Raw genomic sequence first — 72089 nt, forward strand, 5'->3', positions numbered from 1 at the left:
TCTGCCCTAGCTTCTTTTTTTTTCTTTTTTTTTGTGCGCCCAAGTTCGTTTACAGTCTGGGGAGACGCACGCTGTAAGTTTGAAAAAAAAAACTTGTCAAACATGTCTGAGGGACAGGTCAGCCGCGTCACTACAGTCACGTGACTTCACGCGATTCACAACAGAACCGAAAGAGAAGACTAAATAAAGTTGTAATTCTTGCTATTTTTGCACCACAATGTATTTTCGATGCTTCAACACATTCTTACTGACCCACTGATGTCACATGGACTACTTTGATGATATTTTTATTAACTTTCTGGACATGGAAACCGTACTTAGATTTTCAGTGGTTGGGACAAAAGCTCTCTGACTAAATTTAACGTTTAGAATGACATATGGGTAAGTCATTAATGACATTAGGTTCATTTTTGGGTGAACTATCCTTATTTAGTAGTCACGCTGTTCCCTTTGGGGGCGGGTGCGAAAACACAAGCCGCTTATCCAGTATGTAAATTTACACGGACAATGACTACCCCCACTGCACACTAGAATCTCTGGAAAAACAAGCCGGTTTCAACCGCAAAATGTACGCTTTAAATATACAAAAACTGCTATCTCAAAAATGGAGAGGCTTCTTCGTGATCTCAACTAACAGATTCTGCAAAAAAACAAAAATCACAAATTTTGAAAAAAAAAAAAAACTTTCTCATTTTCTCGAAAGTTGTGCAGCCGACTTGTATCACTGGTTTCCGTGTCACAAATGCATAAGAGTTTGCAAAGTTATAGAAATTATATTAGTTATAGAAAATTATAAAAGTTATAGAAAGTCTTTTATTTTGTAATCTGGTCATGTCACGCTTCACGTTCCACTTCCTGTTTATTTGTATAAAGCCACTTCCTACTCATGTCGGGGCGAAGTATTGTATGTATGTATGTATGTATGTTCACAGCTGCATTACCAAGCGTTCTCTGTCTTGTATCCTGATTCTGTTTACCTGTTCCTGATTCTGTCTACCTGTTCCTGTTTTTTGACCCGTTGTCTGTTACATTGGATTCTGATTGTTTGCTGCCTGCCTTGACCTTTTGCCTGTATTTTGGATTACCTTTTTGGATTGCCCTTTATTGGATTTGTTTGCTTGCCTAAGTGGAATTTATTTAATAAAACTTCCTACACATGGATTCGTCTTACTCTCGCGTTGTGTAAAGCAGCCCACGTTACACACACTAAATACTGCATAATTATACCATTGCAAACAAGAAATTAGATCAAATCTGTTTGCTATTACATTATTATTTGCTCATGATTATGGTTTTTGTCTTTTGATGTAAAGTTTAACTACTGTGGAGTATTTCAGTTGTTTTGAAGAGAACCTCAGTCATGAATGCTGCTCAGTTCCCTACTTCTGCTGTCTGGATGCTAAAGAGGATGTGAAGAAACTTCCTTAAATTGCTGACACCACAAATATGCAAATGAAAACGTTAACTTAAGGTTTAGGAATGCACAGTGTGAAACATTAGATTATGAATACCCAGGGTTATTTCTTTACCTCCTGGTTAAGTATGAACAGTGTGAAACGTGAAACAGATAACCCAGGATTCTGTAAACCTGGGGTTTAGAATAACCTGAGGTTAACTATTTCAATTGTCAAAGCCCTTTTAGTTATTTTAGATGTATTGTTGTTTTGTTTTATATTGTATTTAATTTGATAATTAATTTTTTGACTCAACAATGCACACAGTTTGCTTTATAAATGCTTTTATTGATTGGAGAAGTTTTCAGGAAGCTTCAGTAAGTTACTGAGTTTTAAGAATAAGTTCAGAAAAAAATGTATAGGCTTGTAGTACAATCATAGTACTTTGAAACAGATTGATTTTTCATGATCTCATAGGTTGGGCACAAATGTAGTTCATTATGTATGAACAGAGCTGATCATTCCAGCAACGGTTATCTGTGATAAAGGATAAGATGAAAATAAAATCAGTACTGAAGTATCTGAGCAAAATTTCAAGTGTTGTTGCAAAGGGTCTAAATCAGGGGTGCCCAAAGTCATTCCTAGAGGCCCGGTGTCCTGCAGAGTTTAGCTTCAACTTCTTTCAGCACACCTGTCTAGAAGTTTCTAGTATGCTTAGTGAGACTTTAATTACCTGCTTTAGGTTTGTTTGATTAGTGTTGGAGCTAAACTCTGCAGGACACCGGCCCTCCAAGACCGAGTTTGGCACCCTTGGTTTAAATACAGTAAATGTGAAATTTTTTTCTTGTTTTTAAATTTACAGACATTTCTAAAATTCTGTTTTCACTTTTTCACTATGGGGTACTGAGTATGAATTCAAACAATTGTACCATCAGGCTGCAAAATAACAACACTGAAAAGTAAAAGGGATCTGAATGTAGTGAATGCACTGTATATAGCATTTTCTGACAACTAAACAAGTCAATTTAATACAAAATGCTATAAAATGTTAAGATTGTAAATAAACAGAATAATGATATGAGACTTTCTTACTGGTAAAGTTTATCTCCAAGCAGTGCTCTTTATCACCAATGATAGGTTCTCCAGGGCACCAGCTGGTAAAGTCAAATTGAGATCCATCAGACCACAGCCAATGTCCATCCTAATGAGTTAGGAGAGTCAAAGAGTTTACTAATAATCTATTCACCCTGCTGAAAAAACAGCATACCAGCAAAACCAGCATATGTTGTGTTTTGGTGCTGGTTTGCTAGTAAGCACCTGCTGTACCAGCACCAAACCAACATCAGCACCAGCTAAACCAGCACCAAACTAGCATTAGCACCAGCATTCCATGCTGGTCATACCAGCAAGACACAGCATATGTTGTGTTTTGGTGCTGGTATGCTAGTTCCCATGCTGGTTTAATGCTGGATTTTTCTGCAGGACACACTCATTAATGATTTAATTCAGTCATTTATATTGTAACAAAAAGCATGAGATATTGTATCTATAGAAAAATCAGTTCCCTTTCAGTCGGTCATTACGACATCACGTCGTGACCGACGAATTGGGAACTCGCTTAGAGAGACCAATCTGCGTTACTACTAAAACGCCAATGAACTTGGCATTGAGATATTTGCATAATGCTGGCGCCACCCCGCCAGGTGCGTATATAAGCAGCAGTGCAAATAGGGAAATTATCTTTTTCGCTTCGAAAGCCGGCAGTATCTGCTACTGAGAAGCTACTTTCTGCTCTTTGGGGAAACGATTGCTGAAGTTGGTTGGACTAGCAGTACCACAGCGGACGCAGCGTTTTTCCACTACTCTACAGCTTTTTTGTTTGAGTTTTAGTGAGTGCGTTGCTGTTCCTTGTGTGCATCATCAACTGAGCATCAAAGAGTGATTTCCTAAAAGAGTGATACGAGAGAGCTCTGTGTCTTGTTAAAGACAGCCACTCTCTCTATATCCGGAGATCAGCGTCCTTTTCAGAATGGCTTTTCGTCCGTGCTATCTTGGGTGCGGCAAGTACATGGGTCCGAAGGACGGTCACAAGCGTTGTCTCTCATGCTTGGGCATCGAGCATGCGGAGGCTGCGTTTGCTGGGGGTGCATGTTCTCACTGCGAGGAGATGTCCCTTTTGGATTTGCGCAGACGGCTGTCGTTTCTCCGGGAACGGCGTCCTCGTCCGGTGAGTGCTGAACGCCCCCACGGTATGGCCGTGAAGCTCTCTAAGGACGATCTGCGCTTAACTGTGCTGAGCCGGTCGGGGGATTCATCCTCCGGCTCTCAGCCTTCCCGTCCTCAGCCGGTAGAGGTACCAATGGAGACTGTGTACGGGAGCCACGTTCGACGGGCTTGCAGCCTCAGGGGTGTGGACAGCACCCCAGCTGCACTGGCACATCAACTGCCACGAGTTGTGCGCTGTATATCTGGGACTTGAACCCTTCGCTACGGAGCTACGAGGGAAGGATGTATTGTTCGCACTGACAATACTGCGACTGTTGCGTATATCAACAGTCAAGACGGTTTGCGCTCTTGTCACCTGTCGCATCTCGCCCGTCATCTCCTTCTTTGGAGTCAGAAGCGTCTGAGGTCCCTTGGCGACTCCACCCAGAGTCCACCTAGAGATGGTCCAGCTAATTTGGAAGAAGTTCGGTCGTGCGCAGATAGATCTGTTTGGTCCCCGGACGATACCTATTGTCGCCTGTTTTATTCACTAACCGAGGGCAGCCTCGGTGTGGATGCACTGGCACACAGCTGGCCGCGGGGATACGCAAATACGCATTCCCTCCATTGAGCTTAATCGCACAGACGCTGTGCAAGGTCAGGCAGGACAAGGTCAGGCAGGACAAGGGTAGCCTTCTACTGGTCGCGCCTTAGGTAGAGCTGTAGAGTAGTGGAAAAACGCTGCGTCCGCTGTGGTACTGCTAGTCCAACCAACTTCAGCAATCGTTTCCCCAAAGAGCAGAAAGTAGCTTCTCATTTGATATCTAATTCATGAAGATGGCGGCGGCGGCGGATGGCGTGAGTGGTTTGGTGGGCTCCACTCACGAACACAAATCAGGACATATTGCCGCTCATATAGTCCCTAACCAGTTTAAAATTGGTGCTTTATATGATATCAACAAACATTTTCGCAAACAAAAGAGAAACCGCAAACATGAGTACGACAACCACCATATAGCAGTCTTGGCTACCTGTTGCATTCTGGCGTTTATGTCAGTACTGTTTATATGCGATATACCAACTAAAGCAGGTGAAAATACTAACCGTCCCGCTGCTGTTGATCAAGATCCATTTGGCATTTTGGGTGAGAAAACCAAACTATATTTTTTTGGTGTTGGTTATGTTACCATCTTCTCCCACACCTTTACTGCCAATGAAGCACGGGCTTCCAAAAGACTGAACAAACGCAACTGCACGAGCAAGCAGAAGCACGCTCCTCCAAAAATAATTAAAACTTTAATGTTGTTGCTGCTTCTGTCGGGAGATGTACACTTAAATCCCGGGCCACTACGTAAAGACGATGTATTCCAACCAGGCCCGGAGTGGGTAATCGGGAGAACCGGGAGAATTCCCGGTGGGCCGCTTCACTTTTGGGCCGGTCGAGTTATTTTTTTTTTTTTACATTTGTCACGTTAGTGAGTCTATCTTCTCTTAAAAAACACCTCACACGTTTCGCATTGACACTGCAGCGCGCAGCCTCTGCATGGGTTGTACCATGTGAGGGAGTTTTCCCCTCCCCTCCCATAGAGTTGGTTCGGTCCATAGCACGTCTTCTCCAAAACTTTTCTCCGGTAGGCTGGGCCGCCCCTACCGTAACGTTATGCGTCTGAGAGGAGGAGGGCGTAAAAAACAGGTTGAAGAAAAAAGCCATTGGTGGAGGATGCTGCCAAATGTGCCAACCTTACAGATTTATTTTTAAGAGGATAAACAAAAGTGACAACAGGTAACTTAAAGAGAAATAAGCCTAATAATGATTAGCATTAGCAACGTAATTATTCGGCTAATACCGTTGTCAAACTATTACAAGCTGTTAACGTTTATAATATATGTGCCCTCATAGTGTTCATGTCACGTGTATATAACCTGTCTTCCATATAAGGGAATATGCAAATACATGTGGTTCCGGTTCTGGCAGAGAGCAGAGTGGTACATGCGTATGTTTTCCTCCATATTGTTTAATAAATTACCGGTTATCAATTACGCAAAATGGCTGCATCAACAGGTTATGGGCCCAGGAAAGATGCAGGTAAGATGAAAAGAGCAGCCAGCATTTTTTTAGTTAAAATATTAGCCTTTTGTGTATACATGGCGATTCATAGACTTTGCAAATATTATGCAAACATCTTCTGAGCAGCAGATAAGCCAGTTCCCCGGTGAAAATGAGGAGGCCATGAGTAAACAATATGAATTAAAGTTATTTAACCCTCAGTGTTCAGAACCCTATAATACCTTTTGTGTTCCCAGTCAAAAATGACCAGCCTAAAAAAAGCTTATAAATCACTTGTTATGCTATATGTTTACCCAATATTGGATTCAATATTTTTGTCAAATTGTTTTCTTTCTAAATTAGGACTGTGTTTTATATTTCTATTTGCATCTGATTAATCATATATGCCTCATAGCATTAGCAATGCTAATAATTTATCAACCTTTTCTTGTGGAATAGACTCTAAAAAGGGCTGGGTTATTTTTGACCCATAATGGGTAAATATTGGACAGAACACGCTGCTTGGTTAAAATTGACCCAATGCTGGGTTGTTTTAACCCAAATGTTGGGTTATTATAATCCATGGTTGCATAACAACAACCCAACATTGGGTTATTTTTAACCCAGCATTTGTTCTGTCCAATATTTACCCATTATGAGTAAAAAATAACCCAGCCTTTTTTAGAGTGTAGAGGAATATTTTTGTTAACTTCTCATCTTAAGTGAAATATTATTTAACTTTTACCTTATTTGTTGAACCATGATATTAATAAAAACTATGGTAAGAGCTGAACTGTTGCTTTATTTATCCAATTTGAAAAAAGTGCTAATTTGGAATAACACTATGGAAAAGTGGGCCGGTCTTGGGCCTGAAACTCCCGGGCTGAAAAGTGGCCACACTCCGGCCCTGATTCCAACACACTGAACAGCAGTATCAAGAACATGATTCGTTTCCGGAAGTTGACGTAACAACAGACGTAGTCTTTCTGACTGAAAGTAGTGCATCTGGCGGCGAGAGGGACGGAACAACTGCTGGCGCTGTCGTGTTGGAGCCGCAGCAGATGCGGGGCTTTGATCGCGATGAGGAGTGGAGCGTGGGTGTATGTCATCCAGTACCAGCAACAGAGTCTCAGAGCATCGTTGTCTGTAATTTGGATTCGGACACCGCGGTGAGTCTTGATCTACACGGCCCATGCATTACAACAGATAACGAATGTAAACAACGACGGCAACATACAAGGTCCAAAAATCCAAATCGGGCAGCGCTCAAGCAGAAAGAGCTGAAGATCTTTCAAACTGTAAATCATGCCCAGATTATTTGGAATCCCCAAACAAAACCAAAGGGGATTTTGGGAGGACACATTAATATAAGGAGTATCTTACCAAAAATAGATCAAATTAAAAGATTGTTAACTGATTCCAACCTGGATTACATGTGTGTGACTGAAAGCTGGCTGTATCCATCCGTTCCTACAGACCTAATCAACATACCTGGCTTTAAGTGTTACAGGAGAGATAGGGACAAAGGGAGGGGTGGGGGGGTGCTATTATACATCAAAGATAAATTTAAGTGTGAGATAGTTAACATTGACTCGACATTGGAATGCCTGGGGCTAAATGTAATTCTGTCTGCAACAATGCAATTTAAATTAATCGTTATTTATAATCCACCTTCACATAGAGCAAATTTTGATGAAGATCTTAAGAGTCTCCTGTTGAATATTGATAATTGTACAGAATGTATAATAATGGGCGATTTCAATATAAATTGGCAGGAGAAAAATAACAGCAGAACAAAGCTGAAATCATTGATGGATAAGTTCAAATATAAGCAAATGATAAACAAACCTACAAGAATTACTAAACACAGCGAAACATTGATTGATTTGATTTTTGTAAATAGACCAGGGGCCGTATTCACAAAGCATTTTATCTTATCACTAAGAGTACTCCTAAATCGCACTAAAAGATTTTAGCTAGGAGTTTTCTCTTAAAAGTTATTCACAACGCCTTTCAGACCTACTTTTAGTAAGGAAAAATGATAACTCCTAAACTAAGAGTGAGTCTTCGTTGCTACGGATGACGTCAATTCTCATGCACGAGCTGCCTCGCAATGACCACGGTGATTGGTTGTTAGATGACAGGGCTGTCATGCGTAACATAACACAGACGCACCAAATCATGGAATTACAATATCGAAATATGTCTGTGTCCTATACAAAATAATAATAATAGTAATGCCATCGAAATGCATATATTAAAGAAAAGTTGTGAATTAAATTAAATTAAATCAAGCCTAATACAAATGAAAACCGCCAATTGCCTAATAATAAAAAACGACATTGCATTAACACAATTGCTTAATTAATGTACATCCTATTAGCCTAAATAGACTACTTAAAGCAAGGAAATGTTGCCCATATTAAAGAAGCCTGCCTAATGTAATAAATAAATGATGGTGGAACTCGCCAAAACGAAAAGCCCAAATGGATGCAGGATCAGTTACTGCTGCTGGCCCAGTTGGTGCTGGAAAAAAGAAACGTAGGCTAATAAAAGGGAAATTTGGCACTGAGATATCAAGCAAAACTAAGCGTGAGACATGCGAGAAAGTGATGCGCGGGTCAATGTACAAAACAACTGGCACCCGACCAACGTTTTCAACTAACCCGCCCGCAACTCGGACCGCAAAAAATAAAAAATAAATAGTGTACCCGACCCGCTCCCTGGCCAGCATTTTTTTTAAGTAGTAATTGTTTAATAGTTAATTGCCATCTTTATTTCAAACGACCCGACCGAACGCGACCCGAATATCATTAAAAATATTTTTGGATGACTCGTAACCGCGGGTGACCGCATGCATCCGCTCATTTCGGATCAACCCGCGCATTACTGATGGGAGAGGATTTGTTGCAGATCAATGCAACATTCCCACTTATGTCGCGGACCCCGGACGAATGTGAGAGGCGGTGGTATATGCATTACAATCGCAGTAGAGGGTTGAGATTGCAGCCTTTAAACAGACTAGCATGGCAACAGGTATGCCTATAATATTAAATATTTAATATCATTATTGTTTCATGTAATTCTAAAAAACTTCCTGCTTGTCATGAATGTAATGAATTATGAAACAAATGTCATAAACAATATGCTTACATTAAAGTGTGCTTTTAAGTACTTGCAATGCTTTTGAGTTGGTGAAACTGTCCATGTAAAGGAGGATCAGCACCTAAGGCATTTTAAGATCTTTTGTGAATAGGTCTTAGTGAGTTAGGAGTCCTCTCGACTTCTTTTAAGCTGTCCCAGACTTAGGTGCTACTTTTAGGGCTAAAATGCTTTGTGAATTACTCTTAGTGAAAAAATTTAGGAGTCCTAAATTTAGGAGTGACACGCCCATTATTTTTAGGAGTTGCTCCTAAATTCGCCAGTTAGGAGCTACTTTTAGCCTTAAAATTCTTTGTGAATACGGCCCCAGAAAGAATAACTAAAACTTATAATCTGATCACAGGGCTTAGTGACCATAACATGACATTAGCTGTTAGAAAGTTAACTAAAAAGCGTTTTATTAATCATAATAAAGCAGAGAATAAAATGAAAACAACAAGAATTCCCAAATCAAAAATAAATTCTTTCGAAAATGAGCTAAATCAAATTAATTGGAATAGTATTATCGCTGAGACGGATTTAAATGTGAGTGCATCCAAATTTGTCACTAAACTAAATGATGTAATAAATAAGTACACAAAAACCTGGACAAAAAAAACAAGGAAGTATTCTCTACCATGGTTTAACCACGACATTTGGCTAATGGCTAAAAAACGTGACCTTGCACTTAAAAAGTCCTTAAAATCTAGGAATAATATTGACCATCAAATCTTCACTGGTCTCAGGAACAAAGTCATAAGTGAGCTGCGTAAAGCAAAAACTAAATATTTTATAAAAATGATAGAAGATGCAAATGGAAGCAGCTCTAAACTATGGCAACATATAAATAAGTTGACAAATTCTAATAGGAAAAACCTTCAAATTATAGATTGCCTTAAAATTGATGATAATTATGTTACTGATAACCAGTTAATTGCAAATGAGCTAAACAAATACTTTGTCGAATCAGTTTACGATCTAGCTAAACCTTTCAAGGGCAAATTACCTCATGAGAATAAAGTTCAGCCTAGTAGTACAGATCTCTTACAAATCAGAGAAGTTTCGTGTGACAAAGTAAGGAAAATTATTGTCAAAATGAAAAATTCTACATCAAGAGACATACATAATCTCAATGTTTCTCTAATTAAAAAACATCTAAGCAGTTTGCTCGATCACATTACTTATCTTGTAAACCAGTCAATACAGACAAATACTTTTCCTCAGAGCTGGAAGACTGCTGTTATAACTCCAATTTATAAGTCAGGCGATAAAGATCAAGCCTGTAATTATAGGCCTATTTCCATCCTCCCTGTTGTTTCTAAAGTGCTGGAAAAAATTGTGGCGGAACAATTAATAGAACATCTTGAAAATAACAAATTGTTGCATGCCCAGCAGTTTGGGTTCAGACAAAAACACAGTACAGAAACAGCGAATTGCTTCTTGCTAGAACAGATTAAAGGTTCACTGGATAAAGGGAATGTCGTAGGCGCTGTGTTTTTAGATCTAAAGAAGGCCTTCGACACAGTGGACCACTGTATTTTATTACAGAAATTACAACATTTCCAACTTTCACCTGCAGCTCTCTCATGGTTTAAGTCATACCTGGAGGGTAGAGAACAATGTGTGAAAGTAGGAACCGTTAAATCCAACTTGAGTCTAAATGACTTAGGAGTGCCTCAAGGGTCAGTTTTAGGACCACTGTTGTTTTCAATGTATATAAATGATCTTCCAGATTGCTGTCAGGGTGTAAATTGCCAGCTTTATGCTGACGACACAGTTATCCATGTGTCAGCAAAAACAACTGCACTGGCTGGGCAGCAGTTAACACAGGCACTACATAACATCTCAAGATAGCTTCAGCTGTCTCATTTAACTTTAAACGTACAGAAAACTTTTTCAATGTGTTTTTCGATCAACCGGAGGTCCCCTCACAGCATCTTTGAGGTTCATTTAGACCAAGAACCCATTCAAGAGGTTCATGAAACTAAATATTTGGGAATTATTTTGGACAAACACTTGAAGTTTCAAAGTCAAGTAAACCATGTTTGCAAGAAAGTGAAATCAAACTTGAATTGTTTTCGTTTTATTAGAGGGCATTTGTCACATCACGCGGCTTTATTGTTTATGCATGCTATGGTTTTTTCGCATTTGTCATACTGTATTACGGCATGGTCACAAACATCAGCGTCCACTCTAAAACCAGTCACCTCTCTTTATAAACAGGCAATTAAGATATTTGATAAAAAACCTATGAGATGGCATCAGTGTGATATCATACAAAAACACAAGCTTTTTACTTTTGAAAATTTTATAAATTTTAGTGTTTTGAAATTGACTTTTAAATGTTTGAACAATTGTGTGTCACCACTGTTTTCGGGCCTCATGGAGAGGCGTCAGGGTTCTCTTAGACCCTCCACCAGAGCCTCAGCTAGTGGGGATTGTGTGCTCCCGAAGCTAAGAACATCTTTTGGACAATCTAGCTTCTCCTTTAGAGGGGCTACACTATGGAACTCTCTCCCCACTGGATTGAAACTGCAGACCAATATTAACATCTTTATCAGAGAGCTAAAACAGTGGCTTAAAACGGGCCAAAGTTGTTCTCATGTGTAACTGTGTTTGTTTAGTATACTGTGGTTTTAGTTTGTTTTTTAGTTGTAAAAGCCTCCTATGGACAGGTGTTGAAAATTAGCACACGTGCTATAACACTTAATACAATGCATCTGGTTCGTCCAATGTCTATTGCTATGTCCATATTAAATTAACTAAATAAATAAAAATAAATAAAAATAAAATAAAAATACTGGACGACCAGGAATTGGTTCCCAGAACTGATGCTCCTCACGACAGCCCCTCCCTGGTGAATTCCCCTGAAGAAGGACCTTCTTTCTCAAGGAGGGGGCACATTATGGCACCCGCGCTCCGACCTGTGGGATCTCCAAGTTTTTGTCAATGAAAACTCTGACCCTGCTCGCATTGGCCTCCGTTAAGAGGGTAAGTGACCTCCATGCATTCTCCATCAACGATTCGTGCCTTCAGTTTGGTCCTGCTGTTTTGAGCGTAACTCTCAGACCCAGACCAGGCTATGGGCCCAAAGTTCCCACCACTTCCTTCAGAGATCAGGTGGTGAGCTTGCAAGCGATTCCCCTGGAGGAGGCAGACCCAACCATGGCTTTATTATGTCCCGTACGCGCGCTGCGCCTCTATGTGGATTGCACACAAAGCCTCAGGACCTCAGACCAGCTCTTTGTCTGTTAGGGTGGTCAGCAGAAAGGAAAAGCTGTCACTAAGCAGAGGATGTCTCATTGGTTAGTTGATACTATCGCCCTTGGCTTATAATCTGCAGGGCATTCCATGTCCATTTAATTTGAGAGTGCACTCCACTAGGAGTGTTGCCTCATCTTGGGCTCTCGCTCGTGGTTCCTCGCTAACAGACATCTGCAGAGCTGCTGGTTGGGCAACACCTAATACGTTCATTAGATTTTACAGTGTTCGTATCGAGCCTGTCTCCTCTCGTGTCCTTTCCTCATCAGGGGAAGCACAGAGAACAGACACCCACGTCGGCTTGCAGCCTCCGACTGACGCTACACAATAACTGTCAGTATGGAAGGACATCCAGTCAAAATGCGTAATGGTTTGATTGACTCTCCTCCGCTGCCCTGGCAGCCTGATGTTGCAGAGCATCCGCTGTCAGCCTCTCACTAGCTGCATCCTTGCGAACCTATGTGTTTGGCTCGGGCATCCACATTGCGTCCCACCGGGTTCCTTTGTGAGTATTTTCCGTGGGGTTAATCCTACTAGCCCACGTTTCCCTCAGCAGAGCACTGCTTTGCTTACACAGCCACGGCTGTCTTTATACCTCAACTACGGTTGACTTTCGCCCACCAATAGCCCTTAACGGGGCGGTGGCTTCCGCAGCGTCCCTATACCGCTCAGATAGGGCGCTTCCCAGTCGCTAGCACTACTGTGGGGTTAAAGGAACATCTAGTGCCCGGCCTTCTGCCTTAAAACCTAATTCTCCTTATCCTTAAGTGGAACCGGAGGGCTTTACGCAGACACTGGAAGAGGTCAGCCCTCAGTGGCGTTTTGGTAGGGATTCCCAATTCGTCGGTCACGACGTGACGTCGTAGTGACCGACTGAAAGGGAACGTCTTGGTTACGTATGTAACCCACGTTCCCTGAAGGAAGGGAACGAAGACGTCACGTCACGTCGCCACAGGGCTGCTCCCTGCTGTTTACGGCCGGTCACACTTTCCGGCTTTGTCAGCAAAATGAAGCTAATTTCCCTATTTGCACCTGCTGCTTATAACGCATCTGGCGGGGTGGCACCAGCATTATGCAAATATCTCATTGCCAAGTTCATTGGTGTTTTATTAGTAAACGAAGCAGATTGGTCTCTCTAAGCGAGTTCCCAATTTGTGACGTCTCCGTTCCCTTCCTTCAGGGAACATGGGTTATATACGTAACCGAGACGTTTTATAATTAAAGCATTAATTTCAGACTAGCCATATCAGCATTTCAGAGCAAAATGACTTACAGTTTCAGCATCATGGCCACCAATCCAAGCACGTGTGTCAGCAGACACAAGACTCAGGAGAAAGTTGTGTTCCATTGTACTGCGCACAGATGCAAGATTAGCATCAATGGATTGACAGTTTTTCTAAAGAGAGAGAGAGATTATTTTAGTGCAAATATAAAATCTAATCTGTTTCAGCTTGGATCATGACATTGAGTGAATTCTTATTCAACAATTTGAATAACTGAATAAAAGTACCTCAGCTGTGATCCAGTCAACTGACTGAGGGAAGAATTTGTAGCATTGCACACCAAAAGGTGTCCATCCATGATGGCAGCGATGAACTATACAGTGATTAAAATATTAGTAATATAAAGTCACATTATTAGTTTTATGTTTCTGTCTATAAGTGCTTTAAATGTTGCTTCTGTTGGTATCCTTTTATGATGTTTATGATGTTTAACAAGTTTTATGGAAAACACAATTTTATGGGAATTTAATCTGAAATATTGGTTGTAGGGTTTGGTAAATCTTGTAAATGTCTTTGTTACCTGCTGCACTCTCAACAGAAAAGACCAAGAAAAGAAGCACAAGAGCTCTCATGACTGCCATGATGAATCTGAAAATGAATTAGCAGGAAAAGTAACACATCTGCACTCATATATACATTGCTGATTATTAGTGAATATTATAAACAAATGTTACAAAAACTCACATTCCTTTCAAATCTTCACTTTCAGAACTTCAGTGTAGATTGTGTAGATGGTCGATGGGGAATCCTATCTTTTATACTTTACTTCAGAGGGAGGGATTTAAACCTGTTGTTGGGTACACCTTAACAATACAAGGAAGCTTTCCACTTATGTATGTTTTTAGCGTTGGGGCAATATTTGTCCAAAAATCTGGAATCAGAGGGTCTCTTGTTAAATTTGTTTTCATATGTGCAATTTGTACACTCTCCTTATTTGGAAATGATCATCATTCATCACCATCACTGTCTTGTATTCTTGTTGTTATTAGTAGTATCATGTTAGTTAATGATATTGTGAATTATACAAACAAATATGAATATTTCTCACTTTAAATTTTCATTTGCAATAAAAAAAACAAGAACCTAAAAGCTCACAGTTAAGGGCATTACAAAGAAGCAGGGTTGCACATGGTCAGATTATTTACTGGTGAACTTGGGTCTTAACACATTACAAAGACATATGTAGTGATTTTGACACGGGCACAAATTAATTTAGTGATTTTCACATGGGCAACCATTGGTTAGTATGCCATACACAGGACACTAGGGGTTCACCTCAAGTGTGTGCGTGTGTGTGTCAGATGATCTCTTCTACTTCGGGGCACCAGCTAAAGAATTTCACTTTAACAATAAGAATGATCTAAATAGATCATTCAACAAATAAGAAATTATGTAAATTAGAGGGAGTTTGTCATCTAATTTATCTGAAGGATTTTGTGAGATTCTGACCAGCTTGTAGAACCCTTTAACTGTTTTATCAACACAAGGAAGACACAGCAGTAATAAAATGGAATTTATTAACAAAAGATAAACAAGAATAACTAAAAACACTACTAAATGATACTGGAATACTAAAGAATAGAAAAAGATTGAAACTTAAATGACAAGAAATAGAAAATTGAAGTGACTGAGTTGAATTTATGGCAGAATGTTTCTGGTAAGATGAAAACCTTACTTCTAATAACCCAAATATTCAAAGAAATATCTGATAAACGTTAAAGAAACTCAGTTATGCAATATTGAAAGTCATATATGGTAACACTTAATGATTTGGCTGTGTTATATTTACGTTCTGTGCGGTCGAATGAACTGTCCTTTGGTGGCTCGTCGGCCACGTGTCAGCGTTTTCTTGTGCTGCAAAGAGGAAAGAGTCAAGTTCAGTTCAACAGCTTTGAACACGAAGTGCTGTGAAAATGCTGATCTCTGGGAAGCACCGAGAGGATTCTAGCGGTCCGGAACACGCAGACGCGATCCGGTATTCAGTGCAGAAGGTTCTTAATGAATCTGGAACACGCAGATTAAAGGCCTCTTGAAGTGTAGGTTTGCTCTTCTGAGCTTCACCTTGTTGTAGACGTAGTTTTTTGCATTTCTGGACGTGAGGCTCGAAACTAGGGTTGCCACCTATGTCCGATAAAAAACCTGGACATATTGATGACCCGACCAACTGGTTGGCTCACAAGCCCCCTACATCCACACCAACTGTATGGTTGGTGAAAATACAATGCTGTTTTGTGCATGTTTATTTAGAAAAGAAAACTGTACTTCGAGGCAGACTGTTGACAGATTATTGTAAGATAGTATGGTGAATGTGTGCAAATGGCATCACTAGAGCAGGCCTGATGGTCAATTACTCTTTTAGTCATAATCCTAAAGTGTGAATTTTGTGTATGAATAGAGCAGACATGATGAATATATTGTATACTTGATTGTAAGTATATTTCTAATCCTTTCTTATCCTGAAACTGTGAGTTTCATAATCAGCTTGTCCAGTTGGACCTAAGTATCAACACTGCCTAGCCAAGTCTAACATGTTGTCACAGCACTGCCAATCTATGTGCAATACTTTGTAAATATTTTGCATTTTTGACTCATTTCACGGCACTGCCAAGCAGAGGCGTCATGCCCATTCAAACTGAGGGGGCACGTGCCCCCTCTGTTTTTTTGAGCCAAATGGACTTTGCATGGAAGCCCAAAACCAAAGAAGCGTCCATAATCTGTTACTTGTCTTTTAATCTGTTTAATATGCACAATATTATTAATTCAGTGCTGCCTCCTTGTCATTTTTCAGAGATTTTTGCCGTTTTGATAGTGTTTTGATCATGTTACATTACTTTATTCTGGCGGCGGGCACTGCAGTCAGCGCAGTCGCAGACGTCATCAGCGTCTGAGCGCGCTCACGAGTTTTGTTGTTGCTGCTGCTGCATTTTGCTATCTGAGAAATTAAAACGTGTAAGAAACACTCAAAACATTTCCAAACCCCAGTACGGTAATGTGCAGTTAACCTCCTCTGTGTAGAAAATTAATGGTTTAAAATGTGATCGTCTCGATGTTATATTAGTAGAGATCTCTAGATTCATCTTGGTATAACGCCAAAGTTCACCAGAGTTCACGGGGGCGCGGAATCACACGTTCACATATGAGGTAAATTTTGATGCAATAATGCGTTCTTCTAATAATTTTATAATCACGTGGCTATAGCTTATGTCATTTTCATTGTTTATATACTTTATGGATTTAAAATTACATTAATTTCATAGGATAATGCAGTTATTGTGCAAAATGCATTAATGACACAATTAAATAAGTCATTAAACAAAACGTAAATAAACAAAATTTTCAGATGTAAATATGATGCCAATATGTTATTATTTCGATTTAATATATTTGATATGAGAGTTAGTCAAGTCACTTTTATTTTGGAGAATTTTGCATGAAAGCAGAATTGTTCAGATTGTTAGAAATGTACAGTAAGTGCCATGGAAAAGACTGAAAGCTCTATAATATTTCGTTTGATGTCTGTGTATGTACAAATTTCTATGAGCTGTGCACACTGTGCCCCCTTTAAAAAATTGGTGCATGACGCCCCTGCTGCCAAGCTACGTTCAATACTTTGTAAATAGTTTGTCTTTTTGACTCATGTCACAGCACTGCCAAGCTACGTTCAATACTTTGTAAATAGTTTGTCTTTTTGACTCATGTCACAGCACTGCCAAGCTACGTTCAATACTTTGTAAATAGTTTGTCTTTTTGACTCATTTTACAGCACTGCCAAGCTAAGTGCAATAATTTTTTTATCACAGTTTGTTGATAAAAATACATTGTAATTGTAAATACATAGAAAAACCTATACATACAGTTTAATTTGTTCTATAATGTTGTACATTTTCCTAAACCATGCAAAATGATGTAAGTGAATAAAAACGTTGTTTCATTTTATATAAGTACAGTAAGTAATTGGGTGTCCTTTTGGAAATAGCACAGCAAGAAAAATGCACATAAATGCCTTTTAAAATACATCCAGAAAGTTAGTATTTTCCAGAAAAACAGTGTACATTATTCTGTCACATACTAAATCAGAATAAAATGTGTGGAAATGGTCAGATAAGCATGTTAGACCTCAATGTAGAAGGTGGTAACCAAGTGTCCCTTTGGAGTCTCCAAGTGGCTTTTTTGGAAAGACACCCAGACAGGCACTAACAAAAAAGCTTGTAAAAACCCAATTTTTGCTTGTATCAACTTCAAATTTTAAACATAGACTGTCAAGCCCTGTGGTTTTAGATCAATAGTATTCTCAGGCTCATTTACCACCGGCTTGTTAATTAATTTCCCATAGAAATGTAAGAATGGACATTTTTCAAAAGAGAAAAAATCTTGAATGCTGCCATATCTACAGTCAGGTCCATAAATATTGGGACAGAGACACATTTTGTGTTATTTTAGCTGTTCACCAAAATCTATTCCAGTCACAGTCATATAATGAATATTGGCTTAATGTGCACACGCTTAGCTTTATTTAGAGGGTATTCACATTCAAATTGGCTGAAGGATTTAGGAATTACAGCTGTTTAATATGGAGCTCGCCCTTTTTAAAGGGGCTAAAAGTAATGGGACTGTTGACTTAAAAGCTGTTTTATTGACATTTATTGTCTATTTGTTAAATAATTTCCTCATAAATGAAGCATGTTAAAGGTCTGGGGTTGCTTGAAGTGTGACATTTGCATTTGGAAGCTGTGGCTCTAAACCCACATCATGTGGTTCAGGGAGATCTTCATACAAGTGATACAGACCATATTTAGGTTTCAAAAGCACCTCAAATCATTTAGAGAGATAGCAGGAACATTAAGAGTGGCCAGATCAACAATGAGGTACATTTTGAATAAAGAAAAAAAAAAACACTGGTAAGCTCAGCAACAAACAAATCCTGGATGTCCATACCAAATAACAGTGGTGGATGATCGCATTATCCTAGCGCTGCAAACTAACTAGCATAACGGTTAGCCACCTTGTCATTCTCAATGGCAAATGACTGCTAAAACACACACACAAGTTCACCCCTCGACTTGCATCAATTCATTGGCGGGATGACGTCAGTTTGTTAACGCTGCTAACAATATCTATATAGCCCACTGTTTACAAACATTATTAATATATTAACATTACAATACATCTTTTAAAAAGGTATAACTTACAGGTTTAGCATCAGTGTATGGTCTCTGTTTTGAGATACAGATGCTCTAGCATCATAAATGTAGTATTTTGTGACAGAAGTCCAGATTACAACATGCAGAATATAAACGTGACTTTGAAAACCGTACAAAAAAACATCAAATGACCATTTTTGTCCACAAAAGCGTATAATCCGTGAAATATAGATATATAGTCTGTTGTTTACATCAGATTTCGCATTAAAGTCTTGTAATAGAATATAATATCGCCTACAATCTGAGGACTATTTACATCGTAACACACTGTATGACAGTGGTTCTCAACTCCAGTCCTCGGGACCCACTGCTCTGCACATTTTGGATGTCTCTCATATCTGACACACTCAGTTCAGTTCATGGAATCTATCCTAACGAGCTGATGATCTGAATCAGGTATGTTAAATAAGGGAGACATGCAAAATATGCAGAGCAGTGGGTCCCGAGGACTGGAGTTGAGAACCACTGCTGTATGAGATTACACTTTAGGTTCCGATAAACACACGTTAAAACTTTGTTTTTAAAAGTAGGCAGGAGTATAATCCATAATATCCAAATGCCGCTGTTATTTCCGTGAGACATGATAACAGTATAAAGGATGTCAGCTAAGTGACTGCTCTCTAGCTACCCTTTAAAGGTCCTGTTCTTTCTGTGTTTTTGAAGCTTTGATTGTGTTTGCAGTGCACAATATAACATGTGTTCATGTTTCACGTGTAAAAAAGCGGGATTTTTCACATACACTGAAAAAAATGATTCATTCAATTTTCTCAATTTTTTACTGAGCCCCTAAGGTGACATTGGAGTAAAAAAACACTCAAGTTTAGTTTCATGTGCTCACGTGAAACTTTCATGTGCTCACGTGAAACTTTCATGTGCTCACGCGAAACCTTCATGTGCAGAATTTTTTTTTTTTTTAGTTTTGCGTGCTCACGTGAAACTATCGCGTGCTCGCGTGAAACTATCGCGCGCTCGCGTGAAAGCAAAAGTTTCACGCGAGCACGCGATAGTTTCACGTGAGCACGCAAAACTAAAAAAAAAAAAAAATTCTGCACATGAAGGTTTCGCGTGAGCACATGAAAGTTTCACGTGAGCACATGAAAGTTTCACGTGAGCACATGAAACTAAACTTTATTTAATTTTTGCTCCATGTTCCCTTAGGGGCTCCGTAATTTTTTAAGCTAAGTGGTTGCAATCAATTTATTTAAGCTACATTTAAACAAAAAAAATTACTAAAATAAAATAAAATTAAAAACTTTTGTTTAAATGTAGCTTAAATAAATTGATTTCAACCACTTTGAGTAAATTGAATTCATCATCCGCCTGTGTGTGAGCATGCGTTTAAGTGCCCTCAGTAGTGCATATACAGAAAGAAGTGTTTCAAAAAGTAAGCCAACATAAAATCTTTCTGTTCTTGACAGGGCACATACACGCAAAATGATCTCACAGTATTCTTTTTCTAATAAAAACATTTGTTTATGTCTTAAAAAACCAGTCTGTGCTTATTTGTTCTTAAAGAGACAGTAACCTCAATTAACCTACTTAAATCTGTGTCATTAATGTTAATCAAACAACCCAAGACAAACAGAAAATCACTTCTGTTCAGGGGCGTTTCTAGACTTTAAGGACAACCTGGGCTTAGCCCGGCTAGACCTGATGTAAATTGAAAGATTAGCTGAGGATTTTATATATATATATATATACACACACACACACACACACACACACACACACACACATAAAAGGTGGTATTATAGTAGACAACAGACTACAATCATGCCAAATCTCTAAGCTCTACCTCAGTTTCATATTTCAGGCCCATTCCATTAATCTATAGCCCTTTTCACACAGACATTCCGGAAAATACATGGAAAAGGCATCCTGGATTTTTCCAGGATCGTTTGATTCTTTGTTAATTCACACTGCCATGATTAGCCGGCATCTGCAAGGTCCCGGAAAGACACGTGACCTGTTGAAAGTCCCGCCCTCTCTTCTACGCAGCGTCTGAAATTTGCATATTATTTATTATTTCTCTCTCCAGAAACCACTCGTGTGCATTTTTGTTTATGATAAGACTATAAAGGAGTGCGTGACGCGCCGTTCTATGCTGGTGAATGATCTCAGCTTCTGAGTGGATATTTGACGAGCTCCCTGATCTCTACTTTCATCCAGTTTTCAGACATTTCTCATCATGATTATTTATATGCATTCAAAACCCGCATTTTCAGGAGCTGAACGATATATCTTGTTGGGATGACACGCGGGTATTTTCGTTTATTATAGCTCAAATGAGCACGTGATGCGATATTCTTTTATGCTGCTGAATTATTTCATTTTTTATGCTGCTGAATCATTTCTCGTCGTGAATATTGTAAATCCCTCATTTTAAAGAGTTGAACCAACTTCATGTTGCCATGACACGCACGTCCTCACTATGGAACGTGGTCATTGTTTATGCGTCTCATTTATCATTTCCTGATAACTGCTTCAATGTAGTTTGCAACATTTCTCGTGGTGATATGCATGTTTTCTATTGTTTTAAGGATCTGAACCATAACTTTTGTTACGGCACGCCCATTACGCCATTGTTTCAGCTTCTTGTTCACACAAAGGGTTTTCCATGCATCTGACTAGGTCCTCTTTCCGGCAACGATCCCAGAAGATATACGGGACGTGTTTGTGTTCACACAGACGCTTGTCTGGCAATTTAACAGGTATTTTCTGGGACCAAAAGTCTGTGTGAATGGGGTTTATGTTGTTCATCAAACCAGATAGAAGTCATCTAGAAAACATATCTAAGCATGGTATAAATTACAGCCTTACATACCGAAATTCCTTTCATTGGTGAGGCTTAATATAGAGAAGCCTTTATAGGTATATTTCATAATTTTATGAATAAAAAACAGGGGTACAACTCTGACATTCGACAGAACAGATCACAGACAGGTGTATGGACATGATTTTTTTTTTTAAATCCATGACATCAACTCGGAAACTTTCTGAAAAACTGAGTGAGTTGGCATGGAATGACCTTATAAATATTGTAAATAAATTACACCAAAATAAATATCCTAATGCTCCTAATCCTAATATTCCTGATGCATTTAAATATGAAAGTGCTTCATTGATTAACTTTCTCAAGCACAAATTAAAGTTGGCTCTGAATAACCAATGTCCATGCCTGATCCTGACATAGGCCTATCTGCTCCTGCTGCTGGCTTCTCCTCCTCTGTTTGCTCGCACCCTCTACAAAATCATGAAATCAGATCAGTGTGTGGCAAACCAACACAAATATACTACATTGCAGGATACAAAAAACTTTTAAGATTACAATTTTTAGCTGTAATTACAAATGCTTTGCTTATGCATAGGGCATTTGCATACATTTCAGTGAACATTTTTAAACACATTCCCATGAAACATGTTCATTCATGTTCATTTCCAAGAAGCTTGGGTTTTTAATGCTGTTTTATGTTTGTCACCAGCTTTGTAATCACTTTGATGGTTAAATGGCTCATTACAGGCTGAATGAAAGCTGTCTCAGCCCCCTCTAGATATTTAATGGTTTATAGTTTGTATTTTTTTTGGCCACCCGGGCTGAGCTCAATTTACCCCGGGCTGAAGCCCCGATAAAATGGGATGGCGACGCCACTGATCCTGAAGTGACGTTGTTGAAAACCCTAGTGAAAGCACGACAGCAAGCAAGTTTAAACAGACTAACAAGTATGATACATAGTCCAGACGTGAAATTGTTTTAATGTAAAACATTGAAACAGATAGATTTTTCACGATCTCAGAGGTTTGGCACAAATGTAGCTGAATGCGGATGAACACTGCGCATCATTCCAGCACTTGTTATCTGTGGGATAAGATGAAAATAAAATCAGTACAGTTACAGCTGTAGTTTGATATTAGACTAATAAAAGTGCATTCAGGAAGTATTCAGACCCCTGATACTGTATGCATTATCAGCTGTAAGGACTTTAAACAGGTGTGTGCATGTTCCCACATAATGTCCCATCAATTTAAAATTAGCACAGGTGGATACGAGGTGTAGAAACATTTCAGCAACTATCAAGAGAAACGGGAGGCAGAGCTAAAGTTTCAACTGTTGTTGCAAAAGGTTTAAATTAGAGACAGGTGCCCTCCAGGAACAATGTTGGAGACTCACTGTCTAAATTTATTAAGAAAAACTGACAAATGTTAAAGACATTTTAAATTTCCATTTATGATTCTTCGTTTTGGGGTAGATTAATGATATAATGAAGTCCAATGAAAATTTACAATTAAAAGGGATCTGACCATAGCACGTAACATTGACAACTACACTAGCCCATTTAATACTGAATGCTATAAAATATTAAGACTGTAAATAAAGATAGGATTTATTCTTACTGGTCCAGTTTATCATTAGGCAGCTCTCAGGGTTACCCTGATAGTTGTTGGGTTCGCCAGAGCACCAGTCGGTAAAATCTAATTGAGATCCATCAGACCACAGCCATTGTCCTTCCTAATGAGTGAGGAGAGTCAGTAGAAGTTTTATAATAATGTATTCACACTCCATTAATGATATAATTTAGTAATTTATATTGAAAAAATAAAACAGTATTGTATCTATAGAAACAAAAATCAGTTTTATATTACAACCATTAATTTCAGACTAGCAAGTATGCATTTCAAAGCAAAATGATTTACAATTTCACCATCATGGCCACCAATCCAAACAAGTGTGTCAGCAGGCACAATCAGACTCAGGAGAAAGTTGTATTCCACTTTATTGCGCACAGATGCAAGATTTGCATCAATAGATTGACAGTTTTTCTAAAGAGAGAGAGATTATTTTAGTGCAAATATAAAATATAATCTGTTCAAGACAGGGCAACAAATATCCTTGAACAATGTCTGAATAACTAAATAACAGTACCTCAGCTGTGGCCCAGTTAACTGACTCGGAGAAGAATTTGAAGCATTGCAGACCAAAAGGTGTCCATCCATGTGGGCAGTGATGAGCTATATATTAGAACGGTAATATAAAGTCACATTATCAGTTGTATGTTTCTGTGTAGAAGTGCTTTAAATGTTGATCATGTTATTCTTTTACAAGTTACACTCCTTCAAAGTTGTATGGGAATTTAATCTGGAATATTGGTTACAGGGTTTGGTAAACATCTTGGTTACCTGCTGCATTCCCAGCAGAAAAGACCAAGAAAAGAAGCACAAGAGCTCTCATGACTGCCATGATGAATCTGAAAATGAATGAACAGGAAAAGTGACACATCTGCACTCATATGTACACTGCTGAAGTTAATGTTATAAAAACTCACCTTTTTGTCAAATCTTCACTTTCAGAACTTCAGTGTAGATTGTGTGATGGTCAATGAGGAGTCCTATCTTTTATACTTTTGTTCAGTGGGAGGGACTCCATAACATAAACAAGAAAAGTAAATCTGGATATCATGAACTTGTATATATGTATACAATATATGATGAAATGTGATGGTTATCAAAATAAACATCCTGATCTGACACATGAACACTTTTCTGTGTTCACATTTCTTTCAGTATATTTTACATTTATGGATGTTTTACATATTTTTATTGACTCATGTCTTTACATTAGATTTTGTTATTTTACTGTTTATTGCAAGTATTTTATATAAATATATTCCATATATTGATTTGTTTATTTTTGTATTTTTAGTGTGTTTCTTTAATGTGTGTGATCATGCAAAGAAGCATTTTTGTAAGAGTTTTATTGCAGTCTGCTTGATATAAATGGTAAAGAAATGTTTCAACTTAAAAAGCGACTTAAAATTTTGAGTTCATTCAAATTAAAAATATTAGTTGACTCAAAACGAGAAACTGTTTAAAACTGTTTGTGTCAACTAATATTTTAAAGTTGAATTTTAAGGCAGCAAATGAACTTTTTTTAAGCTGAACAGCTGATCAGCATTTCACATCACTTCGTGTTCAAGGCTGTTGAACTGAACCTGACTCATTCCCATTTGCAGCACGTAAAAGCCTGAACCATGGCCGACGGGCCCACCACCGGACAGCTCATCTGACCACACAAAAAGTAAATATCATGTAAACAAACCTCTTGCCCAAAAACCTTGGCATTGGTGTATTCTTTCAGTAACTATTTACCATAGATTGCATAACTGAGTTTCTTTAATGTTTGCAGATAATTATTTGGTTATTTGGGTTATTAGAAGTAAGGTTTTCATCTTATCAGAAACAGGAAACATTCTGCCATAAATTTAACTCAGTCACTTCAATTTTCTTTTCTTTGCATTTTAGTTTTCATCTTTTTTATGCTTTCGTTTTTTAGTATCATTTGGTAGTGTTTTAGTTATTCTTGTTTATCGTTCATTGTCAGAAATTAAGGTACAAAACGTCTCGGTTACATATGTAACCCTCGTTCCCTGAAGGAAGGGAACGGAGACGTCACGTCGTGACCGACGAATTGGGAACCGCTTCGCGGGTGACCTATCTGCTTCGAGAAACCTTTAAAACGCCAATGAACTTGGCATGCAGATAATTGCATCTGCCGGCGCCGCCCCGCCGCGCAGGTATTTAATGAGCGGCAGGTGCAGTTATCAAATCAGCTATTTTTTTGCTGAGAAAGCTGGACAGAAGGAAAGGGTCCGGCCGGTATCAGCAGTGGAACAGCAAACTGTGGCGACGGGATGTGACGTCTCCGTTCCCTTCCTTCAGGGAACGAGGGTTACATATGTAACCGAGACGTTCCCTTTCAGTCGGTCACTACGACGTCACGTCGTGACCGACGAATTGGGAATCCCTACCAAAGCGCCACTGAAGCTGACCCTTCCAGTGCCTGCGTAAACCCTCCGACTCTCCCTATTCAGGGAACGGAAATGGGGTTGAAGCAGAGGCTGGTCACTACTTGTTCCTTAACCCACGATAGTGACTAGGCGAACTGGGAAGCGAACTCGTCAGGCGGGACTAAGATCGCTGCGGAAAGAAAACCCTCTAGGGGTCTACCACTAAGGTGATGGATAAAAAAGACACGAGGTCTATAAAAAATACTCTCTCTTAGTACACTAGAGAGGCGTGGAATGAACTCCACTAAGGGAAACGTGGTAAATCAGAAGTTTCCACGGAATACTCACAAAGAAACCACTAGGGGGCGCATTGTGGACGCTAGCCTCACCCAGGTTCTTAAGGATACATCCAGTGAGAGGCTGGCAGCCGATGCTCCGCAACATCGGCCACCAAGCGGTGGAGGAGACAAAAAACAGTTTTTTGTAACGTTTTTGCCTTAACTGCCTTCCATAATGGTGCGGTCGTGCAGCACCGAAAAGAAAGGCACCAAGCCGACACAGGAGCCGTCCCTCGATGCTCTCACTGATCTGACGAGAGAACTCGAGAGGATACCGGCTCAACACGAACACTGTAAAATCTAGTGAACGTATTAGGTGTCGCCCAGCCAGCAGCTCTACAAATATCTGCAAGTGAGGAACCACGAGCCAAAGCCCAAGATGAAGCCACGCTTCTAGTTGAATGGGCTCTCAAACCAAAGGGGCAAGGAATGCCCTGTTTCTCATACGCCAGGGCGATTGTGTCTACAATCCAATGAGACATCCTCTGTTTAGTGACAGCTTTCCCTTTCTGCTGACCACCGTAGCAGACAAAGAGCTGTTCTGAGGTCCGAAAGCTTTGAGTACGATCCACATACACACGTAGTGCACGAACAGGACATAACAAAGCCATGGCTGGGTCTGCCTGCTCCAAAGGCAGCGCTTGTAAATTCACCACCTGATCTCTAAAGGGAGTGGTGGGAATTTTAGGCACGTAGCCCGGCCGGGGTCTCAGTGTAACGCTGGATTCAGCCGGCCCGAACTGAAGGCACGAATCGTTGACCGAAAATGCATGAAGATCCCCTATCCTTTTAATAGAAGCCAATGCGAGGAGCGTCAAAGTCTTCATAGTGAGAAACTTGACGCTCACCGTGAGCAGAGGCTCGAAAGGGCAGTGCTGAAGGGCTTTCAGCACCATGGACAAGTCCCACGGAGGAATAGAGGGAGGGCGTGAAGGATTCAGCCTCCGCGCACCTCTTAAAAACCTAATGACCAGATCGTGCTGACCTACAGATCTACCGTCTATGGGTGCGTGATGCGCGGATATTGCCGCGATATCTACTTTAATAGTAGATGGTGACAGCCTCTTCTCCAAGCGGTGCTGGAGATATGAAAGCACAATACTGATCGAGCATTCTCGGGGGTCCTCTCGTTGAGAGGTACACCACACAACAAACAGGTTCCATTTCAGCGTATACGCCTGTCTCGTAGACGGCGCTCGCGCTGCAGCTATGGTGTTAGATACCGCCTGGGGTAAATCACCTAGAACCTCCGCGCCCCGTCCAGAGACCACACATGGAGGTTCCACAGATCGGGACGGGGGTGCCATAATGTCCCCCCTTCCTGAGACAGAAGGTCCCTCTTCAGGGGAATCCTCCAGGGAGGGGCTGTCGCGAGGAGAGTGAGCTCTGGAAACCAACTCCTGGTGGCCCAATATGGAGCAACTAAAATAATTTTCTCCTCGTCCTCCCTGACTTTGCACAATGTTTGCGCAATGAGGCTCACTGGGGGAAATGCGTATTTGCGAAGACCTCTCGGCCAGCTGTGTGCCAATGCATCCACGCCGAGTGTTCCCTCGTTCAGTGAATAGAATAGGCGACAGTGGGTTGTTTCTGGAGATGCAAACAGATCTATCTGCGCTCTGCCGAAACGTCTCCAAATCAGCTGGACCGACTGAGGGTGGAGTCGCCACTCGCCGGGGCGCGCTGCTCGAGAAAGCGCGTCTGCCGCTGCGTTGAGCGACCCCGGGATGTGAATGGCACGAAGAGACCTCAGATTCTTCTGACTCCAAAAGAGGAGATGGCGGGCGAGATGCGACATGTGACGAGAGCGCACTCCGCCTTGGCGATTGATATACGCAACAGTCGCAATGTTGTCTGTGCGAACTAATACATCTTTGCCTCTCAACTCGCTGCTGAAGCGGACGAGCGCAAGATATACAGCCCACAGTTCTCTGCAATTTATGTGCCAATGCAGCTGGGGTGATGTCCACACTCCTGAAGCTGCAAGCTCGCCGTACGTGGCTCCCCACCCCGTGTTGGAGGCATCTGTGCATACTATTGCATGTCTGGAGACCTGCCTCAGTGGCACCCCCGCCCTGAGAAAGGCTGGGTCTGACCACGGGGTGAAAGTGAGACGGCATTTCGGTGTGATCGTGACACGGTGAAAGCCGGTGAGCCACGCTCTCCTCGGGACTCGGTCGTGAAGCCAATGCTGAAGCGGTCTCATATGTAGCAAACCGAGCGGTGTAACAGCTGCGGCTGCTGCCATATGCCCCAGGAGTTTCTGAAATTGTTTCAGAGGGACCGCAGTCCTGCCCGAAAATGTATTCAAGCAAGCCAGAATCGACTGAACGCGCGCCTCCGTGAGACGTGCTGTAAGATTGACCGAATCCAACTCCATGCCGAGAAAAGAGATCTTCTGTGTAGGACACAGTTTGCTCTTTTCTCGGTTGACCTGAAGACCGAGACGGGCGAGGTGTTTGAGCACCCGATCCAGATGGGTGCAAAGCATCTGACGCGACTGTGCTATAATAAGCCAATCGTCGAGGTATGCCAGGATGCGAACACCGCTCTCTCTGAGGGGCTTTAAAGCCCCCTCTGCGACTTTCGTGAAGACGCGGGGAGAGAGAGAGAGCCCGAACGGTAAGACTTTGTACTGGTATGCCTGACCCTCGAACGCAAAGCGAAGAAACGGCCTGTGTCGGGGAAGTATTGAGACATGAAAGTACGCGTCCTTCAGGTCGATGGCTGCAAACCAATCCTGTGGGCGAATGCATTGAAATATGTTTTTCTGCGTAAGCATTTTGAACGGCATCTTGTGAAGTGCTCGATTCAGAACGCGCAGATCCAGGATCAGTCACAACCGCCGCTTTTCTTGGGTACAATAAAGTAAGGGCTGTAAAACCCTGACCTCATCTCGGCTGGAGGAACCGGCTCGATCGCATCCTTCGCCAATAGGACGGCAATCTCTGCACGTAGTACGTGCGCATCGGCGGGTTTCACTAAAGTGAAACGAATGCTCGTAAATTTGGGAGGTCGCCGGGCGAATTGTATTGCATAGCCGAGACGGATCGTGCGTAAAAGCCAACGCGACGGGCTGGGAAGTTGTTGCCAAGCTTCCAGATACCGAGCGAGGGGAATTAACGGCACGATCGTAGTACCCGCGGCGAGCGGAACAGGGGTGCTCGGAGACGCGCTCTCTTGGGCTGCGTTGATATGTATATTGTGTAAATGAGCACTCACCAGACTCCGCTGATGGATGGCTGCGCGGAGAAGACCCTGATGAAGATGTCTCGGTGCGCTCGACACATCCGCTGGCGAAAGAGGAGAGGGAGGACGTAGGGTTATGAGCCCATCCGTCACCCCCGGCTGCCTCTGAAGACCTGGAGGAGGAAGAGGAATTCGCTCTTTTTGTGGTTTTGTGGGTGCCGGCTGAAAAGCCGGCGGAACGGAAATTAAAGAAAACCAAGGATTCCCCACCCGGTCCTCCTCCGGGGGGGGGAGTGGTGCGTTCACCATCTCCCGAAGAGCGATCCCCTCCACCTCCAGGTCGCCCGTCTCAGGGCCGCTTGGATTTACGCTTTCCACCAGGCTTAGCGGGCTGAGAGGGCGGGGCGGGCTGCTGACGGCCGGTTCCTCGCTTCCTAGGAGGGCCCCGATGAGGAACGGAGGCGGCCGCCGCTGCAGGACGCCCTCGGCGAGGGGCAGACTGAGGTGCCGACGTCGACGGGGCAGGTGTTGGTCTCTTCCGACGCGGCATGATGTTGGCAAGGGCCTCAGTCTGCTTCTGGGTGGCTGAGACTTGTTGTGCGAAGTCTTCTACTGCCTCGCCGAACAGGCCGGTCTGGGACACCGGAGCATTCAAGAGCCGGGTTTTATCGGCGTCTCTCATGTCCGCCAGACACAGCCAGAGGTGGCGCTCCTGGACCACCAAAGTGGACATAGCACGACCGACAGCCTGTGCGGTGGTCTTAGTCGCACGTAGCGCCAGATCCGTAGCCGCACGTAGGTCTTTAAAGACCGCCGAATCGTGACCTCCCTCGTGCAGGTCCTTCAGAGCCTTAGCCTGATGAACCTGCAACAAAGCCATGGCATGTATGGCTGAGGCTGCCTCCCCACAAGCCCGGTATGCAGACTCCGTCAGAGCTGACGAATGTCTGCAGGCCTGTGAGGGAAGGGTCGGACGGTCCTTCCAGTAGGAAACGCCGGCAGGACACAACTGCATCGCTACCGAACGCTCCACTGTCGGGATACCGGCATACCCTTTAGCAGCCCCGCCATCGAGGGAGGTGAGGGGTGATGGCTGATGCGGCCGGTTCCGGGAGGAAAACGGGGTTTTCCACGACCGAGTCAGCTCATCATGCACCTCGGGAAAGAAAGGTACTGGAGGGGAAGACTGTGAAGCCCGTGCAGCCCCAAAGTACCAATCATCTAGGCGGGACGGTACGGGAGGGGGAGGAGCTCTCCACTCCAACCCGACCGTCTCCGCGGCCCGAGCGAGCATGGCAGTCATCTCCGGATCGAGATCGGGAACCGCAACCCTTCCCGAAGGAGGGAGAGGATCCGGATCAACGTCCGAAAATGACGGCCCCCCCTCCGATGCTACGATAGATATCGAATCCTCGGGAGGCCCGGCAGAGGTAGAAAGCGACGCAGAACGCGCGCTCTCCGTCTCCATCGGGACCTCGGATGGTTGCGGATCCGGTGGCTGAGGGCTGCTGGACGGACCAGCTCGCCGATTCAGCACCGTGAGGCGGAGGTCGTCTCTCCGTAGCTTCACAGCCGCCTTCTTAGGGGCGATCAGCAACGGAGGGCGGCGTTCCCGGAGAAACGCCACACGACCCCGCAGATCCGCAAGAGTCAAGCTCTCGCAAGCGGAGCATGTCCCTCCCACGAAAGCCGCCTCAGCGTGCTGGAGACCCAAACACGAGAGACAGCGATCGTGTCCATCACGAGGAATCATATATTTATCGCATCCAGGAGTCGAACACGGACGAAAAGACATCTTTAAAAAGACGCTTAACGCCCGTGAGCAGTGAACGGCTGTCTTTAAAAAGACGCAAGTTCAACTGCAGCTCTTTTAGGGGAAATCACTCTTTTAGCTGTGTAGTTGATGAAGCACACAGGGAGGAGAACGCACACACTCAACTAAAAAATGTGAAAGAGATCACAAAAAGATAGAGAGGTGGAAACACTCGCGAGCCCCGCTGTGGTGCCTTCGCCCAACCAACTAGCACGCCGAGATCTATTCCTTCAGAGAGAGCAGCTTCTCGTGAGCAGTGTCACTGCCAGCTTTCGAAGCTAAAAAAGCTGATTTGATAACTGCACCTGCCGCTCATTAAATACCTGCGCGGCGGGGCGGCGCCGGCAGATGCAATTATCTGCATGCCAAGTTCATTGGCGTTTTAAAGGTTTCTCGAAGCAGATAGGTCACCCGCGAAGCGGTTCCCAATTCGTCGGTCACGACGTGACGTCGTAGTGACCGACTGAAAGGGAACTGTACCTTTTCTGTCACTGGGGCTGTACCCTAAGTTTCTGTTTGGTACCTACAGGAATACAAAACAGAATACAATTTTGGGTAGATTAGCCTACCGTACCTTTAGGACCTACATTGTTAGAAAAAAGTCAAAATATGTACCCTAGCTGTCACTGGGGCAGCACCCTTTAAAAAGGTAATTGTATGGACCATTAGGTACAGATGTGTAAACATTTAGTAGCAATATGTACCTTTGAGATACTAATATGTATTTTGAGGTACTTGTAATGACACGAACTGAGCGGAAGCAATTGCAGGTGAAAACACAATGTTTATTTATAAACACAGAGAGAGAAATGACACAAGCAGGAAATGTCCGGTGTTGTTGGCAATGGTGACGAGGACTACGGTGGTAGGTGGTTATTGAGTGCGGCGTTGGTGGAGTGGTGAGCAGTGGTGAATCCAGACTGTACACGGAACATCCACACGAAGACGACGACGACAATAAACAATCCACAATGCAACTCGTAATCCAAGACTGAGACGTAGAACCACACAACACGAGGACCAAACAGAAAGTGATCATCTGGCAGGGAACAGAGAGTCATGTGAGTATTTATGGAGGAGATGTAATGATGAGCAGCTGGAGCGAGGCAATCAACACACAGGTGAGCGACATCAGCCTAACGAGCACATGGCAGAGCAGAGAGTAACAAACACACACACACACACAAACATGACACGGAGGAAACAGAGGATTTCCTACCGTGACAGTACCCCCTCCCCTAGGAACGCCCCTTGACGTTCCCAGCCTGCTTTACCTGTTGATTGTAAACATCGATAAGGCGGTGATCCAGTATGTCCCGAGCAGGAACCCACCTTCTCTCCTCCGGACCGTAACCTTCCCAATCCACCAAGTACTGAAATCCGCGTCCCCTCCGTCTGGAGTCCAGAATACGATTAACCGAATAAGTCGGTTCCCCATTAACGAGACGAGGCAGGGGGGGGAACCGGGGCAGGCGGATTAAGACGGGAAAAAATCACCGGTTTAATTTTGGAGACGTGGAACACAGGGTGAACCCTCCTGTACGCCGGAGGAAGGCTCAGACGCACTGTTACCGGATTAATGATCTTGGTAACAGAAAACGGGCCAATAAATTTGGGAGCAAGTTTATTCGAGACGGAACGCATCGGAATGTTCTGGGTAGAAAGCCACACTCTTTGACCGACGACGTAACGGGGAGGCTTCGACTGGTGGCGATCGGCCTTAGCCTTGGTGCGCGACCTCACCTGGAGCAGAGCTCTACGAGCTCTGGTCCAGGTGCGGTGACACCTCTGAACTAATGCGTGTGCGGAGGGGACCGAAACCTCGGATTCCAGACTAGAAAAATTTGGTGGTTGGTAACCTAGACTACACTTAAAAGGAGACATGCCCGTGGATGACACTGGCAGAGAGTTGTGTGCGTACTCCACAACTGAGAGTTGTTGACTCCAGGACGAAGGATTCTTGGAAACCAAACATCGTAACACCCTCTCGACATCCTGATTGGCTCGCTCGGTTTGGCCATTGCTCTGGGGATGGAACCCTGAAGAAAGACTAACAGTTGTCCTAGCAATTTGCAAAACTCACGCCAAAATTTGGATACGAATTGGGGACCTCTGTCAGAGACCACGTCTGTCGGGAGGCCATGTATACGGAAGACGTGGTCAATGACAGTTACCGCTGTTTCCTTGGCTGAAGGTAATTTGGGCAAGGGAATAAAGTGAGTCGCCTTCGAGAACCGGTCCACTACGGTTAAAATCACCGTATTACCCTGGGAGGGTGGGAGGGCGGTAATAAAGTCTAGCGAGATGTGGGACCAGGGTCTCGAAGGGACTGACAGCGGTAAAAGTAACCCATCTGGAGGACGATTGGAAGTCTTACCAGTGGCACAAACCGAGCAAGCCAAGACGAAATCGTGAGTGTCACGAGCCATACCTGGCCACCAGAATCGTTGCTTAACTAGGAATCTAGTCCTACTAACCCCTGGATGACAGGCAACACTGGAACCATGACCCCACTGAAGAACGTCTGACCGTAACTCCTCCGGCACAAATAAGCGGTTCGGTGGGCAACGGGCCGGGGGCGTTACCCCTTCTAAGGCTGTCAACACCTTCGATTCGACCTCCCATCTGAGCGCGGAGATAATGATGGTCTCCGGTAAAATCCGCTCGGGAGTGGCAGTACGATCGGAACGCTCAAAAAGGCGGGATAAAGCATCGGGTTTGATGTTCTTGGAACCCGGTCGGTAAGAAAGAGTAAAATCGAAACGACCGAAAAACAAAGCCCACCGAGCCTGCCTGGAGTTAAGTCTTTTGGCGGTTCTAATGTATTCGAGATTCTTATGGTCCGTCCATACAATAAAGGGTACCCCTGACCCTTCAAGCCAGTGACGCCATTCTTCCAGTGCTAACTTGACTGCCAACAACTCTCGATTGCCAATGTCATAATTAACTTCCGCAGGAGATAAGCGATGAGAAAAATACGCGCAAGGATGAACCTTTCCGTCTGAGGATGCGCGCTGGGAAAGCACTGCTCCTACCCCTACCTCTGACGCATCGACCTCCACTATGAATTGACGTGTGCGATCAGGTGAGACGAGAATGGGAGCTGAAACAAAGCAGCTTTTCAGTTTGGCAAACGCAGCCTCGGCTGCGTCTGACCACCTGAACGTCAAACTAGGGGAGGTCAAGGCGGTCAGAGGTGCGGCTAGTTGGCTGAAATTACGAATGAAACGCCGGTAAAAATTGGCGAACCCCAGAAATCTCTGCAGGGCCTTGCGAGACTCTGGGGATGGCCAATCAACCACAGCCTTAACCTTCTCAGGATCCATACGAACACCCTCAGTCGAAATGATGTGTCCTAGAAAAGAAACAGACTGTGCATGAAAAACGCATTTTTCCGCCTTGACAAAAAGCCCATTCTCTAGCAACCGCAGAAGCACTCGTCGTACATGTTGCAGATGTTCCTGGAGAGACGAAGAAAAAATCAGTATGTCATCCAGGTAAACATAAATAAACTGATCTACCATGTCTCGCAACACGTCATTAACGAGTGCTTGGAAGACTGCTGGCGAGTTCGTGAGACCGAAAGGCATCACGCAGTACTCAAAATGGGCACGATGGGTGTTAAAAGCAGTCTTCCATTCATCCCCCTTCCTGATGCGAACCAAATGATATGCGTTACGTAAGTCCAATTTAGTGAAGAGAGACGCTCCCTGCAACCTCTCGAAGGCTGAAGACATCAACGGCAAAGGATAAGTATTCTTTACCGTTATGCTATTCAGCCCTCGGTAATCAATACAAGGTCGCAAGGATCCGTCCTTCTTCCCCACAAAAAAGAACCCCGCCCCCGCTGGAGAAGAGGAAGGGCGGATGAACCCCGTTGCCAGAGAATCAGAAATGTATTTCTCCATGGCCTCCATCTCAGGAACGGATAGAGAGTATAACTTGCCTTTAGGCGGAAACGTACCTGGCAATAAGTCTATGGCACAGTCATAGGGACGATGAGGAGGGAGAGAATCAGCCCGAGACTTACTGAACACCTCCTTCAGGTCGTGGTACTCCGCGGGCACGTTAGCCAAATCCACTGCTTCCCCCTGAAACACAGACTCAGAAACAGTAAGACACGCAGAGACAAGACAAGACTTATGACACTCCTCGCTCCAGCTGGTGACTGAGCCCAGTCTCCAGTCGACCTTAGGGTTATGGGTATGGAGCCAGGGGTGACCAAGGACGATGGGAGAGAGTGAGATGTCTTTAACAAAAAAGGAGATCTTCTCGGTATGGTTGCCTGAGGTGATAAGAGTGATGGGAGCAGTGGTGTGACTGATGGTGGGTAATTCATGTCCATTGAGAGCGAAGGGTGCAATCTGGTGAGTGAGTGGGATGACGGGGATTTGTAGCTTACGTGCGAGTGAAGAGTCAATGAAGTTCCCCTCTGCCCCGGAGTCCAGTAGTGCGTGGTTAGTGTGTGAATTGGTGGACCACCGTAGTTTCACCGGAAGGAGAGTAGATGTCGTCGAGGTCTTGCGAGCAGAGATCCCGCCCGATAGTAGCCTCCGTCTTACTATCGGGCTTGGTCTTTTACCGGACATCTCTGGCAGTTATGACCCGTCTCGCCACAGTACAAACAAAGACCAAGGGATCTCCGCCGGTTCCTCTCCTCCCGGGAAAGCCGAGCTCTGCCCACCTGCATGGGCTCAGGATCGGGGAGAACGTTGCTGGGTGTCTCTCTGGGAGGGCTGGACGATTCAGGTCGGCGCTGTGTGCTGGTAGGTCTCCTTCTACGGTCCGCTACGGTCAGCCTAGCGTCGACACGGATAGCCAGATCCACCAGCCCGTTGAGAGATGTGGGTAGTTCCGAGGTGACGATCTCCCGCTGGATACGTTCCGAAAGCCCATGCAGGAAATGATCCCACTGCGCCTCCTCGTTCCACTTACACTCCGCCGCCAGGGTCCGGAACTCGATAGCGTAGTCAGATACCGTTCGGTCCTCCTGTCTGAGCTCGGTAAGGAGGCGAGCAGCTTCTCTCCCGGCGACGGAGCGATCGAACACCCTCTTCATTTCTTCGGATAAGAGGGTGAACGAAGAACAGCAGGCGTCGTTGTTCTCCCACACCGCCGTCCCCCAGAGGGCAGCCTTGCCCTTCAGTAGGGAGAGAGTAAACGCCACCTTGGTTTCCTCAAGGAAAAACGATCGGGGCTGTTGAGCGAAGTGCACAGAACAGTGAGACAGAAATGTACGGCAATAATTTGGCTCACCGGAGTATTTCTCAGGGATCGGTAATCGGGGCTCCGGAGGAAAACCACCCCTTGGAGGAGAAGATGGTGCGGGCGGTGTGGGTGGCGCAGTGGGAGGCGAAGGATGAGAGGAACGCTGAGAGAGCTCGGACACCTTCGTCACCATTGCATGGACGGCCTTTCGCATTTCGTTGATCGACTGGTCCTGAAGATCCATACGAGCCAGAGTTCGCTGGAGAAATTCCTCCAGCGTGGCCGTGGGTTGGTCTCCTGCTGCTTCCATGTATGGCCAGATGATTCTGTAATGACACGAACTGAGCGGAAGCAATTGCAGGTGAAAACACAATGTTTATTTATAAACACAGAGAGAGAAATGACACAAGCAGGAAATGTCCGGTGTTGTTGGCAATGGTGACGAGGACTACGGTGGTAGGTGGTTATTGAGTGCGGCGTTGGTGGAGTGGTGAGCAGTGGTGAATCCAGACTGTACACGGAACATCCACACGAAGACGACGACGACAATAAACAATCCACAATGCAACTCGTAATCCAAGACTGAGACGTAGAACCACACAACACGAGGACCAAACAGAAAGTGATCATCTGGCAGGGAACAGAGAGTCATGTGAGTATTTATGGAGGAGATGTAATGATGAGCAGCTGGAGCGAGGTAATCAACACACAGGTGAGCGACATCAGCCTAACGAGCACATGGCAGAGCAGAGAGTAACAAACACACACACACACACAAACATGACACGGAGGAAACAGAGGATTTCCTACCGTGACAGTACTAATAAGGTCTCTTTGGTCCCAGCATGTACTTCTGAAACCTCTAGTGTCCTGTGTATGGCATACTACTAACCAATGGTTGCCCATGTGAAAATCACTAAATTAATTGGTGCTCGTGTCAAAATCACTACACAACATTGAACAAAATAAAATGAAAGGGATCTGAATGTAGTGAATGCACTGCACGTAACATTTTCTGACAGCTAAACTGGCTTATTGTGTACTAAATCCTATAAAATGTTAAGATTATAATAAAAACAATAATAATAGACATTCTTACTTCAAAAGTTTATTTCCAGGCAATTCTCTGATCTATTCTGACAATTGTCAGGTTGTCCGAAGCACTCCTGTTCAACCTGTATATGGTCCCACTGAGCTAAATAATAATAATTTTTTTTTACTGTTTTATACTTTATTTTTTTCACACATTTAAACAGTTTCTATTAAAATCACATTTATTTTCTTTTAATTGATATTTTAAATTCAAATGTATCTTTGATTTTTTTCTACATACTTTTTTTCTCATATATTGTTTTCTTATTTCTATGTAAAGCACCTTGAATGACCTCTGTGTATGAAATGTGCTATACAAATAAACTTGCCTTGCCTTGATGCGCACAAAAATCAACAATCGCTGTTCGTGTCAATCTTACATCAGTTTAAAACAACAGTTATATATATTTTAATGTAAAGCTGCTTTGAAACAATTAAACAATTGTGAAAAGCTCTATATAAATAACATTGAATCGAACTCATGCCCAAAACACACCCATTACTCATTACTAGAATAGGAACAACCCTTTAAGACAGTGCGCTAGACGCCCCAAAATTTGTCCCGTCGTTAAATTAGCAGAAGTGGATTAGGACAAACCCTTTTGCACTTTAGACCATGCACTTAGATTGTTAAAATAGGGCACTATTAACAGATTAACATTTTTTTACAAAGTATCTTGCAATGTAACCAGTGGCGTGTTTACCCACCACGCAAACCATGCAATTGCGTAGGGCCCGCAGGCTTGGGGGCCCCCTACTGGCCACAAGGTGTGCGAAAGTATGTTAGGTTTATTCAGAACCAAATCTAAGGTACGGATAAAGCACGTGCGAGGGAGAGATGTGTGAGTATGCACGCAGAATAATATTTGCCCACATCCTTGCAAGGGCACATAAAGGCTACTTCATGAACGAAGCTCTACGGGAAAGCGGACCTCTGCTCAGCGCGCACAAATGCAGCCACACAAGTGCTGGAATGAGCGCTCGCACGACTCTATCTTTGCTCTCATAACTGCACAACATTCACGCATCTTTTGTTCCATGCTCGTACAGGTATTAACATGATAAAGACACCACACATGTCGAAAATACATAAATCATATTCTGTATCTCATCATTGTCATTAAAATCTCATCTTTAGTGTATGTCTAGTCTATATGCTTGTTGTATCTCACAGTAAGTTTGTTTTTGCAATATGAACATGAGAGTTATGTGATTCCCATCCATTAAGTCAAGCATTAACCAACTTACAATATTGTTTGCTGGTGTTTGTTAGACCAGTCTGAATCATAATCTAATGCTTCCTCTTTTTCCTCATTTAGTTTTTTTAGTAAGATGTCAGACACTGAAGTTGCAGTATTAATTACATTGTTTTAAATACATCCTAAGACATCTATATATGAATCTATAAGAATCTTTGTCATACTGTAACAATTTAGTGTTACTTTAAGCAGGGTACAACTAAATAAACCCGGTTTATATATATCTAACTTAATTCTGTATACTGAATGTTATTGTTGTGCAATTCAAATGAAAAACCTTGGGCAATGCTGGGGCATGGGGGGCCCCGGTTCTTGAACTTTGCTTAGGACCCCCAAAATGGTAAACATGCCACTGGCTGTGGAGGAATCTCTTACATGGATTAGTCTCAATGTACTTCAGTTGTTCTGAAGAGAACCTCAGTCATGAACGCTGCTCAGTTCCCTACTTCTGCTGTCTGGATGCTAATGAGGAGGTGAAGAAACTTCCTTAAATTGCTGACACCCCAAATATGCAAATGAAAACATTAACTTAAGGTTTAGAAATGCACAGTGTGAAACATCAGATTATGAATACCTTTTATTGATTGGAGAAGTTTTCAGAAAGCTTCAGTAAGATACTGAGTTTTAAGAATAAGATCAGAAAAAAATGTATAGGCATGTAGTAAAATCATAGTACTTTGAAACAGATTGATTTTTCATGATCTAATAGGTTGGGCACAAATGTAGCTGATTGTGGTTGAACAATCCGCATCATTCCAGCAACGGTTCTCTGTGGGATAAGATGAAAATAAAATCAGTACTGATCATTACCGGTGTAGTTTGAATAAAAATAAATGTATAAATCAGCAACGATCAAGAGGCATCTGAGCAAAATTTCAAGTGTTGTTGCAAAGGGTCTAAATCAGGGGTGCCCAAACTCGTTCCTAGAGGCCCGGTGTCCTGCAGAGTTTAGTTTCAACTTGTCTCAGCCTACCTGTCTAGAAGTTTCTAGTATGCTTAGTTAGACTTTAATAAACTGCTTTAGGTGTGTTTGATTAGTGTTAGAGCTAAACTACACAGGTCACCACCGGCCCTCCAAGACCGAGTTTGGCACCCTTGGTTTAAATACAGTAAATGTGACATTTTTTCTTTTAAAATTTTTTACAGACATTTATAAAATTCTGTTTTCACTTTTTCATTATGGGGAACCGAGTATGAATTCAAACAATTGTACCATCAGGCTGCAAAATAACAACACTGAAAGGTTAAAGGGATCTGAATGTAGTGAATACACTGCACGTAGCATTTTCTGACATTAAACAAGTAAATTTAATACAAAATGCTATAGAATTTTAAGATTGTAAATAAAAACAATAATGATATGAGACTTTCTTACGTGTAAAGTTTATCTCCAGGCAGTTCTCTTTACCAAAATTATTGCTAGGTTCTCCAGGGCACCAGTTGGTAAAGTGAAATTGAGATCCATCAGACCACAGCCATTGTCCTTCCTAATGAGTGAGGAGAGTCAAAGAGTTTACTAATAATCTTTTCATTTATGATATAATTCAATCATTTATATTGTAACAAAAAGCATTTAGTTATTGTATCTATAGAAAAATCAGTTTTATAATTAAAGCATTAATTTCAGACTAGCCATGACAATATCAGCATTTCAGAGCAAAATGACTTACAGTTTCACCATCATGGCCACCAATCCAAACACGTGTGTTAGCAGACACAATCAGACTCAGGAGAAAGTTGTGTTCCATTGTACTGCGCACAGATGCAAGATTAGCATCAATAGATTGACAGTTTTTCTAAAGAGAGAGAGATTATTTTATTGCAAATATAAAATCTAATCTGTTTCAGCTTGGATCATGACATTGAGTATTCTTATTCAACAATTTGAATAACTGAATAACAGTACCTCAGCTGTGATCCAGTCAACTGACTGAGAGAAGAATTTGTAGCATTGCACACCAAAGGGTGTCCATCCATGTGGGCAGCGATGAGCTATGCAGTAAATAAAATATTAGTAATATAAAGTCACATTATTAGTTTTATGTTTCTGTCTATAAGTGCTTTAAATGTTGCTTCTGTTGACATCCTTTCATGATGTTTATAATGTTTAACAAGTTTTATGGAAAACACAATTTTATGGGAATTTAATCTGGAATATTGGTAACAGGGTTTGGTCAATCTTGTAAACGTCTTGGTTACCTGGTGCACTCTCAACAGAAAAGACCAAGAAAAGAAGCACAAGAGCTCTCATGACTGCCATGATGATTCTGAAAATGAATTAACAGGAAAAGTGACACATCTGCACTCATATATACATTGCTGATTATTAGTAAATATTATAAACAAATGTTACAAAAACTAACCTTCCTGTCAAATCTTTACTTTTAGAACTTCAGTGTAGATAAATGGTCGATGGGGAATCCTATCTTTTATACTTTACTTCAGAGGGAGGGATTTAAACCTGTTGTTTGTACTCCTTAACATTACAAGGAAGCTTTCCACTTATGTATGTTTTTAGGGTTGGGGCAATATTTGTCCAAATATCTGGAATCAGAGGGTCTCTTGTTAAATTTGTTTTCATATGTGCAATTTGTACACTCTCCTTATTTGGAAATGATCATCATTCATCACCATCACTGTTTTGTATTCTTGTTGTTATTAGTAGTATCATGTTAGTTAATGATATTGTGAATTATACAAACAAATATGAATATTTCCCACTTTAAATTTTCATTGGCAATAAAAAAACAAGAGCCTAAAAGCTCACAGTTAAGGGCATTACAAAGAAGCAGGGTTGCACATGGTCAGATTATTTACTGGTGAACTTGGGTCTTAACACATTACAAAGACACATATGTAGTGATTTTGACACGGGCACAAATTAATTTAGTGATTTTCACATGGGCAACCATTGGTTAGTATGCCATACACAGGACACTAGGGGTTCACCTCAAGTGTGTGCGTGTGTGTGTCACAGGTAGGGGTGGACCCAGGTGTAAATAAGGTCACGCCCCTTTCTCCACCTCGAGGAGATTCCCAAAGCCACCCCAATGACCAGACACACAAGGTAAGCATAAAATTAAAATATACTTTATTTAATTTACTTAAAAATATTAAATAGGGAAGGGGAAAGGGGAACTTAAAATAACGGCCACTCTAGGCTCTCCTCCACAGCTCAATATCTCAGTGTTCACGTTGGCTCTCTTTCTCTCCACAGACGGCTGCTCTGCGCTGGTTGCAGCTTCTAGGCAGGTAAGGCTCTCTCCATAGCTCAATATCTCGGTGTTCACGTTGGCTCTCTCTTTCTCTCCACAGACGGCTGCTGGGATACAGGGACACAGTGAATCGTTCTCAAGACGTTCGCTCACCTCCGCGCTGATTACAGCTTCTAGGTAGGTATGGCTCTCTCCACAGCTCAGTATCTCAGTGTTCACGCTGGCTCTCTTCCTCTCCACAGCTCTCACGACTCACTCACTTTCCTGTCAATCAGCAGACATAACAAGTTACATGGAGGTTTACAGGGTCGCGAGCTTACGCTGGCTGGTTTCTGCAATGCGGCGATTTAGCAATGTTTTGTAATGGGACGCCGGGGGCCAAGACCCTCTCGGCGAACTCGTTGATGAACAGAGGGGCGAGAAAGCCACGCCGGCGCACCGGGTCGAGCGCTGCCCGTTCCTCGAGACCCGTTGGTCAATCGAAAGCTGGACCGGGGCGCCCTTTCGTCGAGACCTCGGGCCAGCGGATCTCTCTTGCCTCTACTCTATGATGATGAAAGAACACAAGTAAGGTAACAATAGTGGGTGCAGTACTCACACACACTGCCACTCGCACAGTTCTTTGCCGCCACTCTGTAATTCTGTGGAACTGAAAGCACACTACAGCAATATTGTACAGGTTTTTCCTAGCGCCGTTCTTTCCTCTTCATCGTCCCGGGACGAGTGACTGGAAACGGGATTACGTCAAACAGGACACAGCACTCACACTGTAATACACGGCATTACACAGCACCACTTCAAGTGAAAATTTCCAAAGACTCACCCCACCACGCTCAGTGCACACAATAGACACCCGTCCTCTTCCACGTCGCTCTGGGCGAGAATAGGGAGATGGTAGATGGCCTAGCGTTTGTTTGCTATCGTTGCTGTAGCTGCTTTCCCACAAAAACCTTCGGCTCGCCCACCACGCTGGTACAGGGGTAGGGCCACTCGATCTCTCTTAAGAACACTCAAACAATGTATCAATCCAATATATATAAACACTCACTTCAAGGGATTTGGTTACTCACGATCTCTGTCTTTCTTCGTCCTATGTTGTCTTCATGCCAATAGTAACTCAGGTATCTAGACAGGGCGCTTTCCAGCCACAAACACCACTTTTCCCACGGATATATACTCACAGCGGTAAGTTTTCCTCTCCTTCCGTTTCTCTCAACCAATGTCAGTGTCCGTCTAGTACTTCACCTATAAGGTCTTCGATGTCCTCATTTCCATCGATCTATGATCCACACATGGAGAGAGAGAGCAATACAGCGATCCGAATATAGCGTATTAGGCGAGCTCAACTCAGCACTACAATACACACCAACACCTCAGTGGATAACATCAGCGATTTCGGGGTGCTCCTTTCAAAAGATCCACCGCTTTCCTTCCTTTCACCTCCTATAGCTCTGTCCTCTCTCCGCTCGCTTTAGCGATCCCCGGATCAACAGAGCTTCGGGCTCTTCAGAAGGTGCGTGTCTTTATATTGCCTTCGGCAAAGGAGCTCCCCCGTGTCACTCGCCTCTCGTGTCCATCGCGCTCGTGTGACTCCCCTCCTTTTCTGTGTTCCAACAGGGCTATTTAAGTGCTTCATTTTCTTCCAGCCTCCAATCACACTTTGCCTAACCAATGCCTCACACCTGTGGCTCGTGAAGCCCTAACAGCGTCGCCCTGGAAACCAGGAAGTAACAAGGTCCATCTTCATATGCGGCCCGGTGGGGAAACTTCCGGGCGGAACCAAAACTTCCCAAACTTTGGTTCCGCCCTTAAAAGATCGTCACCTTGTGACATGTGTGTCAGATGATCTCTTCTACTTCGGGGCACCAGCTGAAGAATTTCACTTTAACAATAAGAATGATCTAAATAGATCATTCAACAAATAAGAAAATATGTAAATTAGAGGGAGTTTGTCATCTAATTTATCTGAAGGATTTTGTGAGATTCGGACCAGCTTGTAGAACCCTTTAACTGTATTATCAACACAAGGAAGACACAGCAGTAATAAAATGGAATTTATTAACAAAAGATAAACAAGAATAACTAAAAACACTACTAAATGATACTGTAATATAGAATAGAAAAAAATAGAAACAAATTGAAGTGACTTGAGTTTAATTTATGGCAGAATGTTTTCTGTTTCTGGTAAGATGAAAACCTTACTTCTAATAACCCAAATAATCAAAGAATTATCTGATAAACGTTAAAGAAATCAGTTATGCAATATTGAAAGTCATATATGGTGACACTTAATGATTTGATTGTGTTATATTTACGTTCTGTGCGGTCGAATGAGCCGTCCTTTGGTGGCCCGTCGGCCATGTGTCAGCGTTTTCTCGTGCTGCAAAGGGGAAAGAGTCAAGTTCAGTTCAACAGCTTTGAACACGAAGTGCTGTGAAAATGCTGATCTCTGGGAAGCACCGAGAGGATTCTAGCGGTCCGGAACACGCAGACGCGATCCGGTATTCAGTGCAGAAGGTTCTTAATGAATCTGGAACACGCAGATTAAAGGCCTCTTGAAGTGTAGGTTTGCTCTTCTGAGCTTCACCTTGTTGTAGACGTAGTTTTTTTGCATTTCTGGACGTGAGGCTCGAAACTAGGGTTGCTACCTATGTCTGATAAAAAACCTGGACATATTGATGACCCGACCAACTGGTTTGCTCACAAGCCCCCTACACCCCCCCAACTGTATGGTTGGTGAAAATACAATGCTGCTTTGTGCATGTTTATTTAGAAAAGAAAACTGTACTTCGAGGCAGACTGTTGACAGATTATTGTAAGGTAGTATGGTGAATGTGTGCAAATGGCATCACTAGAGCAGGCCTGATGGTACATTACTCTTTTAGTCATAATCCTGAAGTGTGAATTTTGTGTATTTATAGAGCAGGCCTGATGATACATTACTCTGCTATTCATAATCCTAATGTGTGAACTTTGTGTATGAATAGAGCAGACATGATGAGCAATATATTGTATACTTGATTGTAAGTATATTTCTAATCCTTTCTTATCCTGAAACTGCTTTGGTGAGTTTCATAATCAGCTTGTCCAGTTGGACCTAAGTATCAACACTGCCTAGCCACGTGCAACATGTTGTCACAGCATTGCCAAGCTAAGTGCAATACTTTGCAAATATTTTGTATTGTGACTCATGTCATAGCACTGCCAAGCAGAGGCGTCATGCCCTTTCAAACTGAGGGGGCACGTGCCCCCTCTGGTTTTTTTTAGCCAAATGGACTTCAAATGGAACCCCAAAACCAAAGAAGCGTCCATTTATCTGTTACTTGTCTTTTAATCTGTTTAATATGCACAATATTATTAATTCAGTGCTGCCTCCTTGTCACTTTTTGGAGATTTTTGCCGTTTTAATAGTGTTTTGATCATGTTACATTATTCTGGCGGCAGGCACTGCAGTCAGCGCAGTCGCAGACGTCATCAGCGTCTGAGCGCGCTCACGAGTTTTGTTGTTGCTGCTGCATTTGGCTATCTGAGGAATTAAAACGTGTAAGAAACACTCAAAACATTTCCAAACCCCAGTACGGTAATGTGCAGTTAACCTCCTCTGTGTAGAAAATTAATGGTTTAAAATGTGATCGTCTCGACGTTATATTAGTAGAGATCTCTAGATTCATCTTGGTACAACGCCAAAGTTCGCCAGAGTTCACGGGGGCGCGGAATCACACGTTCACATATGAGGTACAATTTTGATGCAATAATGCGTTCTTCTAATAAATTTATAATCACGTGGCTATAGCTTATGTCATTTTCATTGTGTATATACTTTATGGATTTAAAATTACATTAACTTCATAGGATAATGCAGTTGTTGTGCAAAATGCACTAATGACACAATTAAACAAGTCATTAAACAAAACGTAAATAAACAGAATAGGCCTTTTCAGATGTAAATATGATGCCAATATGTCATTATTTCGATTTAATATATCTGATAGGAGAGTTAGTCAACACTTTTATTTTGGAGGATTTTGCATGAAAGCAGGGGTGTTCAGATTGTTAGAAATGTACAGTAAGTGCCATAGAAAAGTCTGAAAGCTCTATAATATTTCGTTTGATGTCTGTGTATGTACAAATTTCTATGAGCTGTGCACACTGTGCCCCCTTAAAAAAATTGGTGCATGACGCCCCTGCTGCCAAGCTACGTTCAATACTTTGTAAATAGTTTATATTTTTGACTCATGTCACAGCACTGCCAAGCTACGTTCAATACTTTGTAAATAGTTTGTCTTTTTGACTCATGTCACAGCACTGCCAAGCTACGTTCAATACTTTGTAAATAGTTTGTCTTTTTGACTCATGTCACAGCACTGCCAAGCTACGTTCAATACTTTGTAAATAGTTTGTCTTTTTGACTCATGTCACAGCACTGCCAAGCTACATTCAATACTTTGTAAATAGTTTGTCTTTTTGACTCATGTAACAGTACTGCCAAGCTACGTGCAATAATTTTTTATCACAGTTTGTTGATGACTACTATATTGTAAACATATAAAAACCTATACATACAATTTAATTTGTTATATAATGTTGTACATTTTCCTAAACCATGCAAAATTAAGTAAGTGAATAAAAACATTGTTTCATTTTATATAAGTAAGTTATTGGGTGTCCTTTTGGAGCCTTCAAATAGCACACCAAGAAAAATGCACATAAATGCCTTTTAAAATACATCCATAGTATTTTCCAGAAAAACAGTGTATATTATTCTGTCACATAATAAATCAGAATAAAATGTGTGGAAATGGTCAGATAAGCATGTTAGACCTCAATGTAGAAGGTGGTTACCAAGTGTCCCTTTGGAGTCTCCAAGTGGCTTTTTTGGAAAGACACCCAGACATGCACTAACAAAAACGCTTGTAAAAACCCAATTTTTGCTTGTATCAACTTCAAATTTTAAACATTGACTGTCAAGCCCTGTGGTTTTAGATCAGTTGTATTCTCAGGCTCATTTACCACTGGCTTTTTAATTATTTTGCCATAGAAATGTAAGAATGGAAATTTTTCAAAAGAGAAAAAAATCTTGAATGCTGCCATATCTACAGTCAGGTCCATAAATATTGGGACAGAGACACATTTTGTGTTATTTTAGCTCTTCAGGTGTCTTTTGAAAGCTAACACTTCAAATTTCACGATTAGAAATGCAGAACTGTTCTAGCAATAACTATTTCATACAATCAGGTCCATAAATATTGGGACAGAGGCACATTTTGTGTTATTTTAGCTGTTCACCAAAATCTCTTCCAGTTACGGTCATATAATGGCTTAATGTGCACACTATTAGCTTAATTTAGAGGGTATTCACATTCAAATTGGCTGAAGGATTTAGGAATTACAGCTGTTTAATATGGAGCTCCCCCTTTTTAAAGGGGTCAAAAGTAATAGGACAGTTGATTTAAAAGCTTTTTAATGAACATTTATTGTCTATTTGTTAAATAATTTCCTGACTGTATGAAATAGTTATTGCTAGAACAGTTCTGCATTTCTAATCGTGAAATTTGAAGTGCTAGCTTTCAAAAGACCCCTTGGTTATGTTTGTAGACAGTAGGGTGCATGAGCAACAACCTTTTTATTTTGGGCATGCCACTTGCCAGAGTGGGGGGGGTGGCTAGACGTCTAAGAGGTTAAGGTTTATTTAGATATTGTCACTTTATTAAACTGTTGGAATAAGTCATATTTTGTAGTTTTTGGAAAAACACAACTTAAAAACACAATATATGATATTTCTGAATAATTTCAGTCAAAGTGGCTTTGGCAATAGATGCCTGTTGACATACACAGAACACTGTCTGTCAATTTTGTAGTATATAAGAATAAAGTGACTAGAATAATTTCTAAACATCCTATTGTGACTTGGCCACTTAAAAACTTAATAAAACTTCTCTTTAATAACATAGTGCAAACTCAAAACTGAAATCAATGTAAGCTAAATGAAACAAATGGCAGGTAGGCCTAAGTCAAACAATGAGGCATGTCCATCTCCTCACTTCTCCATATTATCCCCTGTGAGTATGTAGGTCTAGGTGGTCTGGATATGGCCTACTATTTATCATCCCACTTGTCAATACTGCAGGGGAATATAAACTTATGCTGTCTTATGGCTGTACCACCAAGTTTTTGGGGTGTGGGTAGTTTCTTGAGCACATCACCTCTGGCACAACTTAACCCAGGCCCTTTGGCACAAATCACCCCAAACCTACAAGTCTGAACAATAGCATCCAGCAGTTAAGAGCTAGCATTATGCTAACTGTATAAACTCATTGTGTAGCCTGCTAAAGCACTAAACATGTGTGTAATATTTTCAAACCTATCTATAATTGTTTAGACACTACAATCAAAAACCTTAATCACAGAAATTTTACTTTGAAAGGGAAAAAAACAGTTTTTGGAGCTAAAATGTGTTTACCTCTCATGCCACGTGTCTCTCTTTTTTTGAGGATAAGTAAAATTGATGGCTTTTCAAAATTATGCGGTCACATGACCAATTTCTTCTATGGTTTTCCAGAAACAAGGGGTGGAACTACTTCCCCCCTGGCACAAGTCACATTATTTTTGCAAATTACAGAAATTAAGACCCAGCGGGGGATGTATACTGCTTGTGGACAGCATGCTAGTTGCAAAGCTAGCGGGATGTCCGCTGTATATTGGGAAAGTGATAGAGACTTGAGGGTTCGTTAGCCTTGTTGGAAAAGCCTGGTCGGTAAGGCCCGATCTTGGTTAGTTTGGCAAAACACTATTACTTAGTAAGTTCATGTAAAATTGTAAAACAAAGCAGTTAAATATTTCTTTTAACTTTCGAAAACTAGGGTAGCTGGTCACTGACTTTGCAGGAGAAACCACGCTGCAAACTAACTAGCATAGCGGTTAGCCACCTTGTCATTCTCAATGGCAAATGACTGCTAAAACACACACACAAGTTCACCCCCTCGGCATCAATTCATTGGTGGGATGACATCAGTTTGTTAACTGTGTTGATATAACGATCGCGAATCAAACCCAGTCTGTTTCAGATGTGTGAATAATCCATGAAAACCGTACAAAAAACATCCAATGACCATTTTTGTCCACAAAAGCGTATAATCCGTGAAATATAGATATATAGTCTGTTGTTTACATCAGATTTCGCATGAAAGTCTAGTAATAGAATATAATATCGCCTACAAACTGAGGACTATTTACATCGTAACACAGTGTATATGAGATTACACTTTAGGTTCCGATAAACACGCGTTAAAACTTTGTTGGGTTTGGATGGGTTGTTGGGATGACACGCAGGCATTTTCGTTTATTAAATGACGAGCTAACTTACCTGATATCTGCTTCAGTCCAGTTTGCCGACATTTCTCGTTGTGAATGTTGTTAATTCCTCATTTTAAAGAGTTGAACCAACTTCATGTTGCCATGACACGCACGTCCTCACTATGGAACGTGGTCATTGTTTATGCGTCTCATTTATCATTTCCTGATAAGTGCTTCAATGTAGTTTGCAACATTTCTCGTGGTGATATGCATGTTTTCTATCGTTTTAAGGAGCTGAACCATAACTTTTGTTACAGCACGCCCATTACGCCATTGTTTCGGCTTCTTGTTCACACAGAGGGTTTTCCGTGTATCTGACTAGGTCCTCTTTCTGGCAACGATCCCAGAAGATATACAGGACGTGTTTGTGTTCACACAGACAATTTTACGGGTATTTTCTGGGACCAAAGGTCTGTGTGAATGGGGTTTATGTTTTTCATCAAACCAGTTTAAAGTCAACTAGAAAACATATCTAAGCATGGTAAAAATTACAGCCTTACTGAAATTCCTTTCATTGGTGAGGCTTAATATAGAGAAGCCTTTATAGGTATATTTCATAATTTACTGAATAAAAAACAGGGGTACAGCTCTGACATTCGACAGAACAGATCACAGACAGGTGTATGGACATGATTTTTTTTTTTAAATCCATGACATCAACTCAGAAACTTTCTGAAAAACTGAGTGAGTTGGCATGGAATGACCTTATAAATATTGTAAATAAATTACACCAAAATAAATATCCTAATGCTCCTAATCCTAATATTCCTGATGCATTTAAATACGAAAGTGCTTCATTGATTAACTTTCTCAAGCACAAATTAAAGTAAATCTGCTCCTGCTGCTCCTGCTGCTCGCACCCGCTACAAAATCATGAAATCAGATCAGTGTGTGGCAAACCAACACAAACATACTACATTGCAGGATACAAAGAACTTCTGAGATTACAATTTTCAGCTGTAATTACAAATGCTTTGCTTATGCATAGGGCATTTGCATACATTTCAGTGAACATTTTTAAACACATTCCCATGAAACATGTTCATTCATGTACATTTCCACAAAGTTGGGTTTTTAATGCTGTTTTATGTTTGTCACCAGCTTTGTAATCACTTTGATGGTTAAATGGCTCATTACAGGCTGAATGAAAGCTGTCTCAGCCCCCTCTAGATATTTAATGGTTTATAGTTTGTCACTGTTAAAATATCTCCCTTACAAAAAAATCCTACATATCAAAACTGCAATATTTTTATTTTCATTTTGCTATAGTGTTAGAGAGAACGGCAGTACAACTAAGGATAGCTTGCTAGCCAGCTAGCGATAGGTTAGGTAAACAATAGCTGGCCTTTATGGAGTCGGTTGGACAGGACTAAGCTTATATTTCAGTTTGCAAACATGAATTCATACCCTTTGCCTTTTGTTTGAAAAAGCCATACAGTTTCAGTAATTTTTTGCTGGCCATGTCACGTCTGCTTTCTCAATGTACGCAATATGACGCAGTAACTAGTTGACAGCAGTAACTTTAGTTGAGAGCACAGATCCACTGATCTCAGACCAGACCGCGAAGCGACCCTCTGCTGCTCTCCGCCCGTTCTGCTTCTTAGAGTTTAGTGTTCACGATTTCTTGTTCTAACAGGCTATGAAGGATAGAACGCACATAAAAACCACGAAATAAAAAAGTTATAACAATTTTGGCTACCCGGGCTGAGCTCATTTTTACCCCGGGCTCAAGCCCCGATAAAATGGGATGGCGACGCCACTGATCCTGAAGTGACTTTGTAGAAAACCCTAGTGAAAACTCGACAGCAAGCAAGTTTAAACAGACTGACAAGTATGATACATAGTCCAGACGTGAAATTGTTTTAATGTAAAACATTGAAACAGATAGATTTTTCACGATCTCAGAGGTTTGGCACAAATGTAGCTGAATGCGGATGAACACTGCGCATCATTCCAGCAATGGTTATCTGTGGGATAAGATGAAAATAAAATCAGTACAGTTACAGATGTAGTTTTAAATCAGATCAGTAATGAAAGTGCATTCAGGAAGTATTCAGACCCCTGATACTGTATGCATTATCAGCTGTAAGGACTTTAAACAGGTGTGTGCATGTTCCCAAATAATGTCCCATCAATTTAAAATTAGCACAGGTGGATAAATTAGGTGTAGAAACATTTCAGCAACTATCAAGAGAAATGGGAGGCAGAGCTAAAGTTTCAACTGTTGTTGCAAAAGGTTTAAATTAGAGGCAGCCCTCCAGGAACAATGTTGGAGACTCACTGTCTAAATTTATTAAGAAAAACTGACAAATGTTAAAGACATTTTAAATTTCCGTTTATAATTCTTCGTTTTGGGGTAGATTAATGATATAATGAAGTCCAATGAAAATTTACAATTAACTGGGATCTGACCATAGCACGTAACACTACACTAACTACACTAGCCCATTTAACCTCTTCAACCCTGAGGACCCTGTCCCGGGTCCAGAATTTCGTATTTTGACTTAATATAAAAGATTCTTTTAATCTTTGATGCTCCGTCATGGACCCCAGTAACACATATGAGATACTGTTTGAAAGCTTAGAGTCTCTACTTTCTGCAGATATGCATCACTTTGACACATCTTTTACTGTAAGAAAGTTATTTACACTTAATTTACACTATCACCCCCCCAATATTTTATTATATCATTTAATATTTACATATTTCATATTTTTCAAAAATGACAAACATGGTCAAATCTTATATCAAATGAAAGCTCTCACTCTCAGGAATAAGACTACAGCGTTATTTTTGTTCTAATATCAACACATATCCAACAATCATCGAATGAATAATAAGGTAAAAAATGGTCTTTTGTAAACATATGTGAAACTTGAGTGTGAACTGCCTCAGATAGCACAGATAGCCACAAATGATACACCATCTTTTATCTTAGGTCCTACTCTAAACAATGAGTCCATTCACAGCATTTTCTTTGGTTGTGTGCATAATTAATCCCTTGCTATTTATTATATGTGCAAAACAAAAAATTAATATTTATATGAAAAATGTATTTTCACACCCTTTAGTAAAATGAGAATAACTTTTGAATGCGACATGCTAAAGAGTTCATTCTTTTTTTGGGTGTTTACTGTCTGCCGCTGCTAACAACCAGAACTGTCTGCAGTCTGCTAGAGCACACAGAACCAGAGTTATACACTATCAAAGACAGTATTTACAACATAAAAAATAAAATTTGGTGTTTCATCATATGAAAAACAACATAAATAACAATATTTGTCACAAACAGCAGCTTTTTATGTAACTTCAAAGGGTTTTCTTTAAAATGATATAAAGAAATTGCATTTATTCCACTGTATGTGGTTATGGGGACACTTCAAATGTTCTTAGGCAGAAATTGTATACAAAAAGGGTATTATTCCTCCCTTCAGTTGGAGTAAAATAACTTTTGCATAGATTATGATAGAGAAAAAATTCCTTTTTCCTCTGTAAGCTGACAATTGCTGGAATCAAACAAAACTGTCTGCAGGGACCTGAGATACCCAGGACCAGAGTTATATACTTTCAAATAAAAACTTTAGAAAAAAAACATAAAAAGCGCCTATTTATTTTTGTGTTTATTAGAGGCCTGACATCACATACAACCATGTTGAGCACTTTTAACAGTGTTTTATGTAATTTCAAAGGGTTACCTGTAAAATGATACCAAACTTTTGTATGTAAACCTCTGCATGTGGGTTTGGGATGCTTTTGAAATTGGGTAGGCCAAATCCAGGCGAAAATCCCCAAAATAGCTTCAGGGTGTAAGAAGTTTTAATACTGCTATAAAATATTAAGACTGTAAATAAAGATAGGATTTATTCTTACTGGTCCAGTTTATCAGTAGGCAGCTCTCAGGGTTACCCTGATAGTTGTTGGGTTCACCAGGGCACCAGGTGGTAAAATCAAATTGAGATCCATCAGACCACAGCCATTGGCCATCCTAATGAGTGAGGAGAGTCAATAGAAGTTTTATAATAATGTATTCACACTCCATTAATGATATAATTTAGTAATTTATATTGAAAAAATAAAACAGTATTGTATCTATAGAAACAAAAAACTGTTTTATATTACAACCATTAATTTCAGACTAGCAAGTATGCATTTCAGAGCAAAATGACTTACAATTTCACCATCATGGCCACCAATCCAAGCACGTGTGTCAGCAGACGCAAGCAGACTCAGGAGAAAGTTGTTTTCCACTTTACTGCGCACAGATGCAAGATTTGCATCAATGGATTGACAGTTTTTCTAAAGAGAGAGAAATTATTTTATTGCAAATATAAAATCTAATCTGTTTAGTTTGGATCATGACAGGACATTGAGTATCATTGAACAATTACTGAATAACTGAATAACAGTACCTCAGCTGTGGCCCAGTTAACTGACTCGGAGAAGAATTTGAAGCATTGCAGACCAAAAGGTGTCCATCCATGTGGGCAGTGATGAGCTATACAGTAAATAAAATATTAGTAATATAAAGTCACATTATCAGTTTTATGTTTCTGTGTAGAAGTGCTTTAAATGTTGCTCATGTTATTCTTTTACAAGTTACACTCCTTCAAAGTTTTATTAGAATTTAATCTGTAATATTGGTTACAGGGTTTGGTAAATCTTGTAAATGTCTTGGTTACCTGGTGCACTCTCAACAGAAAAGACCAAGAAAAGAAGCACAAGAGCTCTCATGACTGCCATGATGAATCTGAAAATGAATGAACAGGAAAAGTGACACATCTGCACTCATATGTACACTGCTGAAGTTAATGTTATAAAAACTCACCTTTTGTCAAATCTTCACTTTCAGGACTTCAATGTAGATTGTGTGATGGTCAATGAGGAGTCCTATCTTTTATACTTTTGTTCAGTGGGAGGGACTCCATAACATAAACAAGAAAAGTAAATCTGGATATCATGAACTTGTATTTATGTAAACAATATATGATGAAATGTGATGGTTATCAAAATAAACATCCTGATCTGACACATGAACACTTTTCTGTGTTCACATTTCTTTCAGTATATTTTACATTTATCGATGTTTTACATAGTTTTTATTGTATAACTCATGTCTTTACATTAGATTTTGATATTTTACTGTTTATTGCAAGTATTTTATATAAATATATTCCATATATTGATTTGTTTATTTTTTTATTTTAAGTGTGTTTCTTTAATGTGTGATCATGTGAAGAAGCATTTTTGTAAGAGTTTTATTGCAGTCTGCTTGACATAAATGGTAAATAAATTTTTCAACTTAAAAAGCAACTTAAACATTTTGAGTTCATTCAACTTAAAAATATTAGTTGACTCAAAACAAGAAACTATGTAAAACTGTTTGTGTCAACTAGTATTTTAAAGTTGAATTTTAAGGCAGCAAATTTACTTTTTTTAAACTGAACAGCTGGTCAGCATTTCACAGCACTTCATGTTCAAGGCTGTTGAACTGAACCTGACTCATTCCCATTTGCAGCACGTAAAAGCCTGAACCATGGCCGACGGGCCCACCACCGGACAGCTCATCCGACCACACAGAGAGTAAATATCATAAACAAACATCTTGCCCAAAAACCTTGGCATTGGTGTATTCTTTCAGTAACTATTTACCATAGATTGCATAACTGAGTTTCTTTAATGTTTGCAGATAATTCTTTCGTTATTTGGGTTATTAGAAGTAAGGTTTTCATCCTATCAGAAACAGGAAACATTCTGCAATAATTTAACTCAGTCACTTCAATTTTCTTTTCTTTGCATTTTAGTTTTCATCTTTTTCATGCTTTCGTTTTTTAGTATCATTTAGTGTTTTAGTTATTCTTGTTTATCTTTCACTGTCAGAAATAAAGGTACAAAACTGTACCTTTTCTGTCACTGGGGCTGTACCCTAAGTTTTTGTTTGGTACCTACAGGAATACAAAACAGAATACAATTTTGGGTAGATTACCGCACCTTTAGGACCTACATTGTTAGAAAAAAGTCAAGATATGTACCCTAGCTGTCAAAGGGGCAGCACCCTTTAAAAAGGTAATTGTATTGACCATTAGGTACAGATGTGTAAACATTTAGTACCAATGTGTACCTTTGAGATACTAATATGTATTTTGAGGTACTAATAAGGTCTCTTTGGTCCCAGCATGTACTTCTGAAACCTCTAGTGTCCTGTGTATGGCATACTAACCAATGGTTGCCCATGTGAAAATCACTAAATTAATTGGTGCTCGTGTCAAAATCATTACACAACATTGTACAAAATAAAATGAAAGGGATCTGAATGTAGTGAATGCACTGCATGTAACATTTTCTGACAGCTAAACTGGCTTATAGTGTACTAAATCCTATAAAATGTTAAGGTTATAATAAAAACAATAATAATAGACATTCTTACTGCTAAAGTTTATTTCCAGGCAATTCTCTGATCTATTCTGACAATTGTCAGGTTATCCAGAGCACTCCTGTTCAGCCTGTATATGGTCCCAATAAGCTAAATAATTATTATTTTTTTACTGTTTTATACTTTTTGTTTTTCACACATTTAAACAGTTTTTATTAAAATCACATTTATTTTCTTTTAGAACCGTGTGGTTTTCCGTGTGGTTTTTGGAGGTTCTAAGTGATCTCTAAGTGGTCTCTGCAGCGTGAGCGCCGTCTATGAGACAGGCTTACACGCTGAAATGGAACCTGTTCAAAGAGAAGACCCCCGAGAATGCATCCAGCCTCATTTGGAGAAAAGGCTGTCACCATCTACTATTAAAGAAGATATTGCAACGGTATCCCCTCACCACGTGCCAATAAACAGTAGATCAGTGGGTCAGCACAATCTGGTCATTAGGTTTTTAAGAGGTGCACGAAGGCTGAATCCTTTGTGCCATCCCTCTATTCCTCCTTGGGATCTGTCCATGGTGCTGAAAGCCCTCCAAGTCGCCCATTTTGAGCCTCTGCACTCTGTGAGTATTAAGTTTCTTTCTATGAAAACTTTAACGCTCCTCGCATTTGCATCTGTTAAGAGGATGGGGACCTTCATGCATTTTCAATCAATGATTCGTGCCTTCAGTTTGGGCCTGCTGAATCCAGCAATTTGTCCTCCTCCACCGCCATAATGGCTGATGTTGCTTTATAACTGCTTTTATTGACTTATTGAGTTTTCAGAAAGGTTCATACTAAGTTTTAAAGATACGATCAGAAAATGTATAGGCATGTAGTACAATTATATTAATTTTGAAACAGAAACTATAGTTAACGCACTGCACGTAACTTTTGTCATAATAAATGCTATAAAATATTAAGATTGTAAATAAACCCTGCTCTGTCCATAATGTAATTGTAGCATTTCAGAGCAAAATGATTTACAATTTCACCATCGTGGCCAACAATCCAAGTATACTGTATGTGTTAGCACACAAGACTTGAGAGAAATTTGCATCAACGGATTTACAGTTTTTTTAAAGTGAGAGAGAGAGATTATTTTATTGCAAATATAGAATCTAATGTGTTTATCTTGGATCAGGAGACAGGAGCCGTTTCTCAATGTCAAGGATACTTCCTTGGCAGGACTAGTCCTTACAAGTCACTTCCTTCAGAGGCGAGGCGAGGCTCCTTTTAAGCATTCGGAGAACACGTTAAATGGAACAGGCTAGCAAGTGCACGTCATTACGTCATTACGTGATTGAAAGGTGTGCTTTCGGTGCTGCGCGCAGAGGATTGTGGGTGATTTCAGCGCGTGAAGAGCGCGAAGGATACAAATTTGCATCCTTTCCTGTATATGGGATATTTGTCGAACGAAGGACTCAGTCCTTGGCTGAAATTTCGAGGATCCTCGACATTGGAACAGTCCTTCGACGGACGTCGATGACGTAGCATCCTCGAAATTCTAGCTTCCGAGGATCCTTCCTTGACATTGGGAAACGGCTAGGGTCATGAGTCAGGTATGGTGCATTGTAAAATACACTAACAAGTAACAGACAGAAGAGGGCGCAATTCAACTAAAATTGTTATGTCAGGTTCAGAATCTTGAAATAATATAATTATGTCTGTCTTTAAAAACCTTTTAAAGAAAACATATTAATTTAATAGTACAGTAAAATGTTATACTTCAGACTTTAAACCATGACAAAACTTATATATGTGTACAGTTTGAAGTACATTCACATTTATTTATACATTTGACAGATAATTTTATCTAAAGGCGAATTATTACATTATATACGTTATATCAGTATGTTTGTTTCCTGGGATCAAACCCATGACCTTGTGCCCTGCTAACACAATGCACTACCACCAAGCTACAGTAACACAAGTTAATACTTTGTTTTAAGCTTTGTTTTTTGCTTGCTGTGTTTTATAATAGGCCTAAGCAATGTATTAGTCAATCAAGGTGATTTCCAAATCTGGGGCCTCATTTATAAAGCGTGCGTATCCACAGCAAAGTTCATATTTATAAAAACTGTCTTTGACGTGCTTAGCACCACGTCAGGGTCTGACGCACACATTTTTACCTGTCCGATTGCTACTGGTTTAAAGATTGATCTTTTATATGTCTATGGCATTAATTTGACATCTTTTAAAGGCAGAGATCTGAAACTGCTCAGCTGCGCACAAGTTCAAGATCATTTGCGATTTATTAATTTCACATCTGAAAGAAAGGGGTACACGCGTTTTCTGCGCGTGAATTTGGATTATGAATCACAGGTACACATTTTTGATAAATGATCGTAAGATAAAATGTAGGATGGTTTCTACGAAGCATTTTATAAATGAGGCCCCAGATGTCATGATGTTTTTCCTTGTCTGAAAAGACAAATCCCAGAACACCAGACACTAACTGCAACAGAAAGAGTTTAGTCAAGCAGACGCAGAACTGCAGGAGAACAAGCAAACAAAACAAATAAAACATCTATTAGAAATGCCCTTATTTGAAAGAGAATCAAATAACATCAAACAGTTTCTCTACTGTAAAAAAATCTTTATTGCCTTTATTTATTTATTTTTAATTATTTATTTTTTGTTTAATCAACTCAGATTTACAAGTTATGTCAACTTACTATTATTTATCTTAACTAAAGATGAGTTGCTACAACAAATTACAGTTTATAAGTCATAACAATAATCACTAGTCAAGATAAATAATAGTAAGTTGATATGAGTTGATTCAACAAAAAAATAAGGAAGCAAAGACATTTTTAAAGTGTAATTAATTGCAAATGTTTATAAACAACGTCAGGGATTCTGCTGAACTACTGACCGTCTGCAGTAAGCAGATGTTTTCCCTCAGAGATCCCACACAGCCACAGAAAGTGATGAAGAACATCAGGACCCCCACTATCATCAATATCAGAACAGGATCAACAGTCAGACAGGCAAATGCTGTCTCTACAGAGAAACATGAACACACATATATCAAACACACAGAGACTTCATATCTGAGAATGGACAAATATTAATTCATGGTTAAAAACTAAAACTGAAAGCCAGAATTTGGGATGAATGTGAGGTTTAAATGTCTATTAGAGAAATATTGCATTTGTAAGGTCTTTTTTATTAACAATAGCTCATATGCTGTTTTAGCATTGCATCACTGTGTAAAGCAGCTTGTGCAAATATCACAGTCTTCATCCTTTTTCAGGCCAAGGACCCCTTAATAGATAGAGAAGAGGTGCAGGGACCCTCAGGACATGTATCAAATTTAAACTAGATAGCCTACTTGTTATGATGGTTATGTTATAAAGATATTAAAATAATATTTTTTGGTATACACAGTCACATGGTGTTAACAAACAACATATCATTTTAAATTTACTGAATAGATTTTAACATGAGAACCTTTGTTTTAATCAAGTTGTGACTTGTATTATTAGCTTATTAAAGGTCCCGTTCTTTTTGTGTTTTTGAAGCTTTGATTGTGTTTATAGTGGGCAATATAACATGTGTTCATGTTTCACATGTAAAAAACACGGTATTTTTTCACAAAATTTACTTATTTATCTGTATAGCGCTGTTTTCACTGTCCTAAAAATGGGCTGATGTCTTCCTTGTTCTATGAAGTCTCTCCTTCAGAAATACATATCGAGTTCTGATTGTGTAGTTTGTTTAGTGTGTTGTGATATTACTATATACCTTATTAAGGAGTCATACTTCATATACAGTTTTATTAATAAAAAAAAACTCACCTTAGGGATATTAACATGACGCTTAATGCATGCTAATGCATTAAATGCAGTGCTATTAAGATCAAAATCACTATATACCTTAATAATAAGTCATATACATATTCTGTTTTATTTATTCCTGCCTAGAATTAAAAAACATATTGGGACATTAACGTGACGCTTAACGCATTAATACAGTGCTATTTAAAGATCAAGTTTACTATATACCTTATTAATGAGTCATACTAGCCTACTTTTATTAATTCCTGTGCAAAATTAAAAAAAATATAGCTTAATGCATGCTAATACATTAAATACAGTGCTATTAAAATATCAAAATCACTATAAACCTTATTAATGAGTCCTATACATATTCCGTTTTATTTATTCCTGCCCAGAATAAAACAAATATTGGGACATTAAAGTGATGCTTAACGCATTAACTTATTAATACAGTGAGTTGTCCGAGAAATGTTTCACCAAAAGTTAATCATAAGTTAGAAAACTTACTTAACGTACTAAATTTTTTAGTAAATAAATGTTTATTTTTTTTAGTATAATAAATACATATATTAACTTGACATTTTCAAATATATTGATTAAAATTGACAACAAATGTTAAGGATATTTATTAGAAATAATCTGTTAGTTAAATACTTATTTTCTTTGATTATATTATTATTATTATATTATTTGTATACACCTAAATAATATCTGTACATTTTACACAAAATTTCTGTTTATTTTTTATATTAAATCATTTATTTTGGTTTGTCCAACTAAAAATCACCCAAGTGATATAAAGAGATTTTATTAAGTTATTTTAATTATTTATTTTAGTGATATTTAAGCCATTGAATTATTTAGTTTAATTAATCACTGCGTCACGTTAATGTTACAATATGTTTTTTTTAATTCTGGGCAGGAATAAATAAAACGGAATATGTATATAACTTATTAATAAGGTATATAGTGATTTTGATCTTTTAATAGCACTGTATTTAATGCATTCGCATGCATTAAGCGTCATGTTAATGTCCCTAAGGTTGTGTTAAGTTTTTTTATTAATAAAACTGTATATAAGTATGACTCCTTAATAAGGTATATAGAAAATCTGATCTTTAAATAGCAATGTATTTATGCCTTAAGCATCATGTTAATGTCCGGATGTTTTTTTATTATCCCGGGCAGGAATGAATAAAACGCTTTAAGACCCAAGATGTATGAATTTGATCCTTATATAGCACTGTACTGTATCAATGCGTTAGCTCACGTTATGTCCCAATGTTTTTTTGAAATACTGGGAAAGAGTTAATAAAACTGGATTTATACACGACCCATAAGGTGTATGAATTTTATCCTTAATAGCAATGTATTAATGCATTGAGCTGCGATAAGCTTACTATTCTGATGATTTTAATGAAATTCTGGGCAAAAATTTATAAAACTGCTTTTAGTATGCGTCATTAATAATGTGTATAGTGTATTTGATCTTTTAATAGATGTGTTAGCATTGTGTTAATGTCCCGATGGTTTAAAAGAAATTCTGGGCACTAAAACGTGGGCAAGATTTAGCTTAAACGAGGGAACGAATTACTAAAACGTGGGCACGATTTAGCTTAAACGAGGGAACGAATTACTAAAACGTGGGCACGATTTAGCTTAAATGAGGGAACGAATTACTAAAACGTGGCCACGATTTAATAATTCGTGGGAACGATTGCTAATTCGTGGCCACGGTTTTAAAAAAAAGTTTTACCATGAGACGGGCTCCGTACTCTTATGAAACTCACAAATCTAAAAGCCTAATCCTCTGCAGAGATCTAAGAACATCCATTACTGTGAAGTTTCTAAAAATATGCATTGGCAGTTATGAAACAAAGAACCTTCTCACAAATTGAGCATTGTGTTTTCAATTGTTTTACTGTAGTGTGTAATGATGTGTATAGTGTTTACATTTTGAAAGCTTCGAGCTGCTCTTTTGGTGTGAAAGTTTGAGTTTTAAAGCAAGAAGGTGTGGTTGTGTTTATGTAGCTTTAGAAAAGGGTGTTGTGTATATTGGGGAACATGTAGGAAACGTTTGTGAAATGTGTTTTATCATTTGAGAAAAACTGTAAAATAATTATTGCACAAATGTATGGAATTTGCCATCATTCTGTTTTGAATGTGTTTTAACCATTTTGAATGCAATGTGTCAGCATTAGAAAAATGTGCTGAAAATAGTATTTTGCATGTTGTGGGGTACGAAATCTACGAATGGGAAAAGAGTGGTCACTGAATGCATTTTGGTCTGCTGTGGCTTATGTATCAATTACTGTCTGAAGAGTTTTGAAAGTGTGGTTTCAATATTGAACAATGCTTGTTAGCAACTGAAAAACTGTACTTTGACTATAAGTTAGGTTTAGCACATGGTGTTGTGACATGCTTTGTGTAAGAATTTGTAAATTTTACATTAAAAATCTATTGTTTTGGTCTTGTTTGAGCTTGTGTGTAAAAGTAGCTATTAAAGCGTTTTTAAATTGGTGATAATTGTATTTATTTTGTGTTAAAGCAACAAGAAATGCGTTAATAGTGTATAGCTTACACAGGCAGATGTAGTGCTAACTGTGTTAAAAGTATTAAAAAATCTGTACTAGCATTTGAAAAAAAAACTGTAAGTATTTGACAAAAAGTTAGTCAACACATTTATTTTGGTGATTTTCACATGAACTCAGATTGTTAGAAATGTAAGTGTGAGTGCCAAGAAAAAGACTGAATGCCCTATAATATTTGAATGTCTGTTTATGCACAAATTCACAAAAAAAATGGTGCATGACGTCTCTGCTTGTGTTTATTGAATCCCTCCCTCTGAAGTAAAGTATAAAAGATTGGACTCCTCATTGACCCTCACACAATCACTAAAGTTCTGAAAGCGAAGATCTGACAAAAAGGTGAGTTTTTGTAACATTAACTTACTGAATATTTCTCTATAATATTCATTAATAATCAGCAGTGTTCAGATGAGTCACTTTTCCTGTTTTTCCTGTTCTCATTTTCAGATTCATTATGGCAGTCATGAGAGCTCTTGTGTTTCTTTTCTTGGTCTTTTCTGTTGAGAATGCAGCAGGTAAAAAAGACATTTACAGTATTTACCAAACCCTACAACCAATATTCCAGATTAAATTACCATAAAATTACCATTAAATGTTCCCATAAAACTTTGAATAAGTTTAACTTTATGAAAAAAAAATAACAGACAAAATAACAGATAATATTACTTAATATTATATTACTAATATTTTATTCACTGTATAGCACGTGAATGCCATCATGGATGGACACCTTTTGGTACGAAATGCTACAAATTCTTCTCTGGGTCAGTTGACTGGGTCACAGCTGAGGTACTGTTATTCACAATGATACTCAATGTCCTGTCATGATCCAAGCAAAATTTTTGCAATAAAATAATCTCTCTCTCTCTCTCTCTCTTTCTCTCTCTCTCTCTCTCTCTCTCTCTCTCTCTCTCTCTCTCTCTCTCTCTCTCTCTCTCTCTCTCTCTCTCTCTGTAGATAAACTGTCAGTCCATTGATGCAAATCTTGCATCCGTGCGCAATACAGTGGAAAACAACTTTCTCCAGACTCTCCTTGTGTCTGCTGACACACGTGCTTGGATTGGTGCCCATGATGGTGAAAAGGTAAATAACTTTGCTCTGATATGTTGATATTGTCTGTCTAATCTAAAAAGAATGATTTTATTATAAAACAGATATTTGTTTCTATAGATACAGTAACTTGTGTTGTTTTTACACTAATTGACTGAATTATATTATTAATGAATGTTGATAGATTATTAATACACTCTTTCTACTATACTGACTAGGGATGCTTAACGATTAATCGCGATTAATCGATAGCAGAATAAAAGTTTTTGTTTACATCATATATATGTGTGAACTGTATATAATAACTTTGTATAAATAAATGCACACACATGCATGTATATATTTAAGAAATGTTTACATGTGTATATAAATATATTTTTTTCTTATAATTATACATGCATGTGTGCATATTTATATATACATAATTATTATACACAGTTCACACACATATATGATGTAAACAAAAACTTTTATTCTGCTATCGATTAATCACGATTAATCGTTAAGCATCCCTAATACTGACTCTCTTCACTCATTAGAAAGGACAATGGCTGTGGTCTGATGGATCTCAGTTTGACCTTACCAATTGGTGCTCTGGACAACCTGACAATTCTGGTGGTAAAGAGGACTGCCTGGAGATAAACTTTAGCAGTAAGAAAGTCTCCTATCATTATTGTTTTTATTTACAATTTTAAGATTTTATAGCATTTTGTAATAAATAGGCTGGTTTAGTTGTCAATGTTACATGCAGTTCATTCACTATTGTCAGATCCCTTTTACTTTTTTCAGTGTTGTTAAGTTGCAGTCTGATGGTACAATTGTTTGCATTTGTTTTTAGCTCATTAATCTATTAATCTCATTAATCTACCAAATTTTTCTCAGATGTTTCTTGTTCGCTGCTGATTTATGATTTTTATTATTCAAACTACACTGGTAATGATCAGTGCTGATTTTTTTTCTTCTTATCCCACAGATAACCATTGCTGGAATGATGCGCCCTGTTCAACCACAATGAGCTACATTTGTGCCAAACCTCTGATATCATAAAAAAAAATACTATGATTGTACTACATTTTCTGATCTTATCCTTAAAAGTCAGTATCTTACTGTACCTTTCTGATTAAAAAAAATCAATAAAAGCATTTATAAAGCAAATTGTGTGCATTGTGAAGATTTCAACCTAAAATGGCCCTTAACATCTGAATCAGCCAATAGCAAGCCGGCAATGGTCACAGCAGCATGTGACAAACGATACATTCATGAGTCATAAAGACATTACAATTATATTAGTATTTAAATATTTTAATATAAATTTGCTTTACGAAATGTTTAACAATATTACAAATAAGTACATGCATTTATTTTTACACAATTTTGCACCATTTTGATTACATTTTTACATCAAGCCTGAACAAGATGATCAAGTTAAGTTGGATTTCTCCACTTTAACACCACTGTAATTTTTTATATCAGTTTTCATGTAATTTTGTTTGGTTAATAATGCTATTGTACATTTTATTTACATTTTATAGTATTTTATTTACCTGTCATAAACTGTAAAACATAAAAGCAGCTCAACTTAAAAAACTTACTTCAGTTGGTAACATGTAGACTATTTTATCAGAAATTAAGCTTATTTGCAATTTTTTTAAATTCTTGACAAAATTAGAATATAGTAAAAGTAGTTTTTTAAAAAAAAGAATAGTTTTAGGTGGGCCTGTTGAAAAGTGGGGCCGTGCATGAGCTACAGGACATCGTCTTTCAAAACATAACCTGCGCGACAGAGAAAAAAATGAATGCGTCTCTGTCCACAGCACATTTCAAAACATTTTAATTCATAAAAATAAATCATGAGAACATGAACTTCATCACTGCATTTGCAGGAATTGTAAAATCTTTTTTCTTATTAACTCATGAAGCAGCCTAACGCAATATTTTTACTCTAATAGCTTATCTTTCCACACACATATGAACTGTGATCATGCACAACGAGAAAACATGCAAAAATATATGGATAATGCCATTGCCACTCATGTCAAAACACTTATTTATGAATGCATACTATTTGATTCAGAAGGCTAGCGATGACAGTGTGTGGTCCATTTCGGATTTTATTGTTCTATCGCATTGACAGTTCACATTACAACACTTTACTTCGGTTAATAGGCTACTTCTCTAGGCTAGCCTTTGCTGAACAACGGATTGATTGCAAAGTTAAACCATTACAGTAGAAACAGTTTACTGCTGCTTTTAAAGTAATAACGTTAACTTTTAAGTTACACTTCGATACTGTGCTACAGTGAAATGATAGAAAAGACAGATGCATTACGTTAGTCACGGACTGGACGCGCCCGCGCCTCGCTAAACGTCTCATCGGCATTTATCATGTGTAACTTCGGCCATTCTCAGTGGTGTGACTGGGACACTAACTCTGCTTGTCATCATAAACAGATAATCAGATTGTGATGTTTATTCCCGCTTTATTAATATGCTGAATAATATGCTGCTGAATATGCTGCCTTCCTTCGTTTGACACACAGATCCACAGCCATCTCGCAAGTGTTGATAGGCTATGACTCGTGAGGTGTAACCCGGTGTGTAACCAATCAGATAGTGCCGTGGGCGGGACATTGAGCAAGTCTGCAGAGTGGTGAATACAGAGAGGCTGCGCGGCAGCTGTATCAGAGCCAGCCAAAGTAGCGCATTTTAAAATAAAATTGACTTTAATCAAACCACGGTTCCGTGATAAGTTTTGTGATCCGTCTCGCCACTAGTGTAGTAGCACTGATCACTTTGGGGGGGGGGTAAATTTATCCCCACCGGGGATAAAAATAATTAAGCAGAGGCAGAGATACATTGACCAGAAAGGGGGAAATCCCACGCATCCCCCCGGCAAATCGATTTAGGTGATTCCAAATGTCAACATTGGCTTTCAGAGATCATGCACCCCGCCTTTAAGACTCAAATTTTACTCTGATCAGCTTTATACATACGGCCCCTGGTTTGCATTTCCTAAAGTGTCAATGAATGTGTCTTTGTAATGTCTTAAGCCCCAAGTTTACTACCAGTAAATAACCTGACCATGTGCAACACTGCTTGTTTGTAATGCTCTTAACTGTGAGCAGTTTCATTTACTGTATACACATACATTTATATAGTAATCAGTGTACTTTGGAAGCAAAATGACTTGACTCATGATCTCATTACGATCTCAAACTTCACACATGCATCTTGTGACATCTCATAACATGAGAGGGAGGCTTTTAATCCATCATAATTTTTGTTATTTAACATGTTAACATTGAAGTAATTTCAGTAAATCCTTCATTCTTAAGAAATAAGCATGTTTCTCAATGTTAAAATCACAAGTGAAACAATTACTTCCTGCCACATATATATATATAACTTTTGTTTTCTGTGAGAAAGCACTTCATATTATAATGTTTTATTACACTTCCCAAACAACCAGTGCTCTGAGAAAGGTTGGACTAAAGATGGTATTACCTTTGGCCTTCACAGGCCATTCTGTGCCTAAACTTGGACTTCTAGCTGTCCGACTATTAAACAAAATAAATGTGCTTTGAACTGGATGTCCATGTGTGGAAGTTCCCTACATTTATCTACAGCTTAACCAATCAGAACCATGACTTTCGACATAATGACGTAGTTTTATTATTTCTGTTAGAGTACAAATACTTCTGTATTGTAATGTATGGGCAGAGTGGCTTACGAACTCCTTGCTGGGTGTTGTGGCTGACTTCTGTGGAGTGAACTGCAAAGGATTGTCTTCAGTAAAATTTCTTCTATTAATTTCATCTCTGACTTCTGGTCTTCATTTATCATCACTGATCAATGGGTATTGACTGTAAATCCCCTACAATATAGTTTTCTAGTTTTATTGTTAAAATAACCTTTACTTTTTACATGACTAAAATTGTGACTCCACAATGCACAAAATTTAATTTATAAATGCTTTTATTTATTTGAGAAATTTTCAGAAAGGTTCAGTAATTTATAAAGATAATTTCAGAGATATTTTAAAGATTTTAAAGATAAGATCAGAAAAAAATGTATAGGCAGGAAAGTGAAGTTGGAAGAGATATGTACTTACCAGTCGTGTGTGTGTTGTATTGAAGGCTGTGTGGGAAGACGACCTCAGGGCTGAGCCACAACAGCATTGCTGGGCGTCTGGTGAGTTATCTGGGGAGAAAGAGAGACGAAGAAAAGAGGAGGTTAATACCACAGAAGTAGTGAGTACCTCGGATTGTTTACCTTTGTTGTGATAACTAAAGACGGATGCAAATACCTGTGTTGGAGTGTTTAATCATGGATTAGCTGCCCCGCCGTGGATGACGAGACGGGTGGGCGAGCCGAAGTTTCATAGGTCTGCCGAATATTGAATTGTGAGCTCTACAACGCCAGTTGATCACTGCCCGTGTCAGTGACCTCAAACCCCCGCCGGTGTGGAGTACTGACCTTATAAAGTCACCGAAGTGTGTGTAGTGCAGTGGGTGAGTCTTTCCTTGACGTGTGTGCACCTGAAGTCTTGCAGTGCTGTGCCGTGTCTCTTGTTGTCTGTACTCGCCCTCCGGGTCTCCACGTAAATACGGAGCCCCTAAGGGGACATGGAGCAAAATTAAATAAAGTTTAGTTTTGCGTGCGCACGTGAAACTATCACTTGAGCACGGGAAACTAAACTTTAGATATTTTTTTACTTCAATGTCCCCTTAACGGCTCAGTACTTAAATATATACGTTGAGAAAACTTATTTTTATTTGTTACCAGTTGAAGTAACTTTTTAAGTCGATCCAACTTTTTTAACTATTTACAGAGTTTGGCCCAATCATACACCTTTAAGCCCAGCATATTTTAACGTTCAGTGCCATGTTGTTTAAATAGCAGTGGAGAAATCCAACTTAACTTGATCATATTGTTCAGACTTGATCATCAAAGTATTTTTTATCTAAGTGTTTGCAAAGTCTTTTCTTTATAAACAGCCTGTGAGAGAATTCAAAATGATGTGATTCATCATCTTAATTTTTTTACGTTTGTCTATTTCATTAACGTAGAAACGTAAAGGTATAGCGGAAGATTTTTCCGATTTTTTTAAAAGAACCGCCCGTCCACTTAAAAAAAATGCACATGCGCAACACTCTATCTGCTCCAGGGAGGGAACGCCTGTTAAACATGTGCAAGATAGAGCATGCACAAGCCTAGTTCTTCTCTTCGCTCTGTTTACAAGTTCTTCAGAAAGCATCTTAACACTAAGGAGGCATAAGAGTCTCTTTTTACAGCAAGGAAAGTGGACAAAATGCGAAGAGGTAGACAAAAAGTGTTGCACACAACAGTAAGTTAATAGCACGCAACAATCGTTCAGGAATAATGTTTGTGAGTGATCTTATAAGAAACATGCTAACATCTCTGACACAATGCAGAAATGCCACACTGTAAAAAATGCTTGTGAAATCTACAGTAATTAACTGTGTTCATGCACAGCAAATAACTGTAATAAAGTTCACAGTGGATTACAGTGCATTCAGTGTGAAATTACAGTAGTGTTTTAAAACTGTAAATATCACAGTAAAAAGGTATGTGCTGTAGAAAGTCACAGTGAATAAAATATCCTGCAAAGATTCACAGTAACCAGCAATGTACTGTAGAGACTCACAGTAACCAACATTGTACTGTAGAGACTCACAGTAGGGGTGAGCAGGACCGAAAGTACAATTTTTCAGAAAAACTTAATTTTAAAAGATAATGTTTTAGACAGATATATTTTGCTGTGATCAGTAACTCAAGTGTGGACTATGAATTCCAGGTGAAATTTTGGAAACAAAATGGCCTTCGACTCTGTCAGCAGGGACGAAAGTAACACACAGGTGGCTCAAAAGAAACAGAACAGAACAAGATAGATTTTTGTGTTACACTTGTTTTTAGTAAATAAACATGACTATGATCTTGTTTATATGTATTTTCGGTTAAATTTTGGTTTCATAAAAATGTTTCTAAAGCAACCTGACAGTACAAACTTGAATTGTTGAAAAAACAAACATTTTTAACGGTTTTAACACAATCAAATTAAATCAAATAAAAAAATATACATTTTCAACATAATGCAACCGTATTGGCAGTGGGAGAAGAGTAACAAGTGTTACTTTCATCCCGACAGGAACTCCTGACTTTTAAACCCGATTGACTTTTATTTTGAAAAACTCTGAGAAATCAAACTTCATGATGTGTTAAAGCACATTTTACTTTGTGCAAACTCATAAATGTATTTAAGTCCAGTCAACAACAATTTTTGTTAGCAACATGCTGATGTCTAATCTTATTCAGGATACACAAAATGAATTGAAGAAAATTATTTCTTCAATAATCTTTGTTGGGAAAACATTTTAAAGTATATTTGATTTTGTATTATTTTAAGTATTATGCTAGTAATGACAAATTAGATTTATTTTCTATTTCTTTAAAGGAGAAAGTTCACTATGATTATTGTTTTGTCTACAATATGGAACACACAACATTCCATTTAATATGCTACTACACTGAAATAAATTTTAGGTTACACTTAATACTTATACAACTATAAGTAACTTTTCAACTATGTCAACCAACTTTTACTAATTTGCAAATATCTCTCCTAACTGTCTAACTGTCCTTAGAGTATTAGTAGACTGTTAGGGTTAGGGAAGAGGTTAGGGTAAGTGGAATAAGTTGACATGCACCTGCAAAGATACTTATCACAATATCATCACAATAAAGTGTGAATAGATATTAAGCAGACAGTCTACTAATACTGTAAAGATTGGTAGGATAAGTAGTTGCAAAGTTACTTATAATTAGTAAAATGTCTAAAGTGGACTATCGAAATAAAGTGTTACCAAATTGTATTGGCTGACTCGTCATGTTGCTTTGAGTATAATTGGTTAATATGACTGTCATTCAGTAAACTGGCCAATGCCTGCTGTGTGAGCACTGGTTTAGTTTGAACAAACTGAGGGTGCATCCCAATTCAGGGTCTGGATCCTTTTAAGGCCGCGGACTTTGAAGGCAAGGCTCAATATTTGAAGGCAGCAGCCTCTAAACACCACGGAGTGAAATGAAATGAGACGGTCTAGCCTACGGGGGCATCACTTGCTTTTCCCGCCCACTACGCTTGTCACTGGGACACAAAAGCTGAGACCTGTCAGACTTTTAAAAATAAATATGGTGGCAGATTTTTTATTTTACTTTAGAAAGTATAACACATTGATGCAGATTAAACTATCCAACAGTATGTAAAATTCACCAACCTTAGAAATATACAAAAGCAAAACGCAACACACAACAGTGCTCTCGTGCAGAAACTCCCTTTGTGCTACAGAAGAAGTAGGCTAGCATTGCAAACGCTATTCCAGGAAATGTCTACAGGAATATTTATAAGAGCCGTTTCTCAAAACCAAGTACGCCGAACTCGGACTTGTGTCCTTCGTAGTTCGAACTTGTAAGTTCAGACTCGGAAGAACGAACTCCTGACGCGAAATGCATTCTGGGAAACTTCGCTGTCATAAGTCCACACAAGTCTCCTCTGATGCATCCTCGATAAAATGGGCGGATCAAGAACACATCCGGGGATTTTATGTGAACTTGGGCTTGATGCGAACTTTGAATTGGAACAGTACTTGGGCCGCGACTGATGACGTTTCACAAGTCCACAAGAACACAAGTACAGACAAGAACGCATATTGAGAAACGGCTAAGGACTTCTCTTACCGACCAAAACGCCATAGTACACACACAAGCTGCGCATGAAACACTGAATCGCGATGTCGCGATGCATAATCAGGCAGGTCTTTTTAATGGGACAAGCTATATAGGGTTACAGCCCTAACTCGGTTTCAGTGGGGAAAACGCCACAGTAAGAGGCTTTTATATGAATTGTGACAGCCTTCGTCACGGCCCAGTGATGTCATTTGCCTTCAGATACGGCCTTGGAAGGCCACAGCCCCTGAATTGGGATGCACCCAGTATGTCTGTTTAAGTGCCACACACAAGTACGGTTTTAATAGTGTTGATTGTAGCTGTTTTTTTAATCTGCCTGCGCTTGTTTTAACAATAAACTGGAATATGGACACAGATGATGGCTTAGATAGGATCTGTTTAGCCACCTAAGAGTGTTGTTGGCGATATTACGTAAGAAAATATTTTTCTTGTACGAACCTAACATAAGTGTTTATGTCCTTAATTTATGAAAAACAATCTTAAATATTTAATTTTAGAGAAAATACACATGGTAGGCTAATAGATACTTTAAACAGTATTACACTGAAATCATCTTACTGGCCATATGCTGGTGAGACATGAAAACACATGAGCCCTCTGAATGGAGAGCAGTCATGCCCATTAGAGTTTTACCAGTGGTTAAACCTGCACACAGAAAATAAATTTGCACAGTTTCATCAAAGTGAAATAACTTAATAAATAACTTTGTTCACATATATGATACATAATCTATAGGAAAAGGTCCATTGTTTGGAGTCACGTTTTGGTGATTCACTTAAACATCTGATAACTAGTCCACTCAATGTGGTATGGTTTCACTGACCTTTTTGGACATATTTTAATGTTACTTATACACTGTAAAATTAGGATTCTGAATTTAGAATCATTTTTAGAATCAATGGTTGTGTTGTGCACTAGAACTATTTATTTTGGAGTGAAAATATTGTAGACATAAATTTATTTTGCATTTCAGTTATTATACTTCACAGTAATAAAAAATTGATTGATAATTAATAATTTTGTTTTATTTACAGATTGTCCTGTATATCTACAAAACTGAATTATATTTAGTTATTTTTAGATTGTAACAAAAGTTTAAGATGTTTTAAGATACATTTCTTGGGAATTCATACTTTTTCATCCAAATTAAAATGTTATTTTACAAATGTTAGCATGCATTTATTGAATGTATTTGACTGTAAAACATTTTTTTAATTAAGTAAATATCTGTGAAACAGTAGCATTTTCCCTCAAATCAGAAAACTTATTGTATTGTTTTGTAATTTAGCATATTTAAATTAGATCATTAACGTTGTGACATGATCACACAAGATACATGTTTTACCACTCATTATATTGTGACTTATGTATATTTGAGTTTAAATTAGTTTTACGTGTTTTCTTAGCCATTTTATCCTTTTGCTATTTTATGTGTGTATGTCTTTTATTTTGCTTCGTCTGCCTGTCATGTGAGGGGTCACATGACATGGAACTTTGTATAAAAGGAAGTAGCAGGAGCACATGGTTAGCTGACGCTATAGCTAAAACAAGCGGTTGCTGATGTGTGGAGTTTGTGTATTTGGGCTTACCTGTCCAGTTACGTTTTATGGACTTTGGATATCACTTTCTTGGATTTTATATACGCAGTGGAAACTTTGCACATTTGGACTTTTAACACACTTGGACTTTTATATTGTTTTAGATTTGTTTTTTGTATTTCC

At 39.7% G+C, this 72089-nt stretch overlaps 5 protein-coding genes across 6 annotated transcripts; 1 reads left to right on the top strand and 4 right to left on the bottom strand.

Moving 5' to 3' along the window:
- Positions 1-1721: 1721 nt before the first annotated feature.
- Positions 1722-14292, bottom strand: LOC135779067 (galactose-specific lectin nattectin-like). The gene is made up of 7 exons (XM_065289714.2): positions 14255-14292; positions 14016-14042; positions 13852-13919; positions 13559-13644; positions 13322-13444; positions 2487-2595; positions 1722-1931 (listed from the first exon to the last, which is right to left on the bottom strand). The coding sequence occupies exons 1-7, from the start codon at positions 14290-14292 to the stop codon at positions 1858-1860; spliced, it is 525 nt and encodes a 174-aa protein (XP_065145786.2). The 3' UTR covers positions 1722-1857.
- Positions 14293-22265: 7973 nt separating this feature from the next.
- LOC135779062 (ladderlectin-like) lies at positions 22266-23937 on the bottom strand. Its single transcript, XM_065289708.2, has 6 exons — positions 23854-23937; positions 23708-23775; positions 23454-23539; positions 23225-23350; positions 22925-23039; positions 22266-22388 (listed from the first exon to the last, which is right to left on the bottom strand). The coding sequence occupies exons 2-6, from the start codon at positions 23766-23768 to the stop codon at positions 22315-22317; spliced, it is 462 nt and encodes a 153-aa protein (XP_065145780.1). The 5' UTR covers positions 23769-23775; positions 23854-23937; the 3' UTR covers positions 22266-22314.
- A 14856-nt stretch (positions 23938-38793) lies between these two features.
- On the bottom strand, positions 38794-53525 carry LOC135779065 (ladderlectin-like). Of its 2 annotated transcripts, none has more exons than XM_073814630.1 (5): positions 53462-53525; positions 40120-40205; positions 39884-40009; positions 39589-39700; positions 38794-38982 (listed from the first exon to the last, which is right to left on the bottom strand). In XM_073814630.1, the coding sequence occupies exons 1-5, from the start codon at positions 53520-53522 to the stop codon at positions 38909-38911; spliced, it is 459 nt and encodes a 152-aa protein (XP_073670731.1). In that variant the 5' UTR covers positions 53523-53525; the 3' UTR covers positions 38794-38908. The 2 variants fall into 2 exon arrangements, with proteins under 2 accessions (XP_073670731.1, XP_065145784.1); XM_065289712.2 differs by lacking the exon at positions 53462-53525 and adding an exon at positions 40413-40488.
- On the bottom strand, positions 50626-53296 carry LOC135779058 (ladderlectin-like; the record flags this gene model as incomplete). The annotated part of the gene is made up of 4 exons (XM_065289703.2): positions 50626-50748; positions 52653-52767; positions 52953-53078; positions 53192-53296. Coding segments are annotated over 4 exons (420 nt in total), but the record flags the coding sequence as incomplete, so codon positions are not given.
- An 8312-nt stretch (positions 53526-61837) lies between the features above and the next one.
- On the top strand, positions 61838-63759 carry LOC135779072 (galactose-specific lectin nattectin-like). Its single transcript, XM_065289719.2, has 6 exons — positions 61838-61893; positions 62002-62069; positions 62258-62343; positions 62512-62637; positions 63144-63255; positions 63578-63759. The coding sequence occupies exons 2-6, from the start codon at positions 62009-62011 to the stop codon at positions 63649-63651; spliced, it is 459 nt and encodes a 152-aa protein (XP_065145791.1). The 5' UTR covers positions 61838-61893; positions 62002-62008; the 3' UTR covers positions 63652-63759.
- Positions 63760-72089: the final 8330 nt, after the last annotated feature.

This window comes from Paramisgurnus dabryanus, chromosome 1 (genome assembly GCF_030506205.2).
Source record: "Paramisgurnus dabryanus chromosome 1, PD_genome_1.1, whole genome shotgun sequence".
NCBI lineage: Eukaryota > Metazoa > Chordata > Actinopteri > Cypriniformes > Cobitidae > Paramisgurnus > Paramisgurnus dabryanus.

Coding starts and splice junctions, on each gene's coding strand:
- LOC135779067 (XM_065289714.2), bottom strand. CDS start 14,292: ATGGTGATGAATGATGATCATTTCCAAATAAGGAGAGT. Junction 13,920..14,015: donor AGTGAAGATTTGAAAGGAAT/GTGAGTTTTTGT, acceptor ATTCATTTTCAG/ATTCATCATGGCAGTCATGA. Junction 2,596..13,321: donor GTGGCCATGATGCTGAAACT/GTAAGTCATTTT, acceptor CTAACTCATTAG/GATGGACATTGGCTGTGGTC.
- LOC135779062 (XM_065289708.2), bottom strand. CDS start 23,768: ATGGCAGTCATGAGAGCTCTTGTGCTTCTTTTCTTGGTCTTTTCTGCT. Junction 23,351..23,453: donor TTAACTGGGCCACAGCTGAG/GTACTGTTATTT, acceptor CTCTCTCTTTAG/AAAAACTGTCAATCTATTGA. Junction 22,389..22,924: donor CCTAATGATAAACTGGACCA/GTAAGAATAAAT, acceptor CTTATCCCACAG/ATAACAAGTGCTGGAATGAT.
- LOC135779065 (XM_073814630.1), bottom strand. CDS start 53,522: ATGGCAGTCATGAGAGCTCTTGTGCTTCTTTTCTTGGTCTTTTCTGTT. Junction 40,206..53,461: donor TTCTGTTGAGAGTGCACCAG/GTAACCAAGACA, acceptor TTTACTGCATAG/CTCATCGCTGCCCACATGGA. Junction 40,010..40,119: donor TTGACTGGATCACAGCTGAG/GTACTGTTATTC, acceptor CTCTCTCTTTAG/AAAAACTGTCAATCTATTGA.
- LOC135779072 (XM_065289719.2), top strand. CDS start 62,009: ATGGCAGTCATGAGAGCTCTTGTGTTTCTTTTCTTGGTCTTTTCTGTT. Junction 62,344..62,511: donor TTGACTGGGTCACAGCTGAG/GTACTGTTATTC, acceptor CTCTCTCTGTAG/ATAAACTGTCAGTCCATTGA. Junction 62,638..63,143: donor GTGCCCATGATGGTGAAAAG/GTAAATAACTTT, acceptor TTCACTCATTAG/AAAGGACAATGGCTGTGGTC.